Consider the following 66,520-nt stretch of genomic DNA (forward strand, 5'->3'; position numbering starts at 1 on the left):
TCCTACATTTGGTATCAAGAGCTAATTAAAACCAAGACCTCCAAACAACCTAAACACATTAACCAACATACTCCACAATAAAATAAACCTCTAACCACAAAATAAAAAATGACCTCAACCACTAATTACCCCCAAGTTAATTGGGTTCCCACATTTAAGGGAGAAAAATATGAACAATGGGCTATGCAAATGAGGTCAATATTTATCTCCCAAGATTTATGGGAATTAGTACAAGAAAGTTACGAGCAACCACCCAAAGATGACACTAAAGAGTCATCTTGGGATGAAACAAAAATAAAACATTATAAACAAAATAGGATAAGGGATAACTATGCCATATCCCTATTATGTCGTGGAGTCGACGAGGCAATACTTACAACGATCATGCCTGCAAAAACAGCTACGGAGGCTTGGAGGATCCTGGAGACAAAATACAGAGGTTCCGAAGAGGTAATTCTTTTTAAACTCCAATCACTATGGAGAGAATTTGATAATCTATTAATGGCAGAAAATGAAACAATACATTCATTTTTTGACCGAGTCACTAATATAGTTTATCAAATAAGATCAAATGGTGGTAAAATAGAAGATGAAAATGTGATTCGAAAAATATTAAGGAGTCTTTCACAAAAATATAACATTATTGCCACAACAATAGAAGAAGTTAACAAGAAAAATTTATCTCAATTAAGTATGCCCGAATTAATGGGATCACTACTTGCACATGAAGATAGATTAAAAAGATTTAACGAAGAACCACTAGAACAAGCATTTCAAGCTAAATTAAAATTTTCTAATGGTGAAAATAAAAATAGTCATTGTAAAAATTATGAAAAAGGACAAACATCAACTAATTGTAGCAAGGGGAGAGGAAATTTTAAAAATCAAAGGAGTCGATTAAATAATCAAACTGACCTTTATTGTAAATTATGTAAGAAAACTAACCACAATACTAATGATTGTCGGTACAAATGTAAGGTGTAAAAAACACTCTCACCTCGAAAAAGATTGTTGGTATCGACAAAAAGAAGCAAACTATTCCGAAAATAATAATTCCGGAGAGCAAATATTTTACACTGGATTAAATGCACAAGAAAAAGTAAGTGACATATGGTATATTGATAGTGGTTGTTCAAACCACATGACCGGCAATAAAAATTATTTTGTCACTCTTGACGAAAATGTTAAAACACACATCACACTTGGCGACGGTAAAAAAGAAGATGTCGCCGGAAAAGGAACAATCGCCGTTAAAACAAAAAATGGCTCATCAAAATTAATTCATGAAGTTTTTATGTTCCCGGACTTGCACAAAATTTATTAAGCGTAGGCCAATTAATTAAAAAAGGATATATGGTTAAATTTGAGAATAACAAATGTCAAATCTATGATAAAAATAAGGGTCAGATAATAACAACTGTTAAAATGGCTCCTAACAAAATATTCCCATTAAAATTGCCATTTGAAGAAAAATTGGCATTAAACTCAATAAATGATGAATCCACCTTATGGCATTTGAGATTCGGGCATCTAAATTTTAATAGTCTAAAACTATTAAAACAAAAAGAAATGGTAATTGGACTGCCATCAATAAAAAATGAAAGAAGAATTTGTGAAGGCTGTATATATGGCAAGATGCACAGATTGCCATTTCCTACCGCACCTTGGAGGGCCAAGGCTCCTCTAGAGCTTGTTCATGCAGATATCTGAGGTCCTACCAAGAATCCGTCTCTTGGCGGAAAAAGATATTTTCTTCTATTCGTAGATGACTACTCCCGCATGATGTGGGTATATTTCCTGGAGAAAAAATCAGAAGCTTTTTCCCACTTCATGGAATTCAAAGCCCTCACAGAAAATCAAAGTGGGCATTCTCTTAAGATTCTTAGAACGGATCGTGGCGGAGAATTTACAAGCATCGAATTCAACAACTTTTGTAAGAAGCATGGGATTAAAAGAGAACTTACAGCAAGGCGTACACCACAACAAAATGGTGTCGCGGAAAGGAAAAACCGCACTATAGCAGAGATGGCCCGCAGCATGATGCAGGGTAAACATCTACCCAAAGGATACTGGGCCGAAGCTGTTCACACGGCAGTATATATCCTCAATAGATCTCCCACAAAAGCAGTTAGGGATTTAACGCCATATGAAGCCTGGCACAAGAGAAAGCCAAGAGTAGAACACCTCAAAGTGTTCGGATGCGTAGCTTATGCCCACATCCCAAAGGAGAATCGGGAAAAGCTCGATGAGAAGGGAGAAAAATGCATATTCATTGGATACAGTCACGAAACAAAAGGATATCGCCTTTACAAGCCTGAATCTAAACAATTAATCATCTCTAGAGACGCAATTTTCGACGAAGCAGCCGAATGGACGTGGAAAGAAAAAGAAACTGAAGCTCGCGAAGGAGATACTCTCCTAAGAGATCCAAGTAAAGAAGACGGAGCAGACCAACCAATAAACCCATCATCTCCGAGTCCAAGTACACCTGAAAGTACAAGATCATTCCCAAGCTCAAGAAGCCAAACATCACGTTCAACTCCTCAACATCAAGAAGCCCGAAGATCAACACGAGATCGGCAACCACCATCATGGTTACAAGATTACCATTGTGACCAAGCAATGATGGCTCTCTTCTCTAGTGAGCTACAAACATTTCAAGAAGCAGCACAAGAAGAAACATGGATTGAGGCTATGAACGAAGAAATCAAAATGATTGAGAAGAATCACACATGGAAACTTGTAGACAAACCACAAGATAAGGAAGTCATCGGACTCAAGTGGGTCTACAAGGTGAAACATAATGATGATGGCTCCATCAACAAGTACAAAGCAAGGCTCGTAGCAAAGGGATATGCGCAACAACCAGGAATCGACTTCAACGAAACATATGCACCAGTTGTCCGCATGGAGACAATCAGAACAGTCCTGGCATTAGCAGCACAGCATCAGCTACCAGTCTTTCAACTCGATGTCAAATCAGCATTTCTAAATGGAGAACTCGAAGAAGAAGTGTATGTCGAGCAATCGCAGGGATACGTCATCAAAGGCCAAGAAGACAAAGTATATCGCCTTCGAAAAGTTCTGTACGGACTCAAACAAGCACCCCGAGCATGGAACAGCAACATCGACAATTATCTTCTCCAGCATGGTTTCATCAAGAGTCCCAGTGAACCTTCACTATACATCAAGACACAAGGTAACAACTTTCTCATTTTATGCTTGTACGTGGATGATCTAATCTATACAGGCACACACCCAACGATGATTGAAGAATTTAAAAAGGCTATGATGAAGGAGTACGAGATGACAGACCTTGGTACAATGAAATACTTCCTTGGCATACAAATCAAACAAAGCCCAGGAAAAATATTTCTATCACAAGAGAAATATGCAGAAGACCTTCTCAAGAAATTCAACATGGGTGAATGTAAACCGCTGGCTACACCAATGGCAATCAATGAGAAGTTATCAAAGTACGATGGCAAACCAAAAGTCGACGGAGCAATGTATCGAAGCTTGGTCGGCTCTCTTATCTATCTCACACATACAAGACCAGATATAGTCAACGCTGTCAGCATCGTATCCAGGTTCATGAGTGAACCGAGCAAGGATCATCTAACAGCAGCAAAGAGGATTCTCAGATACATTAAGGGAACAAAAAGCTATGGGATCATGTACGAAACTGAAAAAGATTTCAAGCTCACAGGATACACCGATAGCGACTTGGCTGGAAGCGTGGATGATAGAAAAAGTACAAGCGGGTACGTATTTCAGCTTGGAAACAAGGTGGTCTCATGGTCATCAAAAAAACAGGCGACAGTAGCTTTATCATCAGCAGAAGCAGAGTACATTGCAGCAACAAGTGCAGCACGTGAAGCAGTCTGGCTGAGAAGGATATTAATCGATCTACAACATAAGCAAGAGACACCAACTACAATGTTCTGCGACAACATGTCAACAATAGCAATGACGAAGAATCCAGTGTTTCATAGCAGATCAAAGCACATCAAGATACGACATCACTACATTCGTGAGTTAGTAGATAAGAAAGAGATCGAACTACAATTCTGCAAGACAGGGGAGCAGCTCGCAGACATTTTCACAAAACCCATATCAACTGATAGATTTATCGTTTCAGAAGACGACTTAGAGTTCAAGATTTTTCAGATTAGGGGGAGTGTTAAAATAATCTAGAAAAATCTAGAATTTTATTTAAATATAAAAATATCTAAACTAAAGAATTAAAAAATAAAAATATCTAAGATAATATAATGGAAGTAACTAGAAAAGTAATTAAAAAATTAAAAATATCTAAGATATTTTAGTAAATTTGCACTATAAATACCCATTGATGTAATCAATTTTTTGTGCAATGAAGAACAATATTCATTCTACATATTCACTCATCTTCCTCCCCAAATAAATCCATTCACTATTTTACCATCTAAATTTTCCTACAGAACATAAGGGGTTGCACTCTTAACTTACTATATCAAGAAGGTTTATGTCTTGGAAAATCAGTTACAACCCACCTTTAAATATTATTATATAAGTAATAAAATAAAGGATATTTGACCCATAAATTATTTTACTTCAAATGTAAGTCACAATCTTGCTAATTACTATCAACACTCAAAATAATAAAACTACATAAATATTATATATTTGAATAACAATTTAAAAGGAAAATAAAAGGAAGGGAAATTAACGTGCTTTTTTAAAAAAATGTAAAGAACTTCTTCCTTCCAGTGCTCGTCCATCCATTTTCCTCCCTTCCGTTATCTAAATGAAGGAAATACAATCTTCTATTTCCATTCCTTTTCTCCTATCCAAACATAATGTAAAAGAACAGTAGAGAAAGAAAGCAAAGATGATCATGTTTTTGTAGAGCTTTAGTTACTTTCACCTTTCTCCAAGCACACTTTGAAAGATAGTTTGTCAGTCATGGTGTCATATTCTGTACTTCTGTGCTCAGGAGATGAAACTCCACCAAGTCACATGAGTAACAATGAGTCAAAATGGGATGAAATGGCATAATTTATAAGCTTATAAGATGAGCATTTCTGAATTTCGGGAATAAATGATCAGACCTTGTTGGGATGCTTTATCCCACATCGATGAGTTAAAGATTGTACGTACATTTTATAAGTCATTGGAGCTCTTCCTCCCATTGCCATATGGTTTTGGAATGGTATCTCCTTGACTTGTGAAGTAAGTGCACCTTTGTGTTTCCCCGATTAGCTGGCATTGACATTAAGTCTAGCTCAATTTAACAAATCTCAGTTGCAACAACTATGGTTTAACTTTTCGGCCTCCTCCTGAGATACAATATGATCTAGCTTTGCAACCCCTTCCCTATTTTATAAGTCTGGCTTATCAGGCCTCTTGCTTTAAATGCCTGGCTTCACCTCTAAAGAAGTATAGGTTCAATAAGGACGGATTTGATGGAAAACCCGACCTTTGTAGGCTTTTGCCAAGTACAATGCAAGGAAAATTCTGCTGTCCTAATAGGTTTAGAGTGCGTATCAAATTCACCTATTAGAATTTCTATCCATTTTTTCCTGGGTTTGTCATTCAACTCATGTCTTCGCTCCTGAAATTTTCCGTTGGGCAGGAGAAATAGAGAATGCATAACCTCTACAGATACTGAATCATCTAACATGATCACATACCTGATTGTATACGCGAGCTTCGGAGACAGATCTTCAGTGTTGAATGTTCCACCCACATTAAGCACAATTACAGGGGATTTTAGCTTTGCCACTTCAGTCAATGAACCATCTCTGTTGCAAATGAAATCTTAACATGAGTTTGCACCCAAAAGATAAAGGAGCAAAAAATAAGTGAAATTTTTTGATAATGGTGGAATAAGGATAGAGAGAATGTATGAGGAGAAATGGATGAAGAAAATCTGATGACCAGAATCCGATAACATGATTAATAAGTTGTAATTTTTTATTTATAGTGGTTATAACTCGTAAATATTGGACTTTACTGCTATAATTTATAAATGACCTCTACTTCAAGGCTGTTTTTAACAAATGATTCATGGTAATATATTCAGGAAAAATCTCTTCTGATTACATCATCATATGTTAAATACTCTTATCACGCCCCCTCACATGGGAGGCCTTTGGGCTAGAATTTGGATGTAGCACATACCCTCCTTATACATGGCTTTGCAGTTGGTGAATATGGGGATTTTCTGAATAACCTAAGCAGTTGTTGTATCAAGGGCAGGAGAGAGTGCATGAAGTTGACATTTTTTTTTTCTAGACGCTCAAGGGCTTCCGCCCTGGCACTCTTTCACTATTGATTGTAAGCTAGGTGCCCTTAAATGACAGGATGTGACAATATAATGATCAACAAAGAAGATAAATTCTAATGATTTGCTACAACATCATTCTAACACGACGAACAACATTTTAGTCCTATGTAAATACCTTTTGTTTGTTTGAGTCCATTCCCAGTCATTCCAATCGGTTATCGACACTGGTAAACCATCAATATCGAGTCTCGTTGACAGTATGAGAGCTTTTACACACAACATGAAGCAATTACAGTACTCGCCATCTGCCTTCTTAACGACCCAGAACCTCTGCTTTTAATCATTAATCAAAATTGAATCAAAAACCATTATAAAAGAAAACAATTCAAAAGATCAAAAGAACTTTTAGCAGGGAAACAAACAATAACATATGAAAATAGTTCAGAATTGTAAAACTTGTCTAGATATAAAGATCATTGATGAACTTGCCTTCTGTTTGTCGTTTATAAAAATTCCCGTACTGAGTTGCTCATAGATCTTGTGAATGGAGGACATGTCAAGCAGAGTGTCACACTGCTCAATGATGATGTTCAAGTTATGGGGCAGCCTATACCTTGCCTGAGACCATCCATACGTAGCCGCTTCTTGGCCAAAGTTAACAGGCATTTCGTGAAACTCGAGTTGTTGGAGGGTGGTCACAAATCTCAAGCCTAGAGGAAAGTTTTCTAACTTTCTACATTTACCAATCTCAAGTTTTTTAAGACCCAACATCGATCCCTTCTCGATTGTCCATTCCCTCAAGTTCTCGAGGTTATCAAGATAGAGCTCCTCAAGCTGAAGAAACGAGCCAATGTTGCAGATTGATGTAGTACCTTTGTAAGAATTCGACAGTCTTAAGCGCTTTAGGTGAGCCAATCCTCCAGCAACTACGATGGGATCCTCATCTTCTAGAGCACTATCCTTCAATTCCAAATCCAAAAGATTCGAGGGCAATATGTTAGACAGTTTCTCCACTTCTATTCTCCCTACCAATACCAGTTTGTGCAAATGTTGGTTGTGAGAGAAACTTCGATTTACACGTAATACAACACCAGAATTCCACTTGCAGGAAAATGATTGAAGCGTATCAGACATAAGGCTTGGGCAACTCAAGGCCGAATCCAAACCTATTTCCGTTGACACAACAACCTTCAACTTCTTCAGAGTTGTGCTTAGCTTTTTCATCTCTCTTGCAAACCATTTACCCTTTTCACATTTTATGCCCCAAAGTACTTGCAGGTTCTGTAGTGTATGCAACTTTAAGTCTTTAAGACTCCAAGGGCATTCAATTGGCAAATATAGATGCCTAAGTAGCTTAAGCTTGTACAAGATATCAGGAATTTCAACATTTTTATTAGACTCAACATTCCTGTAGTCTAAAGTCAATAAATACTTCAAATTTCCAATGGATTTAGGGAGTTCTGTAATATTTGAAGCGCGAATTCCAAGGTATCTCAAGTGTATTAAGCATCCTATTTGTGAAGGCAAAGCTCCAGTCGGAGTCTTAATTCCCCAAAGATTCAACAATCTAAGCAACTTGAAATTGTGATGGAGATTACCAAAGTCTAATTCTTCTTTAGAGACATAGGCAGAGTGTATTATAGTTGATCTTGTCAGTATTACAAGTGACCTCAAGTTTGGAGCCTGTGCAGGAAAATGTGTGCTGGAGAAGTCCAAGGAAAAAAATGTGAATTAATCTTGTATGTAAATCACGAGATAGCACACGTATAGAAAATATCAAATCCTTTTCACAAAAATACAATTACAGTCAAATGATACTTACTCGAGAAGCAAAATGAAAGTAACAAAGATAAACAAAAACATTATAGTTCCCCAATGCCATAAAATGAATCCCACGTACGTGAGGTTTAGGCCTTTAGGGAGTCTGATGCACGCAATTTTACCCTTGTTACTAATAACAAAAGAGGTTGTGAGTGCACATGATTAAATGAGTCCTTTTAATGTAGTTCATTACCAATATTAAGTGAATACCAACGATCTCATATGTAAATTCAACTTCTATTACCTGGAATGGAGAGCGACTCTACGTGATGGGATGTTGATTGCAGATGCATCATTGGCAGCAAAATTGACGTTAGGAGTAGAAATTCGAAAAAACCATTGTTCTCTAGCCTTTTTGATACAAAGTTCATGCAATAGATCATGAATGTGTATTGTTTTAATGGCTCCCTTGAAATTGGTCCTCACCACTCGAATTAAGAATCTTTTGCTCAATTCTTCTAAATGTTGCATTGCAACATCTTCTGTGGACATATACTCATTTTCAGTGACAAGACCCTCAGCAATCCACATCCTTGTAAGCATTCCAGCCGGAATTTGGCAATCTTCGGGAAATACACCAAGATAAAGAAAGCAAGGCTTGAGATCACAAGGTAAATCATTATAGCTTAGAGCTAACACGTCCCCTACTCTGCCATACAAGTGTGTACAATTACTTTCCATGACCCTAGATCGTACTGCTTCATTCACTTGTTGCCACTCTTGTATGCTTCTTTTTGTGTTTAAGATCCCGGCTAATGCTACTATAGCCAATGGAAGGCCATTACATTTCATAAGCATTTCCTTGACTAAACCCTCATAGCTTTCATTATCAAAATTTGTCTGACAATTGAAAACAATTTTGCAAAATAGCTCCCGACTTTCCTCCATGCTAAGTGGTTGTGGCTCATGCACATATAGGTGCCTTTGAAGATTCTGGAATTGAACAACATCTTTGTTGCGAGTGGTGATCAGAATTTTGCTCCCCTTATTGTTGTTCAATAGCGGGAAGGCAGGAAGTACTTCCTCTAAAGCTTCTTTCCTCCACACATCATCCAAAACCACAAAATATGACTTCTTTTCTAGAATGATCCGGAGCTTTTCTACTAACTCGTCCAAGCTTGAATCGGCATTCAACTTGGATATCTCCATAGGGAAACTAACCTTCCTCAATATTTCGTATAATACACGCCTAGCACTCCATTCTTGAGAGATATAAACCCATGAACAACAATCAAAGCATTCCTTGGTATACGGATGGTTGTAGAGTTTCCTAGCAAGGGTGGTTTTCCCCGAGCCCCCCATACCAACAATTGAAACAAGATTTACTTGAGTGTTCTCTTCTCCCATCAATACTTCCACCAACCTTTTAACATCTTTTTCCAACCCAACAACATTCTCACCATCATCATCATAAGAATAACTTCGCGGCTTTAGCCTTGAACATCTTTCGGGGTCACTTAATGATCTCATATCAAATACATTATTGATTCTTCTTACTCCGTTATCAACTAACCTATCAGTGATTCTCTTAACATTACTTTGTATCAATTCTATCTGCTTCCCTAAACTATAGGCCCGAGGTGCAGTATGTAATGTGGATACAAATTTCACAAACCAGCCCATATTACCTAGGAAATTAGCCTTTGCTTCAACTTCCAAGATATAAGTATCAATGATATCTTCAGCATCAAAAGCAAGTTTCCTGATTTGCTTGATCAAGGTGTAAATTTCCTTCCTTTCTTGCATTGCATCAGCATCTTGAAGATACTCTTGCATTAGTTCAAGTTCTGCTTGCAAACTTCTTACTTGATCTTCCACCTCAAATAACATTCGTCCCTCTTGAATTAACAAGGACCCAATCCATTGTATAGTCGATGCTACAAGAGAAGAAGGCATATTTCTCCTGGTCCAGTAGGTACCTTATGTTTTTACCTGTTAAAATGGATATCAACTAAGCATTTTTACCTTAAACCATATCATTAGTAATAATGTATATAACATGCTATGAGACTAGCACATCAGCTTGAACTTATGGTTAAGTAAGTCCCCAAACATAGAGACATGGTTATAAACGTCAATGTGACACAAGTTCATAAGTTCAAATCTAATCCATCAGCTTAAGTTGTTTAATTGTGTTGGTCTCTTTACAATAAGTACTAAACTAGAAATCAGTGTTTATTATTAAAGCCTTAAACGTAAGATTCACTCTACGCTTGGTTTCCCTTCTTATCTTAAGTATTATCAAATGAAATACAAAAAGATGAAATGGGGAGATTTCTAGATCAAATTTTTGCCAAAAAAAAGGCTCACAGTTCCCCCCAAAACCCCAAATTTGTTCCGTTGGATTTTATAATTTAATAGTGGAAGCAGCGCAAAGTTACATGGGGTCGGGCATCCAGTTCCACACGTGGTATTAGAGTATATAACATATCATGGGACCTCAACTATTAGCTTAAACTTTTGGTTAAGTTGGTTCCTTAACATGGTATCAATAGCCAACGTGACAAAAAGGTCATGGTTTGAATCTCAACTACCCTTCAAATTCAAGTGAATATTTTGTACCAGGATTAAAGAGGGTCTATGTTGCATCCACACTTCTAGCCCAAAGGGTTCTCGTATGAGGGGGCGTATTAGAGTATATAACATGTCCTGGCCCTTGGGGCCTCAACCATCAAACTTTTGGTTGAGTTGGTTCCTTGACACGTGGCTCATTGCATTTTTAACCTTGCCCATCGTACTAAAGTATCATACAAGATATGATCATATATGATATAACGGTGGATTAAGTATCATAAAATTCAGCAAAGTTTAGTGTATCAAACATATGCCCCACTCTAAATTCCTGTCTTCCCCTCTAAGTCGAAGTATCATGTATTTTATAAATCACAAGCCTTGCAAACTCCACAATCACAATTGTAAATCATGACAAAGCAAGCAAAGAAAGAAAAATACAGTTTTGTGAGGAATTGTTCTTATAATTAAGAAGCTCAAATTCCCTTACCCTGATCTAATTTCATATATGTACTTCCTCCAAAATAACATTATTCATTCATCCATCTTAATTTGTGATTAGTTTTTAATCTATAGGTTAAAAGATATTCAAGTGAGATCTTCTTTGATTCGTCTCATTGCATTATTATCAAATTTTTATAATTTTTTATTATACATAATTAGAGATATTTAAGATTAAATTAGTATATTAGATTGCATGAAAAAGCAAATAACAAGTAAATTGAAACCGATCAAGTAAAAAACAAAACAAAAAAAAATGTAACAAGAGGAAATAGAAATAAAAAATTATATGCATAAATTGAGGGATATACAAGTAAACAAACATAGATCTTAAATCAAAATATGAAAACAGAAGAAAACGGAACTTACAAAATTAGTAATCACCAGAAGAGGTTGATCAATTATCACTCTTCTGCTAATGAAGATAAGGTAATAACCTAAATTTAAGATTGCTGGAAATTTCCTTACACACTTTCCCCACTTTTGACTTTACACAACAAAGACAATAAACATTTCGGCCTCTTACCTTGAGAGACCTAAAGACGATTCTCAAAAACCCAGTTCATTATGTTAATTTAAAAATAAAATTGGCGTGCGCATGTAAGTGTTATGTGAAAAGTGACATAATATATTTGGAGTTATAATAATATTTATTTGGGATTATAACATAATATATTTGGTGTTATACCAGTATATATTTGAGGATTATAAGATAATTTATTTTGGGTTATAACATAATATATTTGAAGCAATAACAAAACATATATATATATATATATATATGAGGTTATAACATAATATATATGAGGTTATAACAATATATATTTGTGGTTATAATTTATTATATTTGGGGTTATAATTTAATATATAGTTAGATATATAATGTTCTGTGTTCGAGGATATAGTACTTTTATAACACCAAATATATTATGTTATAACCCCAAATGTATATCGTTATAACTCCATATATATTATATTATTACTTCAAATATACATTGTTACAACTCTAAATATATTATGTTATAACCCCAAATATATTATTTTATAACCACAAATATATGTTGTTATAACCTCATATAAATTATGTTATAACCTCAAATATATATATTGTTATAACTCCAATATATTATGTTATAATCCAAAATAAATTATGTCATAAACCACAAATATATGCTGGTATAACACCAAATATATTATGTTATAACCCCAAATAAATGTTGTTATAACCCCAAATATATTATGTGACTTTTCACATTACACTTATACGTACGCATCAATTTTTTTAAAAAATTAACATAATGAGCTGGGCTTTTGAGAACCGTCTTTAGAAAAGACAGTCTCAAGTAAGAATTGTTGTAAACCTTTTATTTCTACTCATCCCATTAGAAAAAAATATCATTGAACTTCGACACCCTTTTCATTTTATCGCCACCCCTATTTTAATGCTTTGAAGAAAATGTCTCTGGACTTAAATTTGTATAAAACACTCCAATCTCACTAAATAACATTTTTATCACTCTAAAAATACTAAATCAAAACTTAAAAATTGTGGAGCCAAAGCTAACAAATTCAAAACGCAAACAATAATTCGAGGTAATTTCTAATCGAATTAATTTTTTAATAAAAAATACGAAAGACGAGCCTATTTTTTTTTATGAAATTTTGCTTTCTATTATTATTATTATTATTATTGAAAATTAATTATAATAATAATAATAATAATATTAATAATATTAAATTAATAATTATTAACTTATATAATATATTAATTAAATATTTACTAATTTAACTTATTAATTTAGTAATATTTATTTTAAATGTTTCTTAGTTTATATGTATGAATTATATTATTTGTTAATAATTTATATTATTAAATTTATATTAAATTAATATTATTAATATAATTAAAATTAATTTAATAATCTTTTTAGTGCCAGGAATTTATTAATGTTAATTACGTAATCGTTTCCAATTATGAATTAATATGGTAATTAGTTATTATTTTTTTATTCGTGTAATTAACTTAACGTAATATTTTATTATTGTAATTTATTATTTGGAGTGCTGGAGGCAATCATCAGACTACAAGATATGTCTGATGAGCTGTACGGAGTTTTATCTGCCACTCCAATTAACTTAACGTAATATTTTATTATTGTAATTTATTATTTGGAGTGCTGGAGGCAATCATCAGACTACAAGATATGTCTGATGAGCTGTACGGAGTTTTACCTGCCACTCCCCTTGGTCGTCTGCCACACATTATGCACCAGCACATTGATAGTGCTTTAATTACGGCCTTTGTGAAGAGGTGGCAGTCGGATACCAACACCTTCCACATGCCCTGGGGGAGATGACCATTATGTTGCACGACGTACAACGTATTTTAGGTATTGGTATTGAAGTTCACTACCGGCTGAACCCGTTGATGGTGAGAGGAAGCTCGAGCTGGCCAGTCTATTTGGAAAGCCCATGTCTAAGCTGCGAAGGAAGGGAACCTTCACTAGTGGGAGCATCAACGTTAGTGAAATTATGCACATGTGCCACTGGTCTCAGGCTTTAGAGATACAGTCTACAGCCTATTAACTATTATATGGCTAGTGTGGGTTCAACACTGCTAGTGGATAAGAGTAGAACTGAGATGCGATCTCACCCTATACTTACTGTAAATGCCGATCAGGATGAGATTCTTGGGGTGCAGTGACTCTGGCGTATTTGTATCGGCAATTGGGTATAGCGTCTAGGCATGGGTGCAAGACTATTGTTGGTTGTCTTACATTGTTACAGACATGGATCTATGAGTGCTTTCCGGTCTTCCGGTCCCATCCTCGTCAAGCTGATGTGCCTAACAAGAGGAGGGCTAAGATGTGGTCCACGCAGAAGCCAGTTCGTGAGCTCAGCACGCTGAGACACTTTAGGAGTATATTGGACTTCATGACAGAGACTCGGGTTTTGTACATCACATCACACATTGTTATACATTTTATTTTAATTTTAGATTATTTTGTTTATGCTAATTTTGCTTGTAAGCAGGTGGAATGAACTCCATACACTACTTCTCTTAGGGAATTATTAAATGAGCACCCACGCACCGCCTTTATCGGGGATATCAGCTGTTTTGATATCGTCGATGTGTATTTGCCTGAGAAGACAGTCAGACAACTGGGTTTTATACATGCTATTCCGCCTTTATCGGGGATATCAGTTGTTTTGATATCGTCGCGCGCGTCTGGGCCGTAGAACGGTCACATGAAACGCGCGACTGGACCGCAGTTGGGTTGCATGAAACGTGCGATTGAATCGGGGCCCAGTGGCGCGTTTCACGCGACCCACCCACGGCCCTATCGCGCTGACTGATGTTCATCAACTTTTTTTTTCTTTTTTTTTGAAAAAATTCAAATCGATTGAATTACTTAACGAATCGTATTCATGCTCATTTAGGTTCGCCATTGTAAATCGATTTCAAGTTTTAGCTTGTTTTAATTCAGAGGCTGTTTTTAAAGAGATACTAAAGTTTTTAAGTTTGTAAATGATGCAGGGAAAATATTAAAAATTCATTATATAAGAGGTGACGATAAAATAAAAATAATGGCGAAGTTTAATAATTCCTTATTGCTGTGATAGACCGTGGCTGGTCCATTTTAATTAAAAAACAAACAGAAACAACAATAGTTACGAAAGTAACCCGAACCCAAACCTCTCGTTTCCTCATTTTCTCCCCTTCCCAAAGATCAACCTTCACTAATGGTGATCGCATATTGCAACCCTCAACCGCCTCTCCTCTCACACTCGCCGGAACAGCATAACTCCTTCAACCATCTCTCTATTCACTCGCACATCCGCTATCACAACAACCGCCACCACCGGCGGTTCAAAAAAAAAGTCTCAGATCAAATCGTCAAAAACACCGCAATCGATTATGATGGAAACAAGCGCGAAATCAACAGACTTACAGGTTAAACCTTACTGAAAGCCCTAACAAATCACGGCTTAATCGATCCAGCTTCTCATAGTTTGTAATAGATTGATGCTTGTTCTGCTGAAAGTGAAGTTCATATCGCACAAGAATGGCTTGAAAACTTCCTCCTACTTCGTATGATGAACAGTATGTTCTTCGTAGGAGTCAGCGTAATCGTGTTTTGAATAAGCATTGTAGGCAGGGTTGTCAGGTTGTTCTTACTCAGGATCATCAAGGTATGGTTGAATAATTGTTGTTCTTCCTGAGCCCTAAGCCTTGAAGTATTCCCTAATTGTAATCTTTTTTAGGGTTTGGAAATGTATGTTATTTGTTGTTTTGATAATGATGATGATCATTCGATACAATTGTGGGATATTATTCTGGATTATTAATTGATGTTATGTAACTTCTATTATTGTTGACAATGTGAAAGCTTTTTTTTAGTTTTGAACTCTAGAAGTTTGGATTTCATAAGATGGCCTTTTATTTGGGTAAAACTATATTCGATTATTAAGCAGCGGTTTAATGTAATTTAAGTTGGGGTTTAAAAAGTGTCAATTAAAGAGTTTAGAGTATTTTAAGATACCTCAAGTAGTGATTACTGTATATGAACTAGAGATTAATGATATGTCAAGGTATCTAGTAGGAGTTTACATCGTTTAAAGTTGGGATTTAGATTATACCAAGTTAGTGTTTAAGGAACAGTTTAAGGTTCCAAGGTATATTTTACTACCATATTTGCAAATTGTTGATCGTGTTTTTTATATAGAATTTAATTATTTGGCATCCTACAGTCTATTAGCTCAATTGGTAGAGCACTATGCAACTGGATAGATAATGTAGGTTGACTAGACTTTTATTGGTCACAAGTTAAAATTAATTACATTTTTAGTGACAAGATCATCTCTCTTCTACTTGAGGTGTCTTAAAATCCTACTTGAGGTATCCTAAGTGTCTATTTGAGGCAACCTAAAATCCTAGAATTATGTATTTGAGGTATACTAAATGTTAACTTGATGTACATTAAATTCCTATTTGAGATATCTTAAAATGACTATTTGAAGTGTACTAAATGCCTACTTAATATATGATGAATCTCTACTTAACGTATCCAAAATGACTACTTATGTATCCTAAAACCCTACTGTGAAAACATGCACTTACAGAAACGAACTATCATTTTATTAACCGAGATCTAGTAAGATTAGCCTCTGAGAGCTATTTCTCAAAAAAACGGTCTTTCAAGAGACCCGCTGTAGAAAAACTATTCAAATTAAAGTCAAATAAAGCATATGACTAGCTCGTCAAAGCAGTCGCTCGGATGGTAAGGTTTGGGTCCAAGTGTAGCGTTCTAAATTTTATTTGGATTCACATATTTTTAAATGTAACGATTTTATGGTGAGACTATCTCTATTTATTGATTTATGTACATTTAATCTTTAAAAGTAATTACTTATAATTTTAATTTTGGATTTTGGATGACCCAATGAATCAATTAATCAAAGGTTTAAATTTTTAATTTATTAATTTAAATAATTTTTAAATAAAAATAAATTGAACACTACTTAAAATAAAAATATTTTAAAATAAATAGAACACTACTTATGATAAAAAAAACATTATAAAATTGAATGGACAAAAAATTGACAATCATAAGAATAGAAAAGGTATTTGTTTAACTCAAAGAATTTGCTATAATTCTTACGGAATAGAAATTAATTTTTAAAATTTATCGATGCATATAGCTTTCCTTTCATGTCATTTGCACTTACACGTGAGACATCTGACATGACAAATATTTTATGTTGGAAAAATTATTAAAAATATTTTTTGCTCAATCCATTAAAAAAAAATCCAATTATCACTTAATTTTTGAATAAACTTGTCTATTATATTAGGTTTAGTTATTGAAAATAAAATCAATTATTATTTATTTCTAATTATTTAACTAATAAAGAAACTTTAAAGACAATTATAAATATATATGTATTATATCTAACAAATAAAGTTATTTATTAACAATTCCCCTTTATCTTATTGTACCTAATAAAAGTAATGTTTTTTTAAATATTATGTAGGAAATTCTAAAAGTACAAAAAATCTTCAGAGATTAATAGCAAATAGAGCCAGTAGACCAACGATGATGTAACATACCAGGAGTATAAGACATGACATTATAAAAGAAAAATGGAGTCCTCGCTTAGGAGGAAGAGTTGAGGTGTTTCAAAAAACGACCGCCAATAGCTATAATTACTACTAGCTCTTGTAACTTCCACAAAATATAAATGAGCAAACAAAACAAATGCAACATCTAAAAATTCTTAAAAAATTGTACCCTTATGCTAATAAAGAAACCACTAATATGATCCATGTATTCCATACAAAGTTTCTCTAAGCAAAAGAACCAGAGGCATCAGGTGCTCCAGGTGCTCCAGGTGCACCACCACCAAAACCTCCAGCACCACGGCCAAAGCCAGGCCTCCTGCCACCCTGTAGATTCAGAAAAGGATGTATCAATACAATATGTAATGACTTGAATATAAAGAAACGAATGTGATTCTGGTTGGCTCTAGTGTAGATTGCATCTAGAGTCGTAAAGAGCTTAGAACAAATTAGGTATTGAGAACTCAATTATCAATTATTGTACAAAAAAGGGATTATTGGACGAGAAGATGGGCTATGAACAAAATATACATACAATATGAAGATTGATGAATGAATTATTGACAAACTAATTACCACTGAACAGGGATTCTAGGGAGTCTAGGTACTTGATAAGATTTTCAAATCATAATGTGTTTAAAGGAGTTTAGAGGAAATGGAGCTTTGAACAAAAACAACATTCAATATGAAGAATGAACAATGAATTATTGACAAATTCATTTACCTATTCTAGGGAGTCTAGGTACGTAGTTAAAGGAATGTTCAAAACTTGATGTGTTTAAATGAGTTTGAAGGAATTTATCAAAGCCATTCTTGCCGCACTTGTAATATGTTTGCAGCACTCTAAGGCACAATGTCAGCTTTTGATTCATTATCAGCGTCAACAGTAATTCTGTTTACTTACCTTTAATATGTGGGTAGTGAGGCAATGAGGACAACAATGCAACCATATATACCCAACCAACGTGAAGGAAAAGACAAACCACCCAACCCAAGTACCAGCAAAGTAAAAATTGACCAATATGTGGGTAGTGAGGCAATGAGGACAACAGTGCCACCATATATACCCAATCAACGTAAAGGAGAACACAAACCACCCAACCAAGCACCAGCAAAGTAAAAATTGACCAATAACAAGGGTCAAACTTCAGAAAATAAAGTATATCCCAGAGATCAAATACCAGCATAAACACACTTCAGTAAACATGCCTAGGTGAATGGACAGTCACAGATATACTGATTAGGTTATCTAACAAGCATCAGCAAAAACCTGACACATTTGTTAAGTGTTAAAGCATCACAGCATAAAATTGATTTACTTACGCCAAATGAAGGCTGATAGTCGGCAGGAGCTCCACCCTTGTCGCCACCGAATTCTCCTGGTGGCCCCCGAGGACCTGCACGGTAGCCCTCTCGGTCACCGAATCTTGGGCGGTCACCATCAAATCTAGGAGGACCACTGTAAAACAGAGAATGCACATCATTTAATATAAAAGCCACAGGAGGTCCACAATACAATAAAAACCCAGTAATAATGCAATAATAATATACCGTGGACGGTCACCAGGAGGTCCCATTGGGCGACCACCAGGCTTCATCTGCTTCTTCAAAGTAGCAGGGACAATCTCTGATGGAAGGTTGAGGTAAGTCCTCAGGAACTCAATACCATCGTTAGTCAAGTACCAGTAATAGTGCATCCAAGCAAAGGTCTCACGGACATACTCCTTTGACTTAAAACTCTGCATGAGCTTAATCACTTGTAGATTGGGGACATTGATATCAGGATGCCTTGCAAGGTTGTAGTCCTTCTTAGCATAGCAAACACCCTCTGCAATCAATAAATTAATTAACCATTGTAGCTCAGATTTGGATGCTTGTATTAAAAAATGTAATGTAAGGTCAAAATCAACCAAATCATGAACTTAACATGAACTACTTAATTTGTATTGTAGTATCAATCCATAAATTACCATCAAGGTAAGTCTTATTAATATTAACTTTTTATAATTTTTAACCGAGCACAATTAAAGATCAAGATTTGAAGGTGTGCTGCAAAACAAGATGGAATAATTGATTAGAATAGGAGTATTCCATACTTTTGGTCAATGGTGTAAAGAAAGAAGTTTGAACCACAATTGTGCCAACAGCCAACGTGATTAAAGAACAGCAGTAATATGACAATCACATCGCCAATATTCATAGATCATCAGATCTCCCTTGAAATGGAAATAGTTTTTCCACATAAACAATGTGGTGTATTGATTTGGCAATTTATTTAATAAAACCTTTAAAAGTTCAGCAAAAATGAAACTACAAGGCCATGTTTTTGCACTATGTTTTGGTCTGATGGAGATACAAAATATCCACTTACTATGGAGAGTCTGGAAAGGTCCATTAGTTGAAGTACCATAGCAAATCACATAGCTGTCAATTTAAAAAACTAAACCTAACACGGGTGTAATACAACTGATTTCCGCATTCCCCTCCATTAAGCGGTTCCAAACCTTAGCCTCCATGGTGCACGATTCATAAAACATAAAACAAGATAATGGATAATACCTTCACACAATAGAAAAGTACATTCCTTCGATATCAATCAAACAAAAGATTTATCAGTAATTAATGACGTCGAACACAACAATAACAAAATCTAATCAAAAAAAGCTTATCGCACTACTCTAACCTGCTGGAATCTCTCATCAATATATACAATCTAATACCCTAAATACTGAAAACATCAAAAATTCTCGAAAATTACAACAAAAAGTAAAAATCAAAACTTCAATCAATTAACAACAAAGCTAGATCAGATAAAAAGAAAGAAATAACAAAACCTTGGAAGAGGTATTTGCAAATCTCCTTGCGATTCTTCTCTGGGATAATCTGGAAACGGAAAAGCTGAATATCAGAATTATGCGATAAAAGAAATTACAGATAATATAAGGGATGAATAGAGAGATTAACCATGGTTGCGCTTGAGAATTGGGAGGACGATTCAGAGGCGTGAAAGTTCTCTTCTCGAGCAGCGACTATCACCAGTTAGAAAGAGAGGATCGTCCAAAACCCTAAAAAGGATGCTGTTATAATGTGCAATTTTGAGGGCTTTTTTGTTTTGGGCTGGACTGGACCTGCGTTTCTCTGTTTTCTCTATACAGATAGGACATGGTAAATGGGTCAGCTTATTATGTGATTAATTTTACAGCTAGTCTCTTGAGAGATCGTCTTTTTAAAGGTATATTTTAAGTCCAACCCAATAAAAATTAATGCTTACTTACCGTATTTTTAATACCTACTTGCATTATTTTTAATGCTTACTTACCATATCATTAATGTATATCTTAAATGTCTGCTTATATTATTTTTAATGCCTATTTACAATATTTTAAAAAATGTATAATGGAGTGGTTCAATTAGAGATACAATTAGAGATAGTCTCTAAAAGAGACTGTCTCTCACAAGAATTTGTGTTAGTTTTAATGCTCATGTGATCGCTTTTAAATTATGTGTGATCACTTTTCACTATTCTTAGTGATCATTTTTTAAGCATATGTGATGTGATTACTTTTAAGACTTATGTGAACACTTGTAAGGTTTGTGAGATCATTATTAATTTATTGTGTGCTCACTTTTAAAACTTATGCGATTACTTTTAAAGAATATGCGATCACTTCTAAAGTTTATGTGATCACTTTTAAAACGGATGTGATTACTTTGTCTATTACAAGTGATTACTTTTAAAGTCCATGAGATCACTGTTAAGACTTATATGGTTACTTTTAAGCCCTATGTATGTTATCACTTTTAAGGCATATGTGATTATTTTTAATTTTCAAGTCCACCCCCACCACCATCACCACAAAAACACAAACTCCATAAGTCTTAAAAGTAGCCATATAAGCCTCAAAAGTGATTACATATACTTTAAAAGTGACCACATATAAGTTTTAAAAGTTATCACATAGTAAAAATAAAATTAAGCACAAATGCATTTCAAAGTGAACATTTAGGCCGTAAAAGTGATCACATAAGCCTTACAAAAATGTGATCATATATGAAATAACGTCCTAATTTTAGGACAGTCGTAAACAAGAATATGTGTTTTCGTTTTTGGCCCTTTTGATAATCAGCAAGTCTTGTATGAAACCGTTTTATGATGAGACGAGTTTATATAATTAAAACATTTCTTCAATTTATAAAGATAATCTCACTTTGAAACCGTCTCATTTGAGAATTTGTGTTTTATGATCTCCTGCTGATGGAATTATTTTGGTACTTCCTCTATCTCACTAGCCTACTTACCATATTTTTAATGCCTAATTATAATATCTTTAATGCATACTTATAATATATTTAATGCCCACCGAGTAAGTACTTAAGTACTAACAATATTCTAAATACTTACTTACAATATTCTTAATGTCTACCGAAAAAATTACTCTATATTTTATTTTTGAGCCAATTCAACCTAATTAAAAATTATCTATCACAAGAATTTATATTTTTGAATATACACTCAGCTAAGAACCAAGTATTAGTTGATTAGCTCCACTTCTTATTATAGACTCCACTAATTCACGCTCTTTACTTTTCAATCTAGTAGCTTTAAGTGGTGATATTTGAGCTAGTAGATTTCTAAAATCGGTAACTTGATTTTGATTAGTTTACTCATTCAAAATGGTGATATTTGAGGATTTGTATATTATTGATTGTATCTATTTTAAAAGAAAATTGACATTAATAATCCAAATTTTTCATCCACTGAATATTGAGTCAATTTCCCGTTATTCCTAAATATATAGATTCAACTATTACATGATTTTGCTGCTAACATACCTAGTTTATAAATTATCCGATATAGGATTTTTGGGGATTGATATTAAACGCCACCTTTTTTATTGTGTCTTAACCTTTTATATATTGAATTTTCTAAATTACCCTGAACTTTTTTCATTCTTCAATCTCTTTAATTTTGCTCTAAAAAACATGTTATCAACTAAAATTCAACGTTGAAACAATATGAACGATAAATTTAACTTCGAAAATATCGAGATAAGCATTGATTTAAAGTTTGTACTTGAGTAAAATTTATCATAAAATAAAGTTTAAAATTACGAGTCGCGCTAAATGTGCAACTTTTCAAAAATAAATTCAAATTGTTTTTAAGAATATAAGCACAAAAATTTTTAAAACCTTGGTGGTGAAGATGTAGATTATTCTACTAGATTTATTATAGATAGATAATTCGAATCAGTAGATGAATTGTATGCTTGGGCGGATTTAAATGTTTGCGTGTACAAAAAAGCGCAAACCAAAATCTAAGAAAACGAATATCTGATATCTAATTCGAGGTAAGTCAAATTTCTAGATCGAAATTAGATGTACTTTTCAAAATCCGAAAAAATCGATATTCAAATTGGCCATAATGACTCGGTGGCTTATTTTCAGTTCAAACCCACACAATTCATAGTCTTTACATCATAAATCTTGTATCAAGCTCTGTACAAAATGAGACGAGACGTTTATATAGAATCTCTACAAATTTTATCTCATCGATTTATATGTATATCTATATCTCCTATAATCAAAATTTAGTATGTCGATGAAGATAAAAAATTGAGTATATGATAAACTTTTTTGTGAAATTAAAGATATATAAACCTACAAATGATTATATAATTGTATATACAATATTAGATAGGTCACAGACTGAGTGAGTATAAATCGATTTGATTTCAACTGAGTTTAAAATTAGGTCCATTTAATTTTAGACCTTAACTTATATCCAAACCAATATAGTCTAAAAATTAGACCTAACTCTAGAGGCATCATATATGATGAATGTAGGTTCTTATTAGGTTCCATGAGTCTCAAATGAGTCTTAATCCAATTATATTCAATCAATTGCTTTTTTTTTAAGAATATTTTTAAGGTCTAATTAGATTGTAAATGAGTTTATAAATTGTGTCAAATTAAAAATGGGTTAAATTTGTTTTCAAAAGGTCAAATAATTCTAATATTAATAATGAGTTGAAATTTAAGTTTAAATACGATAAATGAAAATGTTAGATACTCAAATCAAAACTCAAATTCATTTATTTATTCAAATTTATATTTAAATTCACGCCAATTAAAATTAGACGTACAGTCCAATATCAGGTTCGAATTTGAACGAGTCTATTAAAAAACGGGAATCACCTCATTCTTTTTTTACCCATGTTTTTCTCATTAGTTTGCAAAGAATGAATGGCAAAACTACATGATACAAATGCCTATTGTCATCTCCATTTCTTTTTTGTTCCATTCATTTTAGATTATTTATAGATAAATTTTCAAATCGTAATTCATAATGATATAGATGAGGACAAATCATACATGTTCTTTTCAAGGAGAGAGTAAAAAGGATGCAAGCAGTCAAGAAACCCCTTAGTTGATACTTACGCCTAGTAGGAGTCGAACCTAAAACCTTTTGCTCAACATGCGAATAAATACTATATCTATTAAGCCACAAACGCTTTTAATATAATTATTAGTTTAATGTTCTAAAGTTAGAATCCAAAGAAGAGATAGCAAACATATAATATCCGTGTCCGTGCGATGGAGGGCGGGTAATTTTACACGGAACAAGGAAATTACCCCTAACTTTCTACATTCACCATTTGGGTCGTCCTCCCCTTCATATCTATTGATTCGTGATCAAATACGCTAACCATCTTCTCTCCTCTATTTCTCTCACCTCACTTCACTTCGGGGCTATGCAAGCTCTGCTCACCTGAGATCTCGTCGCATACTCTTTTTCATTCTATCTCGCTATCAGTATTCTACGATTTCAATTTCAGTTTGCATATTCTTCAGTTCTCACTCTTGATTATCGGTAAAAATGGTGAGTTATCCCTTTCTCTCCATCTCCATTTCTCACGCAGTTTAGATCTGATTCGATTCTACTTTGATTCGATCCATTTTCCCGCAATTTTCATCAAAATTAGGGTTTTTAATTGCGTTGAATTTACATATTAATTTTACTTGAGATCTAATGTTATTTTTGTTGTTTTCATGTTTGTTTCATTTATCAGCCTCTTCGACTCAATATCAAGGTAATTTATTGATCGATTATTTTTCAAGATCAATTTTTTGTTGTGTTCGTACATTTTTGTTCATTTCGTTGATGCTGATTTTTTAATTTGATCAGAGGAAACTTGCGCAAAGATCAGAGAGAGTTAAGTCTGTGGATCTGCATCCTACGGAACCATGGTGATTTTCTTCTCTACATTTTCATGATCATGTTTTCCTAGTTTAAAGATTACAATGTCGTTAAAATTATTGTTGTATTTGCAGGATTTTGGCGAGTCTTTATTCCGGAACTGTTGTTATTTGGAACTACCACTCACAGGTAAGATAGAATGCAAGTTCCTTTTTTTTTCTTTAATAGTTCGAGATGATATTTTTGTAATGTATGATCTCGCTGAAGTAATTTACTTTGCTCAAGTTATCAGCAAGCATGATAATGAAATGGTAGATTCGTGATTAGAAGATGAATTTCTAAAAATGTTTTTGCTGATTAGAAATCAGTAAGTTTGCTTGCTAGACTTTTCGTTATTACTTCACGTGTGTATACAATTTTTAAAGGAAGGGGGCGGTAGAGGATGCGATCGTAAGCATGAGTGTCACTGCTGGTAATTTATTTTCATCAACAAAGCTATTGAGAAGAGGGATGTAGATTTAATTGTGGTTGGAGATTGATTTTCAATAATCTTGAGACTTGAATATGTTTAGTCAGAGGGAAACCGTTTTCAGTTGGAAAACTTAATTGATCTTTCGTTAGCTTTTGTTTGTTTTGATGGAAAAATTGGGAGAGAAAGTTGAAATGGCTAAGAGAGAAGAAAAGGCTGTTGACAGGGTACAATAGTGCAAAAATATGGTAAAGTAATGATTGCGGTAACGAATACGGTGATGTGGCTTGTTGAAATCATGAGATATTTCTTGCACAAGCCTAAAATGTGTTTTTTTACACCTTTGAATTGCCGCAAATATAACTTCAACAATTCATATTTTGATAAAGAAAAAATTTAATTAATGAAGAAGCCAAGAGACAACCTCATGGGATGATGGATCCCAACTACAAATTATAATTGTCTACAATACAATATCCATACGCCTACATAAATCATTAAGAGTACAATGTTCAAATAGACCATGTGCTTTTGCCCAAAGTGAAGCCAAAAATTTCACCTTCTCCCATATTATCTTCATTGGTAAAAAACAACAATTCTAGAGCCTTAATCTCAAAAGACCAGTAGATTAGGGTCGACTATATGAACCAATATATCAATTCCAATGGTCGTCCCCATGGATCTCTCTTCTCTATTTATTTCGATTTGCTACCATTTCAATTTGTAAATCAAGATCCTTTATATTTTTTTCCACTTATATCCTTCAAATCATGTTCATCATCCTTATCCTCTTTGTAAGTCTCCCAAGCACCAATTTCTATCTTTTTATTGGTTCACTTATTATTCGTCTTTGCAAATGCTCAAATCATCTTAAATGATTTTGTTTCATTTTTTTTCTAAATATTTGCTGCTCCTATACCTTTTCTTCTATCTTTGTTTCAAATTCTATCCCTCTAGGTATGCTCACTCATTTATTAAAGCATTTGCATTTTCACTATTCCCATCTTTCTACCATGATCTTATCTAAAAGCCCAACATTCTTATCTATAAAGTAGCGTTGTTCTAATGGTCGTTCAATAAAACTTGTCCTTAACTCTAAGTTCACACCTCGATCAGATAATTTTCTAATACTCTATTTTTGCTACCCACAATTAATTATATGGCTCACATCTTGTTTGATGTCCCCACTATTATGAAATAGCGATTCAAGGTATTTTCAGCGTCCATTTAAAGTGATTTCTCTCTCTTCTAGCTTTACAATGCATCTCGTTATCTCGGTAAAATAATGACTATTAAAAATTCTCCTATTCCCTTTAAGCTTATGGACCATAAAATAGCAAATGAACGTATCATCTTTAATTTCTTAAGGTCGCTACTGCTCCGAGCCATAATGATTAAACATGAGAAAATCTTCAGGCAACCCAATCTTCCCTCTAATCATAAAGAGCCTTTTCCATAATTATCTTGCCATTCTACACGCAAGAAAAGATGAGAGGGCATAAAGCTTTATGGTGTATTCTAAGTTGCACGTTCTCCATGGAATTTAATCTCCCATTTATAATCTTTACGATGTGACCTTGGTTTTTTCTCTATGTAGGATATGGAGAAGAGAGATGGTGTGACTTGAGAGTGAGGGTAAAGCAAAATCAGTTTTTCTTTCTAGTAAACATTCATAATTAAACAATGGAAAAGGTAAAAACATTTTCCACTACTTAAAACAACCTATATGATAAAATTTGTAAAATTTTGCTTCTTGAAAAATAAGTAGCTCATTTCACATTTGTCAAGCACTATGTTTGGGTTATCTTTCTAAATTATTTCTTTAGTTATGTTCTATGTTCAGAATAATATCTCTCATTCCTCTTAGAAATACTTCCTAAATTGCCTAGTGGTTCTACATAGTTTTCTGAAGTCCAACTTTCTTCTTCATCTCGTTGTTAAGCGTAGGGATTATGACCGGTGGCAAAATCTGAAAGGGGCGGAATGGGTTCCCACGACGTTTTTTCCGAGTATAATAAATATGTACTATGACACCATTAATATCATAAAATAATGATTGGATTAGTGTTAAAATTAATAGTTTTATAATTAAGAAAGGGGCGGAAAGGGTTCCCACGACGTTTTTTCCGAATATAATAAATATGTATTATGACACCATTAATATCATAAATTAATGATTGGATTAGTGTCAAAACTAATAGTTTTATACTTAAGAGGTCACAAGTTTAAACTTCTGCCCCGCCTCAATTTCAGAATCAATCCAAATTGACATCTTTGCCCCTCAACTTCTGACCTAAGTGTCATCAATGATTATGATGTGTATGATAAGGGTTATATCTAGCCAAAAAAATTTGCATGGAGGAGAGCCACAAGATTAAAACTGCCAAAATATCAAAGTTCTTTTGGGATTGAATTTACAGATTGTGTTTGTTTCAGATGTTTTTTGCTTTGGTACTTCTGATTGTCCTTGTTTTTTTGACGAGTGCCCAATGTTTATCAGCAAATCATGTTTTGTATAATCATTTTTCATTAGGGGGCTGGTCCCGAGAAAATGCATGCTGTAGTTCTGCTACATCGAGGTTTAAGTTGAAATTGTATGGGAAAGCTATTAATTATCTGGTGTGCCTTCTTTTTTTTATGTCTGATTTTTGGTTTTCAAATAATTTGGAAAGCTGCAAGCATGGGTGTCTAATCTGCGTGACAGTTGTCTTATGTTGGGAATCTACATGAATTTTGTTATGCATTTGATGTTACTCTGACTTGTCCATTTATAAACCTTTATAGTTTAACCGTAATTAAGTGGGTTGCCAATTTGCTATTAACTTCAATAATTTTCAGAAGTGGTTGATTCTGTATTTGGTTGCACTCGTCTAAAAATTGCATTACCACTAACATGAACATTTCTGTGCCTTACAGTCCATGGCAAAGTCTTTTGAAGTCTCTGAGTTGCCGGGTATATCTTTTGCTCTTGATGAATAAAATTTTGCACGACTTCGATGAAAGTACCATAATCTCTGTGATTAAATAATGGTGTTTCTTTATATGTTTTCAGTTAGATCTGCAAAGTTTATTCCTCGGAAACAATGGGTTGTTGCGGGAGCAGATGACATGTATATACGTGTGTACAACTACAATACTATGGATAAAGTAAAAGTTTTTGAAGCTCATACAGATTATATTAGGTGTGTAGCTGTGCATCCCACTCTCCCGTATGTGATTTCATCATCTGATGATATGCTCATTAAGCTATGGGATTGGGACAAGGGTTGGGTTTGCACTCAAATATTTGAAGGGCATTCCCATTATGTGATGCAAGTCACTTTTAACCCCAAAGATACAAACACCTTTGCTAGTGCCTCCCTTGACCGCACCATAAAGGTATTTTGAATTTTTTTTAAATCATTTTTTTAATTTTTTATGCATTATCCTTTGTTTTTTTTGTGTGTTAAATGATGTTGGTGGATTCTTTATGTTATTTATCAGATATGGAATCTTGGCTCACCTGATCCAAATTTTACTTTGGATGCCCATGTTAAAGGGGTAAACTGTGTTGACTACTTTACTGGTGGTGATAAACCTTACCTTATTACTGGTTCTGATGACCACACTGCCAAGGTATTTACATATTCTAAGGCTTGATCTTGTTTTTAATGCTCACTTGGTTCTTGCTTCATCTGTATGCATTTTCATCATTCAGGTCTGGGACTATCAAACCAAAAGCTGTGTGCAGACCCTGGAAGGGCACACTCACAATGTTTCAGCTGTCTGTTTTCACCCTGAGCTTCCCATAATTATGACTGGTTCTGAGGATGGAACTGTTCGTATATGGCATTCCACTACATACAGGTGAATTTGCTGTCAGATATTTTATCTTTTTCAATCGGTGGTCTAATTTTGGAGGAACTTGAAAATGCAGTAGTTTTATAGCTGCTGGCTGTTATCGGTCAAATCACTACATTGTGACTGTATAGTAAAGGTTTTGAGATTACATGAACCACAATAGGTCACGATAACTGACAAGTATTTTTGCAATTGTTACTGCAACCTCAACCTTACATTGCCTTTTACTTTTTTGTCTGATGGTGCCTTATCTTTGTTTTTTTTTTTTTTTTTTTTTTTGTCTAATCTTTTAGTTTTTTCTCTTCATGTGAAGCAGTGAGATAAATTTATTGGAGTTTGGAGCTCAATAGTAGAGCTGTAGTTGGAATTGATGTTGTGATGACTCTGATCATTGATTAAGTTGAAGACTTGAAGTTAAAAAAGTATATTTTTAGCTATTTATAGTGTAAATACTAAAGCTTATGCTTAATCTTTCGTACATGCCCTCCAATGTTCGAACTTATGTCTCTGATTCCTTTAGTTTTATTTGTGTGGATGTTTATATAGCTCAAATGGGAACTTTATGTCATCCTGAAAAATATGCTTTATGACAATTGGACTTCAGTCTTTGATTCCTTTAGTTTGTTTGCAGGCTAGAGAATACTCTGAACTATGGTCTGGAAAGGGTTTGGGCTATTGGATACATGAAGGGTTCTCGGCGGTAAGTATTTTTACCATTAATATGCTTTGGAATTTAATTTACTGTTTTTATTTTAACCTGAGGTATAGGATTAATGGACATAAGTTAAGGCAGTAAATCTCTATTAATTGTAAAGCAAAATAATCTTTATTTATGTCTTGTTGGATATAACTGTTCAATAAAGACTGATGGAACAGTTATTGATTTGGTTATGCTTCTTTAGGTTTGTTTGTTGTAAGTTATGATCTAATATTGTTCAATTTTATTCAGTGTTGTGATAGGATATGATGAAGGGACCATCATGGTGAAGATGGGTCGTGAAATACCTGTTGCTAGTATGGATAATAGTGGAAAGATAATTTGGGCTAAGCATAATGAGATTCAAACTGTGGATATCAGGCGTGTTGGTGCTGGTTATGAGGTTTGAAGTTCATATCTTCTCCACTGTATTATTTGTCAACTGAGGTGAGCTTTTATTTCAGTTACTTTAATGGCTTATTGACTCTATTGTCTACTTGTATTCTTAGGTGACAGATGGTGAAAGGTTGCCACTGGCAGTGAAGGAGTTGGGATCCTGTGATCTTTACCCACAGGTGAGACTTACACTATGTTTGGATAGCAAATTAGGAGAGAAAAAAAAGGAAGGGAAGGAAGGGGTAACGAGGGAGAGTGCACCTTGTTTGTAAGGGAAAGGAAAAAGAAGGAAAATGAGTGTTTGCCCACTCAATCTTTCCACTTTAGGAGATATTGTATTCTTTAACAAAATTTGCCCATGTTTTCCCTCCAAACCCTTCCTCTCCCCTCCCATTTTGTTGAACCAAAAAAGGGATCCTCAATCCTTTCAATCCCTCCCCTTCTTTTCCCTCCATTTCTCTCTATCCAAACAAAATGTTATATCCATTCCAATAATATGATTTCAACTCTAGTTTATATTAGAAGATACTATCTATATGTTAAAATTAGAAGATGTATGTTATAATGTCAACTGGAACACCTTCCCCCCTTTCTTTGTCTTTTGGGTGTTTAATTACAAATCTTTTTCTAGCCTCTTTTCCTTGTTGGGCACTATATTTTTTGGGTTCTCATGTACAAGGTTTTATCTTTCTATCAATATTCATTAGGTGTCAGTTGTTTTTTTGGTGTATGATTTTGAACTAATATCGAGAAAATGCTTTAAATGATGTAAAATTTTCTTTTTAGGAAATTTTGATCTAATGTTTCCTACAATTGTTTGTAGATTCTGCCAAGCTGGTGATACAATATTTTATTACTATATGTTTGTGTGTGTATATATATTTGTATATAAATATTATCGTATAATTTGTTAAAGTCAAATAGGTAGCTTGTCATTCTAGTTAAATACTTGGTCCCCTTACATATTGGCATTGATGTTTGCAGTCCTTGAAGCACAACCCAAATGGTAGGTTTGTCGTGGTCTGTGGAGATGGAGAGTACATCATATATACAGCTGTTGCTTGGAGGAATAGGTCATTTGGTTCAGCATTGGAGTTTGTCTGGTCATCTGATGGAGAATATGCTGTTAGAGAAAGCACATCCAAGATCAAAATCTTCACCAAAAACTTCCAGGTACTTACGTTTTGTTTTGTAGATCGTTGTTAGTCATTTCTGCTCATTTTGCTTTTCCGTACTTTATATTTTCCTTGGGTGATGTGTACATTTTTTGTGTGGTCTTGATTCTTTCTCATTCTTGAGTTGGGATTTTCAAATTTGTTGCTTGATAGGACCCCACTATGTGCTGTGGTAAAATTCTTACTTAATTTTAAGGCATCCCCCTTCTAAATAGATATTTCCATTGCTGAGTTGATTAATGGTGATTTCCAGGAGAAAAAGAGTATGAGACCAACTTTTTCTGCAGAAAGGATTTATGGTGGAACTCTGTTGGCTATGTGTTCAAATGATTTCATTTGCTTCTATGACTGGGCTGACTGCAAACTCATAAGGAGGATTGATGTCACTGTTAAAGTAAGTAATATACCCATAGTTTTTCTACATGGTACCTTTATGTTGCTATAAATTGTTAATGCCCTGACATACGTGCTCATTCTTATAATAACCTTTTGTATTGGTAATCTTAGAATCTTTACTGGGCTGATAGTGGTGATTTGGTGGCTATTGCTAGTGAGTCATCTTTTTACATCCTTAAGTACAATGTAAGAAAAGCTTTCTTCTTCATGCCCACTACTTTAGTCCATTCTCTTTTTCCTCTCTCCACAATGGTTTGAAAGTTTATGAGCCTTGCATGCTGCGAAGCAATAATTTCTGCGACTTTTGATGATTGCAGCGTGATGCTGTGTCTTCTTATCTGGATAGTGGAAAGCCAATAGATGATCAGGGTGTAGAGGATGCATTTGAGCTTCTTCATGAAACAAATGAACGCGTGAGGACTGGAATATGGGTTGGAGATTGTTTTATTTACAATAATTCCTCTTGGAGGCTTAATTATTGTGTTGGTGGTGAGGTATAGCCAGCTAAACTTGAAACTGTATACAAGTATTCCATGGTGGGATAGCAAAGTAGTCTCTCTGAAACTCTCTTATTGTTATTGTTGTGCTTATAGGTAACCACGATGTTTCACTTGGACCGTCCAATGTACCTATTGGGTTACCTTGCGAGTCAAAGTCGTGTGTATCTTATTGACAAAGAATTCAAGTGAGCTTTTGTCCTGTAATGTTGTTTATTAGATTGTTCCTATGATGTGATTCACTAAATCCTTTTATGTTTTATAATTTACGGGATGCAGTGTAATAGGATACACATTACTCCTTAGCTTGATTGAATACAAGACTCTTGTGATGCGTGGAGATTTTGAACGTGCCAATGAGCTTTTGCCTACGATTCCCAGGGAGCACCATAATAGGTCAGTTCTAATTCTGAAATTTTTGTAATGGTCTTCATTTGTCTCTTTTAGAATAAAGAATCAGATGTGAAATTTAGGTCCTAGAATAAAATAAGCTGATTACTGCAAATGTTGTATTGTTGACATTTTCAGTGTGGCTCGGTTTCTTGAATCACGCGGTATGGTTGCAGAGGCCCTAGAAGTGGCAACTGACCCTGATTATAGATTTGAGCTTGCCATTCAGCTTGGCAGATTAGAAATTGCAAAGGTACATGGTACTAGCTGTACAATGTTGCTGGAAACAAATTCTTTGAGATTAATCATTGTGGTTGGTTATTTCTGCAGGAGATCGCTGCAGAAGTCCAAAGCGAGTCAAAATGGAAGCAGTTGGGAGAATTAGCCATGTCGACTGGAAAGGTAATCAGTATAATTTGTTGAATTTGTAGGAGTCCTTTCATGAGAATGCAAGGGGATGTTTTTCCTTCTGACATATTTTGAGTAGGGCTAAACAAAGTTTAGTCAAAACCGTAAACCAAACCAGACCAAACCGTGGTTGAAGTATTTGGTCTGGTTAACAATCTAAATGGTCTAGTCTAGTTCAATTTGTTTTTGAAAATTATGGTTTTTGGTCGAGTTCTGGTTTTGTATTTTTTAGACCAGACCAGACCTAAAACTGTTTTAATGTAGAATATGGAATGAAATACTCAGTCCTAATATTGCACGCCCAACTTTTAATATGATCTTAATCTTAGATTTATTATTCATAGTATTATACATAGCACTTGTATTAATAGTTCGATCACCAAGCTTGAATTGTGACCCAAAAATATAAATCTGAATCATTAAAAATCGCGTACATTTTAATGTTAAGTGCAACTTAAAATTATTAATATTGAGATATTGCAAAGAGAATGACTATTTTGTGTTAGGTTTTACATAATTATGTTTTTGTTCTATTTCAATTGATTTGGATTCCTTAAAAGCTTATGTTTTACATTTTATATTTTGCATAATTCATGCTTCTATCCATTATAATTGATTAAATTACATAATTTGTGTTAAGTTTTATGTAATGTGAAATATCATTTTAAATGGTAATCATGACTTATGCAGATTCAATTGAAGGTGGGAAGTATTTGCATAAACAAATACATTAACTTAGAAAAAAAGATTTAAAATGCAAAAAAGGGCGAAACAACCCAGACCAAACCGTTGTAGAATGGTGTGGTCACTGGTGTGTAAAATGGTCTAGTCTGGTTTGAAAATTTTCCAGACTGGAATTACTTGTCTAGTTTGATTCGACCAAATCGAACCATGTGCACCCCAATTTGAGGTTATTTTATTATCATTTTAATGTGTGGAAATCATTTTGTGGAACGGGAATGAAACTGGTCATTCTTGTTCTGTATGTGGTGTACTAGAGTTAGACAAGGGAATAATATGAAGATAGCCAAAAATGTTAAAAAAAAAAATAAATAAAATTTTTCTTAGTAGTGGAATGTATAATCAAAACTAATCCATAAAGGCACCTATTTCATATTACCATTTTATATTGTCCCTCTCTCTTAAACAGCCACCAGCTTCTATAATATTCCCACGTACTGAGCAAGCTGTTAATTTACAGAGTTTGCTAGATTTTGAAGATTTGTTCTGTAACTCATTGTCTTTACTACAATGCAGTTTGAAATGGCAGAGGAATGCCTGAAGCATGCAATGGATTTCAGTGGCATGTTGCTGCTTTATTCTTCAATTGGAGATGCCGAGGGAATTTCAAATCTTGCTTCTCAAGCTAAAGAGCAAGGGAAAAACAATGTTGCTTTCCTCTGCTTATTTATGCTGGGTAAACTGGAAGAATGTATTCAGCTATTGATAGACAGGTAGTCAGATTCTATAATTTCAGAGAAATACTTCTGTAGGAGGTGTCTGTTTGTCTTTTCATCAGATGGCACACTGAAACTGATTTTTTCTGCAGTAACCGAATCCCCGAGGCTGCTCTAATGGCACGTTCTTATCTTCCTAGCAAAGTTTCAGAAATTGTTGCATTATGGAGAAAGGATCTTAGCAAGGTTAGTTTGTCATTGCATACTCATTTGTTTGTTGAATGAATCACTTAAGAATGTTTTGTAGCATGAGCATCTAAACGCGATCTGGTAGCAAAAGCAGAAATATATCTTTGCAATCCTCTTAATATAATTTTGGTGAATAGGATTGCATGAGCATGCTACAGTCAAGTGATTGTTTATTTTGGATATGGGAGCCACAATAAAGATGAAAAAATGCACCTATAAAATCGAGCTGTTGTGCAAGTTTATGTCCTAAAAACTGGTCTTAGTTTGTGTAGTTGTGTTCATCTGTTACTTGGACCGGAAAATGTGGGTATTGGGCATGTATTGTCTGTTTGTAAATAGAATTTTAAATCTGAGCTGCACTTTATATATACTATATCTTTAGTGGAACTGGTTTTGAATTTTTCAGTTGAATCTCATAGGATCTGACAACATTGCCACAGGTTAATCCGAAGGCTGCAGAATCTTTGGCTGATCCCGAGGAGTATCCCAACTTGTTTGAAGATTGGCAAATTGCTCTTGCTGTTGAGTCTAAAGTTGCCGAAACAAGGTAAAATAAATAAAAGGTTCCCTTTTCTTAAATAAATTATTGTGATTAAGAGATTAATATTGTTATAAACTACTTGTTGATTTATCTTTTATAACTTTTGCAGGGGCAATTATCCTCCTGCTGACCAATACTTGCAATATGCTGAGAAATCAAAAGTTGATCTTGTTGAAGCTTTCAAAAGCATGCAGGTAGAGGAAGATCAGCCTCTTGAAAATGGAGACACAGTACATGAAGATACTGACGTGGACGATGACAAGGTATTGGCAGTGTGATTTTGGAGCAATCCTCCTTATTGAATTTTGATATTTTATGGAGCAACACTCATGAAATTTTGATATTTTATGGAGCAATCCTTATATTTACAATATTTTTATGACCAGAATGAAGCAGACGAAGGTCAAGAAGAGGGTGTTGTTGTAGATGCTGATTCTAATGATGGCGCTGTGCTTGTCAATGGTAACGAAACCGAAGAATGGGGTACGAATAATGACGGAAGCCCATCAGCTTAAGGCAATTGGTTGGGCCAGTGTTGAAAATCCAATTTTGTCTCTGGTGATTAATTGATATTTTTCTTTTACTGAAGTGCAATGGCTGAAGTTTATTTCCTTGACCTTATCACAATCTTGAATGTTTATGAATAGTTTTTTGGCATTAGTGGCATTGAATATTATTGGTTAAGAATTTTCAACGTACAATTATGGAGTTGGGCATTTTGTTTTTGTGGATATGAGTCTGATTTGTTTTCTAAAAGATGTTTTCTTAACTGATTAAATTTGTTTGTGAATGAGGAGTGGGCAAGTTTCACTAGAAGTTATCTTCACTTTTTTTTATTGCGGACTAAAATGGCTTATCAAATCATGTGCACTTCTTACTCATGTAACGATTGGTCTATCAGATACAAACTCTTATCACAAGTTTAAGGTAAGGTTGCGTGTCCTTCCGACCCCCAAGATCATGCCCAGGTGAGAGCTATTTAATGGCATTGAGAAAATGTGATGCAATTTTCCTATTGCTCACCAGTGTTGCTACTCTGATTAATTTGTGCTTGTTTGCACTGGCTTGGCAACCTATTCGTGATTCTTTACATTTGTGGGTGGTGTGACATGCTCTTGTTGTGTTAATATTGCAGTGCTTACTCAACATCCATAAAGTCCTTTGTAAAACTGCTGGTTTTGGCTGTACACATACTTGCTTTGAGGTAAGGAAGTATCCATCAATTTATATCATGTTCCAAGTCTTTTCTGGTTGTGCTTTAGTTTCAAGTTTAGTGGAAAATTCTGTCATTTTCTTCGTATTTTTTCTGAAAAAATAATCTATGCATCATTATTGGGGTTCAAAATCAAGTAAGATTAACTGTCCTGAGTATTTTTGGTTCAAAAACGTAAATATTTAAGTATAAGCCCAAGTCTCTATATAATAAAGGTGTTACTAGAAGGGTTGTTTAGTAATGTCTATACAACACTAATATATAACGGTTCTTACGACAGGTTTTCGGACGGCGTGGCAGGTCAAGGGACTGGATTGTTTGCTGTTGCTACAGGGTGGTTTTGTAGCACCTGAAAATTCCAGTTGAAGGCCACATACAACTTATATTTTCTGTTCTTTTAGTTATTTTTCATAGGATATTCTTTGTGGCCGCCTACGTACCATCCCTCAAAAATTAAATTACAAATTGCCAATGTGAATGTATTAAAAAGGCTTTTAGTTTTTCTTATGTGTAGTGACTAGTAAGTCATGGTTACAGGAGTTTGTTATGTCTGATTTTATACTAGTACTAGTATATGTTTTGCATGTTTTTCGTCTCAGTTTAGCGAGAGATCAAGCATTACCGGAAAACCGAATGGATTTTTGTTTATGAGCCCTCCCTATGTTAGTGTGTAATCGAGATATTTTCCATAGAGACGAGTTTAGTCAATAAAATTGTATTTTGACTTTGTTTCATCATCCAATTATGTTTATGTGAGTGAATTTCATTCTGATTTTTGATCCATTCCTTTTCATTCACTGATTATGCCCCTGCGAATTGGGACTTTTGAAATAAATAGGTTTCTTTTAATAAAAAAGATTGCAAAATAAGTTTGGTCTTAAAGTAAATTAGTGACTTCGTGTTTAAACCTAATGTCAAAGTTTGTTATTTACTAACATCAAACAAGAGAAGATAATGTTAGAAGTATTATAATTTTGTTTGCTATTATTAATAGTGAACAAAAGAAAGATAAAGTCATAATTTTTAAAAATAAAGAAAAATAAATTAAAAAATAATTAAATCAAAGAATTAGTGTTGCTTCATTGTTATGAACAACAAACTGCACTTGTATATTTTTTTTCTTTTAAAATTATGATTATGATTTTGTCTTTTTGTTCACTGTTAAAAACAGTAGACATTTCTATTTGGATACAAAAACACTTATTTTGAGAATTATTTTAAGACTAAATATATTTTTAAATTTTTTTTTATTAAAATATACCTATTTGTTTTGACACCAATTATTTATAGTTTTCAAAATTTTTAACTTCCAATAGATTATTTTCTCAATATTTCATAGCACCTTCACTGCAAAGCAAAACTAGAAATAAAATTAATTGGATTGAGGAGTATTAGTTTTAGAGTTGGATATTTAAGTCAAAAGACAAATAAAAAAAACAATGCGAACTCAAAGTCAAAAGACAAATAAAAAAAACAATGCGAACTCGAAGTCAAAAGACAAATAAAAAAAACAATGCGAACTCGAAGTCAAAAGACAAATAAAAAAAAACAATGCGAACTCGAAGTCAAAAGACAAGCAATACTCGTAATTAATCAACAAAATATGCCAACATTAGGAGGAAAATAACCAACACGGTAGAGAAAAAAATGAAGGTCCTACCGGGAGTCGAACCCAGGTCGCTGGATTCAAAGTCCAGAGTGCTAACCACTACACCATAGAACCTTTTGTTGTACCCTCCTACAAGGATACTAATTATAATATATTTGGGACGGGACGAAGATACTAAAATGTAAACTAAACTAGTTAAAATTTTGTTCTCGTTATCCTTATCCATTTTTTCTAATTATATATATCGTAGTATTAGAGTCCATTCTGTTGCTTACTTTTTATATTCGATATTTAATTTTATCACTGATTAATAAACCTTTAATTGAATGTTTATTTACAATAAGATTTGCAATTTTTTTGGTGAACAGAGTGTTGAATGTCTACTTATTACTCACATGTGAAGAGAGTGTTGAAGTGTTTATTCGTTAATCACATGTGAGTTGTTCTATATTAGAGAAAGAGAAGAATATATATTATTTTATAAATTTGAAGAGTAACTCCCACTATTACTAATTAGTTTTAATAGTAAACCTCATTTAAGCTTATAAGTAAATTATGTTTTCTCTTTTTTATTTACAGTGTTCAACCCATTTTCCGAATTCTATGAGCACCACCACTACCACTACCTCCACCAATGCTTCTCAAATAACTTTGTCTATTGGTTAATATGTTTCAACGTTGAAGACTTGTAGCATAAGGCCTTATTTATATATATGAATTTAGAAGGAAAACATAATGTATATAGCTTAAGATTTTAGAATTAGGATACTAGCTAATAGCTATGATCAATTGTACATATTTAAAAGCTTGTTATACAAGAATTTGGCTATTGTGTATTCCATTTAATTTGAACTACCTTCATAAAAAAGGTTTAATTTTTGATTTAAAATAAACCAAGTATTAATCTTACAAGGTCTTTCAAAAAAAAAACTTACAAGGTTCTTTTTTCAAAACTTCTCGACCTTTGTGCGGATTCATAATCATTCTATCTTTTATTATAACAACACAATATTAATGTCAAAATCTTATTCTCAAAAGATTGATAATTTTTTATTATAAAAATAATTGAAAATTTTCACGTGATAATCCTGAGGTTTTGGATTTTCCATGTGGTAACAAAAACTTTTAGAATATCCACATGGTAACCCTGAGATTTATAAAATTGTTTCAGACGTGACCTTTTTGCACATAAAACGTTAGCAACGTTAATTTCGAAGCTTTAAGGCTGCTGTACGCCTATATATGCGACTCAATCTTTCAAATTCCATCAGTTTCAACCTTTTCTCTTAAAACATAAACCTTAACTCTACCATCTTTTATCCAAATCATATTTTTCCCCGAATTCAAATATAGTATTTGAAATGGTGAATTAAGATTTATGTTTTGGAGGGAAAAGGTTGAAATTGATGGAATTTGAAATGGTGAGTCGTATAAATAGGCGTACAACAATCTTAAAGTTTTGAAATTAACATTTGCTAATATTTTATGTGCAAAAAGGTCACGATAGAACAATTTGGTAAACCTCAGGATTACCGCGTGGATTTTTTAAAAATTTTGATTACCACGTAAAAAAACCCAAAACCTCAGGATTATTATGTGAAATTTCCAAAAATATTTTTAAAAGTCAAATTCAAGTAGTTGCACTATAAAATTTGACTCAACCTAACACATACTTTCCTTGACTTAAATGGCTAGTTGACCTTTTATCTTCATATAATATAACATGTATATGATATTTAGATATACATAGTTCATAGCGAAAATTGTTTTGATTCGATACATCACATTAACATTGTATAGGAATTGCACTGCAAAGACATAGTATTAATATTTTCCCTCATAACATGTCACTATAAGTATAATTGTAATTTCTAAGGGATCAATACCGAATAGTACATTTCTAGCGTAATTTGTAGATAATAATTGGCACAATTAATTTAGGAAAAATTACCGTCAATAATACAATCTTTTGTTAATTTTCCTATAATAATAACAACTATTGATTAACCATGAATCATATCAACTTAGGGGTTTTTTTTCCTAGAATAATACCAACTTTAGTTTATTAACTAATTTACCAAATTTTTTTGACATATAATCTCCTATTGTTTGATTTTTAACATGTTAGGTATATTCTAGGAAAACACTCCCTAAAGTTGATATTATTCATGATTAATCAAAAGTTGATACTATTGTAGGGAAATAAGCAAAAGGTTATATTATTCCTGATATACACACTGTCAGACATAAATTAAAGGATATATTTGATTTTCATCACTACTCCCTTGGTCCCAGTGAAGTTGTATTATTTTTCATTTTGGTCTGTCTCATTTAATTTGCATCATTTCTATTTTGAACAATGGCTTACTATTTTCTTTTGATCTTATCCATACATTTTAATTCTCTTTAATCTTCATTCACACAATTCATCATCTTTCTTCATTTATTATCACTTTTTTTAAAATAAACCAATTCCTCTTTAATGCAATTCAAAGAGGACATAGTAATGTTAAATACTATGTATATGAAGAATTTAGAAATATGAATCACACACATATTTCAAAGGATAATTCCAAATGGTTCATGTTGAGGAAATACCTACATGTGATCTCATAATGGTGATTTAATGAGATATTGATTATTATATTAGTTTGATCGGCTACTGATAAGTGCAATTATTTGCACTTATTCATATCATTTTATACTCCTTAATGATGATTATTGTTAGTAATTTCGTGCTTATTTTAAAGATTTATGTTACTTTACTCATTTTGGTTATTCATGTTGATTTTGAGCGGTTTAGATCATTTTTAAGCATAATTCTTATGATTTTAATGATGACGGAGTTTACTAAGGAGATTATTTCTCGTTTGAAGATGTTTTACAATGTAGATGGGCAAAAGAGTTGAAAAGTGTTTAAAATGCAAAAGTTTTAAAGTGAATTTGATACATGCTCACTTTTTTGGTCATAACTTTTGATAGACAGATTGCATTAATGCAAGGTTTGCGGCATTGAAAACTAGACTTGAAGAGATTTTCAACGGTACATTATATGTTCAATTCTGACAATTGAGTAAGAAATGACGACCATTTGAGTTTGTTGCAATGTTTCAGCACAAAACGCCGACTCGACTTTCGTGGGAAAAAAGCTGCCGCCGAGTTGACAGTGGGTTCTGGAAAAATCACTGCTTTGTTTTATCAAAAGCCGACTCGGCTTTCTGCTGAGTGCCCTCAACCGCCGACTCAGCTTTTTCTTCTGTAATGCTAGCAGTTACGTTTTTTTAGCAGATAGTATAAATAGAGTTAGTTTTTTTAGGAAGTTACGTTTTTTCTCTGGGTAGTTTTCCCAGAATTTCTGCACTTTAGTTTTGATGTTCGTTGTTTAGTTTTGATTGAAGATCCTTTGTTGAACACCATTGTTACCCTTTAATTCCTTGCAATTTACAATTACATTCTTCTCAAGATTTGTAAGCTTTCTCATTTATTGTTTTGTTATTCAATGTTATCTATCATTTACTACGTGTTCTTCATCATTATGCATAGTGAGTAGTTTCCTTATCTAGGGTTAGGGCATAATCCCTAATTCAAAGCATGGGATAATATTTTATCGATTGATTGTGTGTAAATTGAGTCTATAATTAAATCTATACTTAATGAATCTCAATTTAAACATCTTTATTAACCTTTTCAATAATACGGAAGTTTGAGATTAGTATTAATTTAGGATTGAGATATATTTAAGTTAAATTCCTTCTAGTTTAACCAATAGAACGGAAGTTTGAGGATTAACACTAGTTTGGTCGTAAAACGATATTAATCAATAGAGCGGAAGCTTGAGATTAATTAGATCACGTTTAATTATGTCGATGACTCAATTTCATACGATCATGAGAGTGATTGACTCCCATGTTAGAATTAGGTGACGCTCGATGCTCTAGAGTTTGTCATATCATTGTTATCTCCATAACGTTTCTGTTTTTGCATTAGTTTATTCGCATTATAGTATTAGTTCTCAACCCACATCTTTTGTTTACCCGTGTCTTGTAATCATTAAACAGTCAATTAGATTAACTTGCCTCCTTGTGTTCGACCCGTAGTTACACGTCAACCGTGCGCTTGCGGTTATTAAAATTTGCACTATCAGCTACTCTTTCTATTACTATTTGATTTGAAAAAGTAACTCTTCTCTAATACGGGCTTATAAACACACTTCTATTAGTAATTGTGGGCTTATCCACACCACCCATGTTGATTTTTCGATTCCTATTTAGTAATTTTGTAAATAAAGATGACAAATTTTTATAAGACCATCTCACTGTAAAACGACTTAATATAGTTGACCCAATTCTAATTATTAAAAAAATATAGTTTAGATGTTGCTTTAAATTCTTTTTTAATATAAATGATTTGGGCTGCTTGTATAGACTCGTCTCACAGCGAGACGGTCTCATACAAGACTTATTGAATAAAGGTTGCAGTTTTTTTTTTTTTTTTTGGTTGGATATGCATGTAGCTAGTTGTATCCCACTTACACTACGTACCAAAGAAAATGTTTAATAAATCATTGGCATGAAATAAACTACTCCTTAAGAACTTTTATGAAGTTAGTTCTTCGAACTTTCTTAACCTACGTGCTGATAGATTCATAGTCAATTGCCATTGAGTTTTTTTGTGAAGTTATCTAATGGTGGAGAAAAACCTAACACGTATTAAGTTGACTTGAATGGTGGTGTTATCCTCTTTTTAATTTTAAAGAAGGGAAATAGTGATACTTATACTGAGATAAACTCAAAATACACAATTTATATTTTTACGATTTGAATTGACATTTTTTACAGTGAAATCACTTCATATAACAATTTGAAGAAATCCAAATAAAATAGATGATTCATGGTGAATATGTTTTTAGTGTTATTTGCAAAATAAATACACCTACAAATTTTTATACTGAGTTAAAAATGCGACTTCATCCGATTGACTCAATTGAGCCGATTTGTGTCTTTCTAATTTTGGTAAATGTTTGAGTTCTACATTATTTATAATTTTGAGTTATAGTGTAATGTTTTACATCTTGTCAATTTATATTATTTGACTTGAAGTATTTCATAATAATAACCAGAAAGACTACTTTTTGTCCAATATTATAAGAAAGTTTTTTAAAATTATTATCGTAAATTTTAAACAATATTTTTAACTATTTTATAGCAAAAAGAACGAAATTTATAATTATAAATTTATGACCCATTAGGTATATATGGTCAAATTTAACCGACTATTCGAAAATGAACAAAGCAAGATTATAAAATTTCAAAACTATTATATATCTTGAAGTGACATGTTATAAACTTTTTTGGGGTAATTTTAACACGAAAATAAACTATATTTTAACCATATGTGGCATGAGTGGGGTCCGTATGAAAAATAGTAAAGGAAAAAATAATAATTGTGTAAAATTTAGATTTGATAAGGATATAAATAAAGAAAAAAGACTATAAAATATGAAAATCAAACATTTATATAAATATGCCAAAAAAAAAATACGATTGTACAAGCAAGTACTAGTATAGTAGTATATGTATAGGACAAATTGTTTGACTTCATAATAAATTTTAATACAATTAGCTGCTTGTGGGTTTTGGTCACTTAAACTCAGTTCGAGGTCAACGACTCAAGACGAATTGCAATTGCATGTACTATATTACGTACTACAACGTGAATTATTTGACTTTGAATAACTACCAATTAAATGGATAAGACTTTATAGGTATTAAAAGAAAAGAAAAATTATTTTGAATAATTTAATTTTTTTACTATTTCTCTATGATAATTTTAATTTTTGATTAAACATGAATAATTTTAATTATAGGGGGGCTTGCTAAGAATATTCTAACGTAACCTCTTACCTATACAACAAATTATTTTGCATAAAAAATAAAAAAGTATATATAAAATTAAATTATAAAAAATTGAAGAAAATAAAATTTAAAAGAAAAATCAAATAAGTTTATTTTTTGACTGTAACTTTTAATTTTTAATTTTTAATTTTTGATTTTTTCTTTTTTTTTTTGGTAGCAATTAACCAGTAAAAGTCGGTAATCATTTGAGCAACAATGTTCTTGATAACTGCCCCAAAATTGAGATTAATCATGATTAAACAAAAGTTGAAATTAACGTAGGTTATTCAATGAAAAATTGGATTTTTATAAATAATTTTTCTAAAAAGCATAAACTTATTAAAATGTAATTGTTAATAAAGACAATTATTTTTAAAAGATCAACATTAAATAAATCAATTAAATAGTTTAAATTGGTTACTTTTTAAATAACGAGGTGCGTTAGAATTAAGCTTTTTAACATGTATAATTGTATATATATTTAATACTTTTAGATAAACTAAAATTTGAATTTGATATGAACCGATTCAATTAACTTTTTTCTAGACCTAATCCTAGTCATGTGTAACGCAAGTATTTATTTAACTTTCCTTGCTATTCTAGTATTTTGTTTCATTATATAGTAGGCAAAAGTAAGGGGTTAGACGAAAATTGAATTTAAAATTAAATACAGATATAATAGGTGATTTAGATAAGTAACTAACACTTTAAAAATATTAAAAATTTAATAGTACTGCAGTGAAAGTAAAAATTAAATTGATTAAGTTGATCACCTTCAATACACGCTACCAGAGATAAAACTCTGCCATTAGCTAGACTTCACATACTAATTGTAAATTATTTGTTGAATTATTAGTAGTATCACTTTTTTTTTTGAAATTTAACCTTAACAAGAATCTTAATTACCTGAAAAGTGATACGTGCTTACATGATTCTCGCAAAGTAGAGAAAGTTGATGGTTTTCTAGTTTCTAGTCTCATAAACAAACACAAAAAGGAGGAAAAGGGAAGTCTAATGTTGTAACTTATCAATTTAATAATATCTTTGATTTTGATTAGCATAACTCGTTGTTACCAATAAGATTACCTATCGGGAAACATATTTAATTGTAGGTCTCCCTCCTTGTGAAATGAAAGCTTGATAACTGAATATGTTGTTAGTGTGTCTCGAACATGGGATCTAGATGCCAAGAAGCTCGTGGCTCGCAAGTCAAAAACAATAACTTTCTGTTTTGTGGTTTTGTCTAGTCCCGGCTAGTGACTAGTTGTACGGCCCGCGTCCCGGCTGTGCGATTTTGCTGTTTTTGTTTTACGTTGTATTTTTTACGGTTATTATTTGTGCCCGGTTTTTTACGAATATTTGGAGTCCAAATTTTCTTTTAAGTTGTTTTATTATTAGGGTTAGGATTTATTATTCACAAATTGAGAGAGAGATCACAAGAGAATCATTATTATTTGTGAGTGTTATTGTAATTCATCTTGTAAATTCTTTACGATTATAGTGAAATTATTTGATCTCGGTGCTGGTGGATGTAGCTATCACATTGACAGTGAACCACGTTAAATCTCTTGTGTAATTTTCTTATTGTTTTATTTGAATTTCTTTAAATGTTTCATTATTATTCATCTATCTTGCTTCCGCTGTCGCACAACAGAATATAATTTTGTTAAGTCCATTGAATTCAATTTTGTCAAGTCCATCATAAATCTAATAACTATGAAATAAAAATACACTTTTAAATAAATATCATAAATAGATTAGAGAAGATATACTTCTGTTTTAAAGTTGACTCTTGTAGGACTTTACTTTGTGTTTATTTATGGTAAAATATTTCTTTTATTGAAAACTAGGAAAAGAAACTGTGCCTAGTTATAGTAATATTATAGTTTGTTTAAGAATATTTGAAAGAAAGAATTTATGTGATTGTTTGTTTAGAATTATTATGCTATAGAAAGATAACTTTTTGAGTGTGTGTTAAATATGTATTTGTCATTTAATTTTTTTAATCTGACTAACTCTAACTAAATATTCAATTTATTATAAACGTCTTTTATGTCATCTTGCTAGATCTTAAGTTAGAACATTTTCTAATGCATCATCAACTTTGATTGGCATTACTATAATTATATTGATACAATAAAAAAACATTTATCTTATTGTTACACAAAAGAAAACCCTAACAAGTATTTAAAATGGCATGTATATCCTAGCATCATGCCACATTTTCTTATTTCAAATAGAAAATATACTTTAGACTTAAAGCCAAACAGAAAATATACTTTAGAATTAAAGCGTTGTTGTAAACTATGACGAAAAAGAACATAAGAGTAGTCCTTCTGATAATTTAGATCGGTTAGTTACCATTATTACGACCATTTTCATTTCCTGTTCCATAACTTGAACCTGACCCAGATTCATACCCCCGACCATGTCCTGATGCACCTCCTCCTCCACCGCTTCCACCTCCCCCACCTACACCTATATCACTACCAGAACCATATGCTGATCCATAACCTGATCCGTAACCAGAACCATAGCCTCCCTTACCTCCACCTCCGCCACTTCCACCTCCCCCGCCACTTCCACCTCCCCTACCTACGCCTATATCACTACCAGAACCATATCCTGATCCATAACCTGATCCGTAACCAGAACCATAGCCTCCCTTACCTCCACCTCCGCCACTTCCACCTCCCTCGCCCTTACCTCCACCTATACCACTACCAGAACCATATCCTGATCCATAACCTGAACCGTAACCAGAATCATAGCCTCCCTTCCCTCCACCTCCACCTCCCCCACTTCCACCTCCCTCTCCCTTACCTCCACCTTTACCACTACCAGAGCCATATCCTGATCCATAACCAGAGCCGTACCCAGAACTTGAATCTCCATGACCTATTCCATTCCCACCCCCACTGCCTCCGCCTCCTCCTCCTCCACTACCATACCCAACAGTTGGTACACTTTCATATCCTGAACCTTTTCCTGATCCAGATCCATATCCAGCTCCCCCTCCTCCACTTCCTCCGCCTCCTCCTTCTCCACTACCATATCCTCCACTTACACCACCACTATAACCATACCCGCTTCCCGAGCCATATCCAGAACCAAAACCTTCATTACCTCCCCATCCACCACTTCCTCCACCACCTCCTTCTCCACCACCATATCCTCCTTTTGCACCGCCATAACCAGACCCTATTCCCGAACCATATCCGGATCCATATCCAGAACCAGAACCTTCATGACCTCCCCCACTTCCCCCACCCCCTCCTTCTCCACTACCATATCCTCCACTTGCGCCACCATAACCGGAACCACTTCCTGAGCCATATCCAGACCCATAACCTTCACTTCCACCTCCACCTCCACCTCCACCTCCTCCACCTCCACTTCCTCCACCTACACCACCATACCCACTTCCACTTCCACTGCCGGAGCCATAACCATATCCGGAGCCATCATTACCAAAACCTCCACCTCCACCTCCACCTCCACCGCCACCGCCACCACCACCGCCACTTCTGGAATATGGTGGTCTTATTGCAATGCAAAGGTCTACAAGAAGCAGAACCAACAATGCAGCCCCTACTGCTTTGGGACTAGCCATATATTTTCCCTCTTGCTATTTATATGGTTTAATTTCTCAACTTAAGCTGATTTTGTAATGATTGTGTTTCAATGATGACCAATTGAAGTGAAATAATGCTCCTATTTATAGGCATTTAGAAAGAGGACGAGCAGCTTAAGATACGGAATTTAAGATTTTAATTATTGGATTCATATCAAGGTTCTTAATTATACCACTTGTATTGTATTCTTGCACTATTATAATTTTAAACAGCCTAACTTTTTTTTAACAAAACAAATGCAGAGCAGCTCAATTTTCGTAACCTTTGTGCGTCGCCATTATCAATTGTCAATGGGTTTATACCTTTCAATCAAAAGTCAAAATTTGCCAAGCTGTTATCAAATCTTTGATTCAATGCAATACTTAATTACCTAATTTTCGTCTCATTTGATTTGCATCTCTTTTAAAGGTATGTAAATATTAATTTTTAGGAAAAATTATCGCGAATAATACAAACTTTCGTTAATTTCTCTATAATAATATCAACTTTTGATTTTTTTTTTTGAATAACACCAATTTATGAGTTTTTTTTTCTAAACTAACATCAACTTTAGTTTATTAGCTAATTAATCAATTTTTTTAGTCATATAATCTCCTATAATTTTATTTTTAATAAGTTAGGGATATTCTAAGGAAACACCCCATAAGTTGATATTATTCATAGTTAATCAAAAGTTGGTATTATTATAAGAAAATAAGCAAAAGATTGTATTATTCATAATAATTTTTCCTAACTTTTATTAGTTGGTATATCAGGTGAGGTCATGAAATAAATGAGTGAGATTAAAAGAATGAATAGATTAATTTGCAAATGCAATTAAACAGAGTCGCAGCCTAGCAAGAACCACTATCAAAAGAGAAATAATGCAAAGTAATTATAACAACCTAAAATAAAAATTAGATGCACATTAAATGCTACAAATGGAGTATTATTTTCATATGATTTCCTATATTAGTATAATAGTATTATAAAGAACAAATGGAGTATTATTCTCATTTCCTATATATATATATATATATATATATATATATATATATATATATATATAAAACAGTTTAATTACAATTACTACATAGTATATTTATGATAATAACGTTATAGGTTGAACTACTAGTGATAATATTTTTTTCTTAAGCAATTCTGGTGATCCATGACCATCTCCATGTTGATAGGCACATTGAGAAGTACGAGCAATGTTCATAGATGTTTCTATAAATTCCTTTGAAAATGGAGTTTGATTATTAGTTTGAATCTCATTTAAACCTTTCCAACTCTCGTCAATCATTTTGCTTATAACTTTACGTGCTTCTTTGTGTGATACACCTTTATCTTTTGCATAACATAATATCGCATTTGCTGTTTCTCCTCTTTCAATTTCATCCTACATATAAAAAAATAAAATATTTAAACAATGACAAAAGAGTAAATTCAAATGAACAGTCTTGATTACGTAACGAGTAGATACAGTGGCGTAGCTACCTTAGAGTCCACAGGTCACGTACCTTTAGACGTTTTTTTAAAAAAAATTCAAAGTAAACTTTTTTGTTGGTAAGAGTATAAGTGTAAAATAAATACTGAAGTTTTGATGATAAATACTCCCTCATTTTAGTAATTTTGTCTTATTTAGTTATTTTATCTCATTTTTAATTAGGTCAGTTGATTTATTTTGCTCCATTTCCTTTTATGGTATGTCGTATTTAAATTTTTAGCAAGTAAGGTAAAATAGTTGTTAATTTTACAAATGAAATTCTGTCGAAATTTCGTCCATTAGTTGGTGCCCCCTAAGACTCCGAACCTTGTATCTGCCACTGTAGATATTTAGAAGATAGTTGAAATAAAATATGCAGGGTCGTCGTTTTTGACCCTAGGTAAGGTAGACATTTACCTAGGGCCCAGAGCTAAAAAGGGGGCCAAGTCTTACTCAACAATGTTGTCATGTAGAATATGGAACATCGCTTGCAAAATTTTAACTTTACTTTTGGCAATTATCTTGTTAAGACTTAAAAGGTCATAGATTCGAATTTCAACCACTCCTTATTTAAAGTGGAATATCTAGCATTGGGTATGAGGAGGATCTGTGATGCATCCACACTTCTAGCCAAACGGACTTTGCCTCAACTGTCAGCTTATTTTTGGTTGAGTTGGTTCCTTGACACATCTATTAAAGACCGAAATCAACCCTTTATAGAAACGATTCATTTTTTACATTTTACCTAGAACCCATGAAATATCGAGAACAACACGGAGAACATGTATGTACCTCTGAAGTGGCAAGGTCATTGGCGAGACGAAAGACCATTGAAGGTAAGCGTAAAATATCATGTTTTATTTCTAAGGCTTGGAGCGCCTCCGGTGTAATTTCTGGACTGACGTAGAAAAATGCATGCGTTAATGCATTAACACCGGATATTGAAACCCATCCATTGTCCATATATTCCTCAAATGTTGGTGTTTCTTTATTGTGAAACCAATTTGCTTCCACCAAGAAGGCCTTCAACATATCTATCCACTATTTACGTAGATTCTTATTACATTCGTCTTAATATATAAAATTTTAATATATATTTTTTTAAAAATTAAATATAACCAATATTATAAAACAATAGAATAAATTACTTACCGCCTTTTTAAGGAAAGGGACACAATTGTAGCCCTTAAGCTTGAGAATTTCATATCCAATGTCGTTAATAGTGTTGTATAATGCAAGGAAGGTTAATTTCATGTAGTATGGAAGCTCGTCTATTTCATTAATATTCCACCTGTTTATATTCATAACAACAATATTTATGACTTTAAATCATATTCGATCTCTCCGTTTTCTAATCTTCTTCTTATTTGAAATATTTTTAATTTTGTTTGAGGTGTAAAATATTTCATTTTAAAGAGAAAAATTTGATTAAGGTTTTTTAGACATATTTAGAGGATAAAATAGATCTATGTGAAATCTTATTAGATTCGTCTTAATGTATACAATTTTGTTATGTATTTTTTATAATTTTTTATTATGTATAATTAGAGATATTAAAACTTAAAAATTATTATAAAAAATGTGCAAAAAAGTAATGTCAAAAAAATAAATAGATAGAGTACTTAAGAAGCCAAGTAGCCAACCAAATGGAATAATGAAGGACATGTACAAAATAAATGTGGGGTGACTTTCGTGTAAATTTCAAATCAATACAATTCAAATTTAACTGATAAAATAAATAAATAAATAAATAATTCCAATTAAACTCAAATTAAAATTTGAAGTCTTTATATAAAATAATGCTTGGATTGGACTCGTCATTTTAATTTCACTAATTAATTTTCATAACGTTGTCAACAATTTATAGAAATCTATGCGATATACACTTCTTTTTTAAAAATATTTTTTGCTGCTTGGCTAAAAAAGTTGTAATATATAATGAATTAAATTTTAACTGAGAAAATTACATTTAATAGGATACTACAGAGTTCGAATAAAATATATATATATAAAGGTATAGAGGCGGAGCAAAAATCGATAAATTTTTAGACCCTGTGAAATTTCAAAAAACATGTTATTTTTCTAATTAAATTTGCATTTTTAAACACTTAATGTATATTATGTAGTTTAATATTGAGATCCCAAATTTTTAGGGCCCTATACGGTAAACATGCTAACCTGCTCAAAACTAGGGGTGTTCAAAATCGGATACTGGGTCGATACGGATCCGGAAACCTGATTTTCCGGATAACACTATCCGGTTCCGATCCGAAAACCGGATACTCGGTTTGATTTGAATCGGATACCAAATCTCTGGTTTTCGTTTCTTTTTGTCTTTTTTAAACATTTTTACGTTTTTCTTTTCACATAAATATTTAATCTCACTTCGCTTTCCTTTTTAATCAAGATTATTTTTTAAACTTTAACAACAAATCATTTTGAAAATATGGTTGGATTTTCAAAAATCGAAATTAATTAACAATAAATTAATTATACAAATTACATATAAAATTGAAGAATTTGAACTTATTATTAAATTTAACTAACTAAACAAAAATTTTTATGAAAAAATATTTATATATTTTTAAAAAGAAAAATAAAAAAAAATTAGAAAACCAGATATCTAGTTTTGCCATATTCCGATCCGGTATTCGGTTTTTAGACCGATTCGATTTCAAAATACCTAAAAAACCGAATACCAGATAATTCGGATCGGATATTTTTAAACACCTCTACTCAGAACCTCCCCCGTAAAGATGGGTCCAGAGAATACCTCTCAATGGCTTGGGTAAAGAGGTGAAGCTCATTTATGTGACCATAAACATCATAGATGTCATCAATAATGGTTATGAAATTGTATACTTTTGTTAAAGCCTTGCGGCAACTACTAAGTTCAGGCTTGGAAGATGTTGTGCCAATGCCCCAAAAAAAGCACTCCATCAGTCTATCTCGAGCAAAACTCAACTTCTCTGATAGCCCCACATTCTTCCACCACCTGAAAATTAATTCATCTTTTTTATTATATATTGTGAAATCATTTATTATACAAATATTTGTAGTACAATATTATGATAGATGATACATGTTTAATCTATATCCTATTATTAGAAGTGTAATATCCAGAACTCTACACGATTTTCATAAAAACAGTTTATCCTATGAGTCCACATATCTTCAGAGATAGAATTCGAAATAAAAAATATAAAAAATGGTTTAAGAGTTGCAAATGTTGAGGAAAGTGTCAAGGAACCAACTATGGTTAAGGCCCCAAGATATGTTATATACTCTTACACACCTCCTCACGCGATTGCCAATTGGGATAGAATTGTGGATACGCATAGGCGCGGAATATTCAACGTTAAATGAGGAGGGTTGAGATTTAAACTCGTGACCACTTGTCATTTTTGCTACTGGTACCTTGTCAATGAACCAACGCAACCAAAAGATTAATAAGCTTATGGTTGAAGCCCCAAAATATGTTATATACTCTAACAGAAAGATGAAAGGAAATTATTTAAATTGCTTTGAGCATGTAAAAAGTCGAAGTATTATCCAATCGATAAGGAAGATAGAAAGTTAGAGCTCTAACAACTTTAAAAAGTGTTTTAATATGGTTTTTCAACAATTTAAATTATAAAAGTTAGAAAACTGGATACATCACTCTCAATCAAAATTATTTTTGAAAGGTACCCAAGGACCATGTATCTCAATCATAGGCTTAGGGGAAGGAAAAACGGAAAAGGAGGGGGAAAGAGTGTGAGATGCACGTGATAATAATTGAACACAAGACTTTTCACAACCAAGGTGGAGAACTCAACCAACTCATCTAGCTCAATCAAAACTTTGAATATGGTTAAAGCTTCCTGATTGATTTTATACGCGAACGACAACTTTTTGATAGAAATAATAATTCTTCTATACACTAGCAAATCAAAAAAAATATTTAATTCAGTCAAAATGAATTTTAAAACATTATTAAGGTTAATCAGTCATATTGTTAGAAAATATCAAAAATATATCACAAATTTTATCTTGAGCATGATAAGTTAAAACTAAAAATATCAAAAATAACCGTGATGTGACTCTGCTACCGCTTCTATACTATGTAGATGTTACGTACCTTGCCATATCATGAAGATCTTCCTGATACATCAATTGTGTGTTATTAAAATCGAGCACGGCTAGCTCGAGCAAGGAAGTTACGTCCCTAGTAACTTCCCCTTGTGGATACGTCTCGAGGTGGTCTCTAGCTTTGAGCTTGGGCATTTGATATCGTAAAGGAAGGTTGGCTAATGCGTGATTCATATAATTGTTAGCTAGATGTTCAATAGTGAAAGCTTTGGCCTCATCTAAAATATGTTCTCCTTCAAATGCCATGTATGAAGCTTCATACAATTGTATTATTCCCTCATTTTCATTGCATAAAGAGGGAATAAAATTGCCCTTATCATCAATGAATTGCTTGAATACATCTGCTTCACATGACAAGTACGTACATCCAATTATATAAAGATAAATAAAAATTGGACCCATAAATATTGTTTCAAAACATCAATTATAGAATGACCCACGAGTTACTGATTATAGTAAATTAGTTAAATTTATTTAATGTTCTATAAATAGAAAAAAATAAACAAATATTATTTGTATTTGTTAAAAATGAACCACTTTGGTTACTATCAGTAAATAAACTTCAAAAATGTGATTATCGGAGAATGAACAATGAGTTAGCTAGGAGTTGTTTATTTTAAGCGAGCGACATATAGCAATCATTATTAATGTCAATTTTTGTTCTTGATAGTTAAAGCCCCGGGATATATTAATCTAACACGCCCCCTTCTCATACCTGCTGGCACTAAATATTACACTTTGAATGAGGGGTGTTTGAGATTCGAACCCGTGACTTCTTGTCACACTGACTCTGATACCATGTCAAAAAACCAACTCAACCAAAAGCTTAAGCTAATGGTTAAAGCTCCATGATATGTTATATATTCTAACATGTTACATTGAGATGAACTTATTGTGAATACCAGCATATAATCGAAAAATTAAAACAAGAGGTGCACACACTTCATAAACCAAGGAGATACCATCCCAAAACCATATAGCAATGGGAGGAAGGGCTCCAACGACTTACAGAGTGTACACACCATCTTCAATCTATCGATATCGGACAAACTATCCCAGCAGGTACATACCTTGAGACACAAAAAATCCAGATTGTCTTAGAAGTCTGAAGCCGAGAGCGGTAGTAGGAAGATCCAAGTTCAAGTCACTAAAGTTGCAAGAAAATCTCTTTAATGCAGTTTTAATATCCTTGTCAAAATGATTTCCAAGTCCTAATCTTTGAATTTCATCAATTAACTTGAAAACCATTAAGGGTTCACAATATTCTTCATCAGCTATCATATTCTTTACCTTACATTTTAGTCCCTCTATTTTAACAGATTCATCCTAGATTAACCAAACAACAAATAATTATAATCATGTTAAGCTAATTAAATCAAATTAAACAAATAATTATATAAAATTTTACAGCCAATGCAACTTGATGTTGTGTAATTTCATGTAAATTAAACCTCATTAACTTGACACGTTTTATATTTGTAAACGTGTGAAAACAATTTATGTTGAACATCATAGAAGTATGTATTAGTAGTTAGGGCCTTTAGGGGCAAACTCCAACCAAAAGCTTAAAATTGATGGTTGAAATTCTAAGATATGTTATATACTCAAACACGTAAATCAGAGGAAACTAATATATATTATTATCCTAAGAAAAAATATTTGGAACATCTACCACCATTGATGGTTAGTGGTTAAGATATGTGTTTGAAAAATCATATATAAGGGCTTGAATCACTACCCACCATTAATCACGAAAGAGGAGAACAAGAGCATGAAAAAAAATATCAAGACTCTTGATACCATTAGAGTTTAGGAAAGTTTAGACAAGTGTTTAAAATGATAGTTAATGTTAATCATAAAATTACAATATATATTTATATAATAAATTTATCTAAAATATCAAGTACATAGAATAAAAGAGATGTCAATGAAAAAGATTACATGCAATATTATCTATATATAATTGCAAGATAATAGCAAAACGTTTCTAGGGTTTATTAAATCTTATCTTGATTGATATGTTGAGCTTAATCTGAAATTCAATTTCTCTATAACCCGGATGTCTGAGCCAAATGAGATCAGTCTGTTGTAGTAATGATTGAAAATTTGAAAGAAAAATTTTCCGTTTATCATTTTTCACATATACTTCTATATTTAATATGTAGAAAATACCGATTAATATTTAGGTTTTACTAATTAATTCCTATTATTGTATAAATAGAGCTTGTTATTTTTTTTTCTTTGTAAAGTGAATATAATTCAAAAATTGATCAGAGCCTATGGTTCAAAATTGATAAAGGAAATTTAAAAACCAATAGTTTCATCACATACCAAAAATGATTGCAGAAAATAGTTTTGGAGACAATCAAGAAAACCAACAATCAAATCCAATGGATCAATTGTTGCAAATCTTACAACAATTAAACAAGCCAAATCAAAATTCCAATGAGTCCTCCGGTTAGAATGTGATACTTACCGAAAAACTTAACAACCAAAATTATATGAAATGGTCAAAATTGATGTATTTGGCCATTAATGGAAGAGGACGACTCAGTCATATCACTGTCGATCCTCCTTCCGTAACTGATCCGGAGTATACTAAGTGGATACAAAAAGATTCTTTGGTATTTTCGTAGATTATAGAAAATATTCATTCGGATCTCGTAAACCAATTTTTTGATTATACAACAGCTAAAGATTTATGGAAAGGCATAGAGGCCTTGTATAGCAGTGGAAGAGATGGTCTTCGGATCTTTGATTTAACAGTCAAAGTTACAACCATTAAACAAGGGGAAAATTCCATTGAAGTTTTTTATGGAAAAATGATTTCGATCTGGAAGGAGATAGATAGAATGATCCCAAATCCAATGACCTGTGATAAGGATAGGACTACATATAATGTGTTGGTGCAACAAAACTGTTTAGATCAATTCTTGACTGGTATTAATGAGAATCTTGACAAAGAAAAACGAGACATTCTTAATCAAGATCCTTTACCATCCGTAGAGGCAGCTTATGCACAAAGTAGAAGGGAGATTATTCGAAGAAACATCATGAGTGGTACATCTACACCAAGCACGACATTAATCGAAATCGGGTTAGGCTTAATTTCAAAAAAGAAGCTAGAAAACAGTAATTTTAGAAAGGAAGAGAAGAGCCACTTAAAGTGCTCTCATTGTGGTGGATCCAAACACACAAAGGAGGGATTCTTTAAAATCATTGGATATTCCAAATGGTGGTTGGAAAATAAAAAACGATTCAAGGATACTAACTCGAAAACAACAAAAAAGGAAGACTACAAAGCCAAGGCACATATGATGGAGTGCAAAGAGGATATCACAAATGTAGAACCTGGAAATAAAGGAGGTAACATTTCTTTAAATTCCTTTAATGTTCTAGGTGCTTTTAATTCAAAGTTAAAGAAAACTAAGCAAGAGGAAAATAAACATATAGTATAGTGCCATAATATGTTCGAATGCCTTCAAGAGGAAGGAAATGGTTGTTCTTCCTCCTCACATGAAGTGGTTCAAGTAAAGGATAGTAGATCCAAAAATCGAATCAAGAAGGAAAAACAAATTATTAAAAATAATTTTGATTATACTCTTGAGGTAGAAAATGGTAGTTCTATCTCAAAAGAAGTTTGTCAAACTTTGAAAACAAAACCAAAAATTATTTCATGTGTTCTATACTAGTCCAAAAGGAATCTCAAGTATTGTCTCACTCTTCTCAACAAAGTGGGCATGCTAATAATATTTTAAATGCTAATAATATTTTAAATTCGTCCTTGATTTGTGATGTTGATAAAAAAAATGGATTTTTGATAGTGGTGCGACAGATACGATGACAAATGACCTTAATGATATTAAAAATATTAAATCAACTCGACGAACTCATATTCAAACAGCTAATGGGGATTATGTTAAAGTAGAAAAAGTAGGGTCTACCGAAGTAACATCAAACTTGGAACTTGAAAATTGCCTTTTCATTCCAAGTTTATCGCATAAACTACTCTCTATTAGTCAACTTACAAAAGAACTGAATTGTTGTGTGCTCATGTTTTTTGGTGGATGTTATGTACAGGAGATTCCGACGGGGAAGATTATTGGGCATGGTACTGAGATAGGTGGCTTATACTATGTTAATAAAGTTGCTCAACACGGTAGTGCTATGCTTACACACACGTCTGATGCACAAAAGATTCGCATGTGGCATAAGCGTTTGGGTCATCCTTCTTTAGGATATTTGAAACATCTTTTTCCATCTATTAGTTTTAAAAATTTCTCATTAGATAATGAATCATGTGTGCTTGCTAAAAGTCATAGACATACTTATACATATAGTTCCTCATTCTGTTAAACGATTTATGTTGATACATTCTGATATTTGGGGGCACATTGCCGGGTGCCACTATACATGAATATTATTACTTTGTGTTGTTTATTGATGACTGCACACAGATGAGTTGGGTATATTTTCTGAAACGAAAATCTGAGGTGTTTAGTATTTTTGTAAAGTTCTACAAGATGATTCAAACACAATTTAACAAACAAATTCATATTCTACGATCTGATAACGGAGAGGAATATATGAAACTTGATATGAAAGATTTTATAACTTCTAATGGTCTTATTCACCAAACATCGTGTTCTGGCACCCCACAACAAAATGGAGTTGCCGAAAGGAAGAATCGTACTCTTCTTGATATGGTATCAAAACCGATGGTTCGATCAAAATTTAAAAATGGTAGGTCCGAAAAGAATGGCTTTCCTACCCTAATTGATTACTCCCACATGCGAACTTGACGGGGGTTCGCATGTGAGGGGGATGTTGGGATGAGTTATCCCACATCGACAAATTGAAAATGGTGTGCACGCTTTATAAGCTATTGAATACCTTCAATCCATGGCCATATGGTTTTGGGATGGTATATATCTCCTTGGTTTATGAAGTGTGTGCGCCTCATGTCTCCCCGTTAACGTGCTGACATTCACAATAAGTCCAGTCTAATTTAATTTCAATTCCGACTCAGTCAATAAATAATGATCCACCCATATTATCTTCATCCGCGCCTAGTGAGAATGTTGGTATTCCTTCTATTGAAGAACCTACTTTATCTTCACTTGTTCTTGAAGACGTGAGTGGGAACGAGGAAAGTATTAATCAAACTTCTAATACAATTCCAACTAATACGTATTCATTACCTTCTAGAAGTACAAGAGGAATTCCGCCAAGGAGATATGATCCAGAGTTTAAATCTAGAAGATATAAGTATCCTATTAGTAACATTGTAGAGAGTAAATTATGAAAGAAGGTTGTTTCTTTTCATACTGCAGTTTGTTCTGAAAATACTCCTCGTAATGTTGATGAAGCTTTAAAGAGTAAAGAATGGAAGATAGCAATGGAGGAGGAAATTAATGCCTTACGGAAGAATAGCACATGGGAAAAGTGCATTATTCCGAGTGATAAAAAGGTAGTTGGATGCAAATGGGTCTTTACTATTAAACGTCATGCTGATGGTACAAATTGAAAGATATAAGGCCCGGCTTGTAGCAAAGAGGTACACACAAACCTATGGGATTGATTACTTTGAGACTTTTCTCCTGTTGCTAAAATTGATAGAATTCGAGTTTTATTTTCAATTGCTGCTGATCTAGATTGGTCTCTCCATCAGTTTGATGTTAAAAATGCTTCCTTCATGGAGAAATTGAGGAAGAAATCTATATGGAATCTCCTCCCGGATTTACTCACAAATTTAAGAAGGGGGAAGGGTGTAAACTTAAGAAGGCCTTATATGGATTAAAACAATCTCCAAGAGCATGGTTTGGGAGATTCACTCTTGCTATGACGAGATTTGGGTATAGACAAAGTAATGCAGACCATACTTTATTCTTGCAGACATGTGAAAAGAAAATTACATGTCTAACATATGTTGATGATATGATAATAACAGAAGATGATTTGTAAGAGATAGCAAAGTTAAAGGATAAACTATTTGAAGAGTTTGAAATGAAAGATCTTGAAAATCTAAAATACTTCCTTGGAATTGAGGTTCTTAGATCGATGCTCGAAATATTCATAAACCAAAAGAAATATATTCTTGATCTACTCGCTCGTACAGGGATGATTGATTGCAAGCCAGCGGAAACTCCAATAGTAGCTAATGGTTTACAAAGTGTTGAGGGAGCTAAGTTGGCTAATAAAGAGCAATATCAGAGACTAGTTGGTAAACTTAAATATCTTTCTCATACCAGACAAGATATAGCATACGCGGTAGGAATTGTGAGTAGATTTATGCATCTTCCTCAAACTGACCATCTCGAAGCTGTCATGAGGATAGTTAGATATCTCAAAGGAACGTGTGGTCGAGGTATTTGTTTAAAAAGAATGGTAATCTTGATTTATTAGACTATACTGATGCCGATTGGGCAGGAGATAGAAATGGAAGAAAGTCAACCTCTGGATATTTTACTTTTGTTGGAGGTAATCTGGTAACCTGGAAAAGTAAGAAGCAAAAAGTTGTAGCTTTGTCTAGTGCTGAAGCAGAATTCAAAGGTATCGCCAAAGGGGTAACTAAGATGTTATGGCTTCGAAAGTTGTTAGATGATCTTGGTTTTTCTCAAACTAAACCGTGTAAGCTTTGTTGTGATAATGAAGCTGCAATTAGGATTTCGGAAAACCCGATTCAACATGATCGTACAAAACATGTAGAAGTAGATCACCACTTCATAAAAGAGAAACTTGAAAAGAAAGTTATTAGTCTTCCATCCGTCACATCTAAGAACCAGATTGCGGACATTCTTATGAAAGCAGTAAGAACAGAAGTATTTGAAGAGACACTTTGCAAGTTGGGTGTTCAAGACCTACCACTCAACTTGAGGGGGAGTGTTGAAAATAACGGTTAATATTTAGGTTTTATTAATTACTTCCTATTATTAAGGAAGGTTATTGAATTTTATAGGATTAGGTTATTTTTAGGATTAGACTATTTTTAGAAAAGTTAGTTTTTTCTTTCAGTTATTTTTTGTACAAATAGAGCTTGTTATTCTTTTTCTTTGTAATGTGAATATAATTCAAAAATTAAAATCTCTCTCGAGTTCTATTTTAAATGGTATTCTCAGTTTTATTTTGAAATTTCAAAAAGATAAAAAAAAAATGAATCAAAAGAGAACATAGAGTGTATTCATCCTATACCCATAAGTTTTTTCTACCCATGTAAGGGGTTCAGCACAAAAATTATATATATATATATATATATATATATATATATATATATATATATATATATATATATATATGTACCATTTTAATAAAATAAAAATAAAAATTTAAATTGTGTGAATAATACATACGTAAAGTAAAAAATAGTGTTTGGATGAGAAATAAAAAAATTGACGTTGACCATTTTCAAAAAAAAAAAAAAAAAACTGCAACAAACAAAGTAAAACGAACAAAAAACAGACAGTAAAGTTTAAAATAACCTGTGCTCCAACACGATTCCTTCTCAAAGACACAAGGAAATCACGGTCCCAAATGCTGGGTTTATAACCTGCGGAACGTCTATCTAATTTAGGAGGGCTAGTTGATAAAGTGTTGGTGGTTGACAAAGTGCTATTTAGTGGTATTGGCTTATCTTGTATAAAACTATAATTGATATTAAGAGCACAATTTATATTTTGTATGTTTGCCATTTTACTTTAGTTTTGACTATTGAATAAATAAAATTGTATGTTTTTTTGGTGTTAAAAGTCTACAAGTATTGTCTATCTATATATAGAAGTATAGAAGTGAATAAGATGTTGGTAATTGAATGCCCAAGTACTACGAGGATCACATATTTTAATCATTGCCATTTCTGCCTGATATTTGTTTTTGTGCGGTTAACGTTCACATAAGTCATAACGTTGTTGGTGTTCTACACCTTTTTAGATTAGAATTATGTTTTCTATCTGTTTGATAATCAATATTAAATAATGTGAATGGTAATAAAATATTAGTATAATATCGTAAAAATATCTCTTGATGAATTTAATGACCACACTTATTCTCATTCAATAATTTTATTTTTTTCACAAAATTCATTTTAATGCATTTCCACTTAAATATGCTATTTTAGGTGGTAATAGAAAATTGTCAAAAATAAACTTTTTTAAGATCAAACTTTCATTACCATCATAATGACATGATATATGTTATGAAAGTTTACATTTCAAATCATTTTCATACTACCAGTTAGTACATTAACCAAACTGACCGTTTAAGTATAGGGTTGGTTAAGAATAGGAAAAGGACAAGGTGAATTGTATATGTGACTTTATTTAGTAAAAGTGGTGAAGAGCAGTGAGAATTATACATGGGATATTATTTAGAAAAAGTGGTGTATGTTTTAACTAAAGTAAGACTCGATTTTTAGTATAGTACAATTATATAGACTACTTTTATCTCATATTATTTGAACCACGTACAATTTAGGTGTTTTTAAGGGTAGGAAAAAGGATGCATATTACTGACATAGACTAAAATAAAAATCATTGCAAATCCTATAACATATAAGGAAGAATTAGTCTATGGAATAATAAAATATCCTAATTCTGATCATATATTGATAATCAATACATTATCATCATCATTGAATTGTGAAATTAATTAGCATTAATATTTGTCTCCATAATAAGTTTGATCAAAACTACGTAAAATAATTGCTGAAATGGCAATCATTAACTGAAAATTACTTTTTTTTTATGTATTTACCATTATAGTTAATTATGATATTATACATATAAGTACAAGTTTTTTTAAAGAAATCTAATAATTCATTGATAAAAATGTCATACGACATCTACAGCAAAGTAACAATCGATGAAAAACATAACAATTTTAAACAAACAAAATTCTACATAGAAAAAGTCACACTCATTATAAAGGAGATCTAACACTGAAGTTTTCTCTCTATCACATCGTTTTTTATTTGATACAGCCTCCTCCGAAGAGTCTTTAGATTTGGTGTGGCTTTCATATAGAGATAAGTTTGATATCATTGATTGTATTAGCCGAACTGACACCGATGATGATGTCATATACCTTTTTACCATCAAATTGATAACAAAATTACTTATAAATCCAATATATAGGTAGATCGAATCCAAAAAAAGGATGAATAACTCTATAATATAGAGAGAATAGACCTTATTTGTAACAAAAAAAGCATTAAACAAAAATAAAAAAAATGAGAGTTTACCATGAACCATGCATAAGACTAATTATAACCTCAAAATAAACAATAAAAACTGTAGTTTTATTTAAGAAAAAAAGAGAGAGGGGGGGGGGGGGGGGGGGGGGAAGAGATTACATAGAATTACAAGTGATCATCTATATATTCAACTACATTGTGTTCATGCTCACCAATTACCATGCGTCCATGCAACTCTTATTACAAATAACGGAAAAAAATAAGGACACAGACACTCAATCACATGGAAAAAGATCTTTCATACACAGAAGTACATCAATCCAAACAAACTCATATTAATTCAAAAACTATTTTATTTTTTTATTTCCGTTGATTTAAATTTAAAAAGAGTTTGATTTTCACATATTTCTACTTATTAGTTAAAAATAAGTAAAAAAAATAATTTATCAAATTTTGTGTTAATTAGAGTAAATACCACTTTTTCATGCCAAAGTTAAACGCATTAGCATGCTTAATTAATTTAAAAAAAAAAACAAAAATGATCTAATTTAATTTAACACACTAGCTATATATGATGAACCAAATCAATTGCCTGTATGTGAATCTTAAGAGTTAGGAGCTAACACTTCTTTTGACGTACGTAACATGGGAACAAAGGCCGACAGGAGTTTGAAAAGACATCTTTACATTAACATACAAAATTCAATCCTTAAATATCGTCACTCTTTTCATTTTATCGTCACCCCCTTCCAATGAAAATTACGAATTTGCCTCTGGACTTTTAAAAATTACGAATTTGCCACTGGACTTAAAATTTCTATACAGATGTAAATTGCACTTAATAACACTATTATCACTTTAATCCCGAACATTTTTAATGTAATTCGAAATTAAAAAAAAATTAATACCATTTTTTATTTTTTATTTTTTTTATTAAACTATTAATAAAAAATTAAAAATTAATTAACAACTAAATTTTAATTAATATATTATTATCATATTAAAAAATAATTAAACATTTAAATAAATTATTAAATTCAAAACAAATTTTTATAATAACATTATCATAATTTAATAATATATTAAAATAAAATAATTTATTACAACATTTATTAAATAACAATAACTTAAAAAATAAATTAATTAAACAAAAGAAATTTTATAATTCGAAATTAAAAAAAAATTCTTTTGTTTCCATTTTTTTTTTTGATTTTGAATTATAAAATTTCTTTTGTTGAATTAATTTATTTTTTAAGTTATTGTTATTTAATAAATGTTGTAATAAATTATTTTATTTTAATATATTATTATATTATGATAATGTTATTATAATAATTATTTTTGAATTTAAATAATTTATTTAAATGTTTAATTTTTTTTTAATTTCGAATTACATTAAAAATGTTCGGGATTAAAGTGATAATAGTGTTATTAAGTGCGATTTACATTTGTTAAGAAATTTTAAGTCCAGTGGCAAATTCGTAATTTTTAAAGTCTAGGGACAAATTCGTAATTTTCATTGAAAGGGATGGCGATAAAATGAAAAGGGTTGCGATGTTTAATAACTTCCCATACAAAAAAGCATTTCTCAAGAGAAACCACAAGAAGCTAAAAAGTTAACGAAGTTAACCATAGCGGTTGTTTGGATTGAGAATAAATATTTAAGGGGATAAAAGAGTTAAACTAGTATAACAATGGTAATTAGAGATGCAAAAAAAATTATTGAAATAATTATGATAAAGGTATAATGAAAGTAAATTGAAACAGATAAATAAAAAAAGAGGTTGATTTTCTCATTTGGAGTTAAAAAATTCGCCCACTCTCTCCCAAGGTAAATTTATATAAGGGAACCAATTGTTATTTTTTCTATTTTTCATTACCTTGTAATTAATAATTCCACTTCTCTAACAATACATTAAATTTTTTAAGTTAAGAATAAAAATTTGTTAGAGTATGTAACATATAGTGAGGCCTCAACCATCAGCTTAAGCTTTTGGTTGAGATGGTTCCTTTACATGGTATCAGAAGTCAATGTGACAAGAAGTCAAAAGTTCGAATCTCAATCACACTTCATTTAAAATGGAATATTTAGCGCCAGGTATGCGGAGATCATGTGCTGCATCCACACTTTTAGCCCAATGGACTCTTGTGTGAAGGGGTGTGTTAGAGTATATAACATATCCTGGGGTCTCAACCATCAACTTAAGCCAATGTAACAAGAGGTCACAGGTTCGAATCTCAACCACCCCTCATTTAAAGTGGAAATGTTCAGTGCCTATACGCAGCCACACTTTTAATTCAAAGAATTCTTATATGAAGGGACATTTTATAGTATATAGCATATCTCAAGACCTCAACCATTAACTTAAATTTTTTATTGAGTTGATTTCTGAAAAAATTAACTCATAAAACATAAGAACCGAAGAAAGCCAAGTATGTGATAAACTGATAATTACTTCATAATATTAGATATTTAGATGCCTTTCTTTCTAATGACTGCAGACTGCAGACTGCAGACTGCTGAAGGTGATACTACAAAGTGTCCCTCAAAAATTAAATATGCTTTCCATTTTGCACATTTTTCATGCAAACACTCGTAAATTAAGTAATAGGAATAGGACTAAATAGCAATGTGCGGTCCTATTCCTGTGATAAATGGTACGTGGACCCTGCCCATGAGAGAGCTGTGTCCAATGTCAATTACTCCTTTAATTTTCATTTATTGGCTCGTTTACTTTTTCGAACATGTTAATGTAAATTTAAAAAGTTAAAATTTTAATAAAAATTATGAAAAGTTAATATTTAGAAAATAGATGTTGAAACAATTTATTAAGATCCTGCATAAATATGTTTTTTCATATAGATCGATGAGAATTCATAGTCAAAGTTTGACATTAAAATTCGTTAATTCTATTTGAGAAAAATATATATAAAAAAAAGAGTATGATTTATTATTAAAAAAAATATCGCTTGCTACATGGCGGATCTAAACATTATATTACCCCACTATTTCATAATACTCTAATTATTTCAACTTGACACAAGTATTTAAAAAATAATTAAAATGAAAATATAATAAATATAGATACCAAGTTGTTGACATAGATTAATTAATATTTTCATGTTATCGTTTATACAAATTTAGTATTAATATTTTATAAAAGTTTATTTGGCTAACTTTGTTATAGTAGCTGGCTTTAAAATAATTAAAAGCCAACAACCATAGAAATGTCCTATTCTCAATTTGGTTTTAATAAGTATGATAATTGGATCTTGTTTTATTTAAAGAAGTATCGAAATTTTTAGATAATTAAATTTCTTCCTTTTAAATTTGATTTTCACTTATTTCTTACCTTCTTTAGTCTACCAACTACTTAATATTTCAAAAATAAAAAATGTCTCTAATGCATTTAAATTTATTGATAATTTTGTAAATAAAAGACTGGACATTTAATAATACCATTGATTCGTTTCCCCCTATGATTATACAATTTGATGGAATCATTTCAATTTGATTGCAAATCATATTACTTTCTTTGTTCTATCAAAATTTTAAAAATTTTACAAATTTAAATTTAGTTCACAATAGATTATTAAATTCTCATTTCTTACTTTGTGAGAATCAGATTTTACATGAATATTGTCTTTTTACAGAAAGGTTTTGGAATCGAACCTCACCTATCCTTCTCCTACCCTCGGCCTACCATGTAAGGTTGCATTGTCTTTTTCAATAGTGCATATGTAATAATTACCATTCACAATTATATACCTATTCATAAAAAAATAATGCGCTAAATTTTTTTTATAAATATTACTCCTATTACTTATTAATTATGTGATTTATAAAAACTTATAAAAGTATTTGCTAGCATTAACAATTCAATTTATATTAATTTATCAAACGCACACATTAATTATACATTATTTGTGCTATGATTTTCTAGTCATTTTATAAAGAATTTTTTAGGTGTAAATGATTCAATTAATGAAAAATATTTTTTTAATTTGAGAATTAAAAAAATTAATAATAATAATAATAATAATAATAATAATAATAACAATAATAATAATAATAATAACAATAATAATAATAATAATAATAATAATAATAATAATAATAATAATTTTTTTATGTATTTTTTTCTTAATAATTGTAAACCATAACTTTTTCAACTAGTTTTAAACTAATATTTGTTATTAATTTTTATTTTAGTATATTCTTTCTTAAGTCATAAACCCATTTTCAAAATTTTGAATTTCCCACTAATATGTTATCATTGCTCATTGCCATTAAGAATTTCTAATTAATTTCTAATTTTAAAATGTAAGATATTTTTTCGAGAATTCAAATTAAAATTTTTTAAAATATTTTTATTGTAATTATTAAATTAATAAAAATCATCATCCAATTTTTTTAATTCTTATAACAAATATTACCCTATTTTACGTAATTTATCTTAACTTTTTAAAATTTATCGCATCAAATTTGATCTATTTTTATTTTT

The 66,520-nt window shown here is 32.3% G+C and overlaps 5 protein-coding genes and 1 non-coding gene across 8 annotated transcripts; 1 reads left to right on the top strand and 5 right to left on the bottom strand.

Annotated features, from left to right (window-relative positions):
- Window positions 1-4,166: 4,166 nt before the first annotated feature.
- LOC130814112 (probable disease resistance protein At1g58602) lies at window positions 4,167-11,780 on the bottom strand. 2 transcript variants are annotated; one of them, XM_057680132.1, is made up of 6 exons: window positions 11,474-11,780; window positions 8,337-10,024; window positions 6,761-7,973; window positions 6,447-6,601; window positions 5,676-5,786; window positions 4,167-5,244 (listed from the first exon to the last, which is right to left on the bottom strand). In XM_057680132.1, the coding sequence occupies exons 2-6, from the start codon at window positions 9,986-9,988 to the stop codon at window positions 5,241-5,243; spliced, it is 3,135 nt and encodes a 1,044-aa protein (XP_057536115.1). In that variant the 5' UTR covers window positions 9,989-10,024; window positions 11,474-11,780; the 3' UTR covers window positions 4,167-5,240. The 2 variants fall into 2 exon arrangements, with proteins under 2 accessions (XP_057536115.1, XP_057536107.1); XM_057680124.1 differs by having other exon boundaries at window positions 4,167-5,786; window positions 11,474-11,778.
- Window positions 11,781-17,192: 5,412 nt separating this feature from the next.
- On the bottom strand, window positions 17,193-20,364 carry LOC130814134 (40S ribosomal protein S10-1-like). Its single transcript, XM_057680173.1, has 5 exons — window positions 20,190-20,364; window positions 20,060-20,108; window positions 18,777-19,053; window positions 18,549-18,684; window positions 17,193-17,552 (listed from the first exon to the last, which is right to left on the bottom strand). The coding sequence occupies exons 1-5, from the start codon at window positions 20,190-20,192 to the stop codon at window positions 17,454-17,456; spliced, it is 564 nt and encodes a 187-aa protein (XP_057536156.1). The 5' UTR covers window positions 20,193-20,364; the 3' UTR covers window positions 17,193-17,453.
- Window positions 20,365-23,854: 3,490 nt separating this feature from the next.
- On the top strand, window positions 23,855-36,828 carry LOC130814120 (coatomer subunit beta'-1-like). Of its 2 annotated transcripts, none has more exons than XR_009042305.1 (26): window positions 23,855-24,105; window positions 24,296-24,316; window positions 24,412-24,473; window positions 24,558-24,612; window positions 27,809-27,845; window positions 27,945-28,270; window positions 28,376-28,507; window positions 28,590-28,738; window positions 29,364-29,432; window positions 29,682-29,832; window positions 29,939-30,004; window positions 30,810-30,998; window positions 31,254-31,394; window positions 31,508-31,582; window positions 31,714-31,890; window positions 31,990-32,081; window positions 32,173-32,289; window positions 32,422-32,536; window positions 32,614-32,685; window positions 33,949-34,145; window positions 34,241-34,334; window positions 34,778-34,884; window positions 34,988-35,141; window positions 35,265-35,436; window positions 36,014-36,082; window positions 36,372-36,828. XR_009042305.1 is itself a non-coding variant. In XM_057680148.1 (26 exons), the coding sequence occupies exons 1-25, from the start codon at window positions 24,103-24,105 to the stop codon at window positions 36,031-36,033; spliced, it is 2,718 nt and encodes a 905-aa protein (XP_057536131.1). In that variant the 5' UTR covers window positions 23,855-24,102; the 3' UTR covers window positions 36,034-36,082; window positions 36,372-36,828. The 2 variants fall into 2 exon arrangements, 1 of the variants encoding a protein (XP_057536131.1); XM_057680148.1 differs by having other exon boundaries at window positions 35,265-35,361.
- A 914-nt stretch (window positions 36,829-37,742) lies between these two features.
- Window positions 37,743-37,814, bottom strand: TRNAQ-UUG (transfer RNA glutamine (anticodon UUG)). The gene has a single exon. It is a non-coding gene; the product is annotated as a tRNA-Gln (tRNA).
- Window positions 37,815-45,947: 8,133 nt separating this feature from the next.
- Window positions 45,948-47,207, bottom strand: LOC130817522 (glycine-rich cell wall structural protein-like). Its single transcript, XM_057683311.1, has one exon. It carries the CDS (start codon window positions 47,205-47,207, stop codon window positions 45,948-45,950), a length of 1,260 nt encoding a protein of 419 aa, XP_057539294.1.
- Window positions 47,208-48,310: 1,103 nt separating this feature from the next.
- LOC130817596 (isoprene synthase, chloroplastic-like) lies at window positions 48,311-60,533 on the bottom strand. The gene is made up of 7 exons (XM_057683432.1): window positions 60,307-60,533; window positions 53,899-54,154; window positions 52,818-53,169; window positions 51,471-51,692; window positions 49,850-49,988; window positions 49,490-49,738; window positions 48,311-48,610 (listed from the first exon to the last, which is right to left on the bottom strand). The coding sequence occupies exons 1-7, from the start codon at window positions 60,514-60,516 to the stop codon at window positions 48,311-48,313; spliced, it is 1,728 nt and encodes a 575-aa protein (XP_057539415.1). The 5' UTR covers window positions 60,517-60,533.
- Window positions 60,534-66,520: the final 5,987 nt, after the last annotated feature.

Source organism: Amaranthus tricolor, chromosome 1 (assembly GCF_026212465.1).
Source record: "Amaranthus tricolor cultivar Red isolate AtriRed21 chromosome 1, ASM2621246v1, whole genome shotgun sequence".
Classification (NCBI taxonomy): Eukaryota; Viridiplantae; Streptophyta; class Magnoliopsida; order Caryophyllales; family Amaranthaceae; genus Amaranthus; species Amaranthus tricolor.

Coding starts and splice junctions, on each gene's coding strand:
- LOC130814112 (XM_057680124.1), bottom strand. CDS start 9,988: ATGCCTTCTTCTCTTGTAGCATCGACTATACAATGGATTGGGTCCTTG. Junction 6,602..6,760: donor TTATAAACGACAAACAGAAG/GCAAGTTCATCA, acceptor GATTAAAAGCAG/AGGTTCTGGGTCGTTAAGAA. Junction 5,787..6,446: donor TGGACTCAAACAAACAAAAG/GTATTTACATAG, acceptor CATTTGCAACAG/AGATGGTTCATTGACTGAAG.
- LOC130814134 (XM_057680173.1), bottom strand. Junction 18,685..18,776: donor CCTCCTGGTGACCGTCCACG/GTATATTATTAT, acceptor TCTGTTTTACAG/TGGTCCTCCTAGATTTGATG. Junction 17,553..18,548: donor ACTATCAGCCTTCATTTGGC/GTAAGTAAATCA, acceptor CTGAATCTACAG/GGTGGCAGGAGGCCTGGCTT.
- LOC130814120 (XM_057680148.1), top strand. Junction 24,613..27,808: donor TTTGGAACTACCACTCACAG/GTAAGATAGAAT, acceptor TGTGCCTTACAG/TCCATGGCAAAGTCTTTTGA. Junction 34,885..34,987: donor TCTAAAGTTGCCGAAACAAG/GTAAAATAAATA, acceptor TAACTTTTGCAG/GGGCAATTATCCTCCTGCTG.
- LOC130817522 (XM_057683311.1), bottom strand. CDS start 47,207: ATGGCTAGTCCCAAAGCAGTAGGGGCTGCATTGTTGGTTCTGCTTCTT.
- LOC130817596 (XM_057683432.1), bottom strand. CDS start 60,516: ATGGCAAACATACAAAATATAAATTGTGCTCTTAATATCAATTATAGT. Junction 54,155..60,306: donor GGAATCGTGTTGGAGCACAG/GTTATTTTAAAC, acceptor TGGTTAATCTAG/GATGAATCTGTTAAAATAGA. Junction 49,739..49,849: donor TCCCTTTCCTTAAAAAGGCG/GTAAGTAATTTA, acceptor CTACGTAAATAG/TGGATAGATATGTTGAAGGC.